We start from the raw sequence: 72,089 nt of genomic DNA, 5'->3' as shown, positions 1-72,089 counted from the left end.
TTCAAGGCTGAGTTGGTAGACTTGGTTCTGCTTGTGTGGGAAGTTCAAAACAGGTTTTGAGGTAAGTTTTGATCACTGAACTTAAGCTATGCTCTGTTTTCGTTTTAGCTTTTTAGTCATGAGTTTTGATGTGGAAAATGTGAATCAAAGGGGGTTTTAATGTTAGTTTGATTGGGGTTTGATGTGAGTGAGCTAAGGGAGTTGTTTGGGGGTTTAATTGTGTGTTTGGAGGAGATTTAAGGATGGTTTGAGGGACTGGTTTGAAGGGGGAAACGCAGGGTTAAAATTCTGGTTCGTGTGTGGCCGACTTAGCCGTTCTGGGCTGAGCGCCGCGCCGCAGCAAGGGAGCGCCGCGGCCCTTGGTGTTTGTCAGGAGGGAGCCCTTCTGTCTAAAGGGCGCGCCGCAGCGCATCAGGAGAGGGCCGCGGCCCTTAAGGTCAATTTTGCTAGAATGTGGTTTTTAGCTTGGGGATTCAAGCCATAGGCCTCGGGGTTGGACCTAGTACCCGGTTGGGTAGTATTTGATGTCTCGGGGGCTGGGATTTGGTTTGGGAACCCTCGGTTATCATTTTTATTGATGAATTCTATAATTTGGTTATGACCAGGTGACCGTCAAGGATTTTAAGGGTTGATCGTTCTCAGGGGTCGTTCGTATAACATTTTCACTCGAACCAGAGGTAAGAAAACAGTGTATGAATACAGTTGCACCCTGTATAGGTATATGACATGCATGGTTTGATATTGAGGCATGTGGGTTAATTTAAGTGGACATGGATTGCATATTAAATGCTAGTGAATGCTGATTACCTGCTTGAGACACTGACTAGTCAGGGACCGACTCTAAAGTCGAGAATCATGCATTGAATGGCTCTATAGCATTAATGCCAGACCGGCCCTAGGGTCGAGAAACTTATAAGTGCTTGCCTGGTCTACGACCAGATGATTATAGCCAAGGTGTATGACCCCGGTGACTGTTTGTCACAAGGCTAAGGGACGTTGTCCATCGTTTCGACTCTAGAGTCGTGAGGAAGGTTATGTTGGTGACCAATCACCATGCACCTGTCCTGATCAAGCTTATGAAAGAAATCACCTATCAGTTAAGCCCTGGTGACCCTATCGTCACATGGCTAGAGGGAGCGATGCTCATTACTGTGACTTTTGGCTATTGTCACCTATTTGTGGGACTGATAGTCCTGAATGGTTATTATGGTCGTTGTTGATATTATATCATGTTTTATTATGTTTTCTTGCTGGGCCTTGGCTCATGAGTGCTATGTGGTGCAGGTAAAGGAAAGGAAAAGCTTGGCCAGCCTTGAGTGGAGAGCTTGGGCGATGTAATGTACATACAGGGCCGCTTAACTGCCACGGTCAAGGAGTTCTCAGAGGGACTAGGGGTTTACCCTATTTTTGCTGCTTAGGCCGGCGGGGATTGTAAATTTGAAACTGTAGCAACTCTTTTGTATTACGAACTACTTGTAAACATTTTAAAAGGCTCATGAGCAGTTTATTTACTTAATGAAATGTACCATTTCCTTTTTACCGGTTTTCACCTTAACCTGATAATGATACTTAGATCACGTTTTTAACCAAAGGACTCGGGTAGCGAGTCAAATTTTCGGTTCACTGTTCACCGTAACTGTTCTGGGGTAACCAGGGCGTTACAACTTGGTATCAGAGCAATGCCAAGGTTAGGGTTCCTGTAGATTGGCTGGGTATGTACACACATCGTCGAAGACAAGCTCGACTCACGGTTTGGTAACTATTCACGTGGTTACATGTATAATTGTTTAAATGTGATATATATGCTTTACCTGCGTGTATGAGATACTGTGTTGAGCCTGTGCCTTGAAATACTATATCTTCAGCAAATGTGTACTGAATAGTACTGAGATTGCTGGCACCTGCTTATTAGTATGGTCGTTTATGGGTTATCATGTGATACATGCTGAGTGTTGAATGCCATGAACATGTATCTGATTGTGAATATTGAATGACTATGGAATGTGATTATTATCTGTTTGTTCTTGGACCGTAAGGCGGCAAGAGGTTTAGTTATTACTACCTGACTGGCCGTATTGATTATTGTTTCAGTAAGGTATCAGTGACAGAATGAACCCAGAACAGACAAGCACCTCAGCTGGCCAGAATGGTCAGGGTCAGAATAATGACAATAGTCAGGGTCAAGTGAATGACCAATCTCAGGTTCCACAGCCAGCACCTGCAAACTGGCAGCAGATGTTTAATGATTTGCAGGCTATAGTGGTAAAACAGGGAGAGGAGCTTCATCTCCTAAGACAGCAGCAAGTACCTGTGGTGGCCAGTGTTGCAGAGGCACCTTCTGTGCCGGTGCCGATTATTGGGCCACTGCCTGGGGTTGAGAACAGATTGGAACCTCTTTATGAGCGGTTCAGGAAACAGCAACCTCCTGTGTTTGAAGGCAGTGCTGATCCCACCAAAGCTGAACAATGGATGAGTATGATTACCACTGTTCTTGACTTTATGAAGGTAGTTGGTACTGAGAGAGTGGCCTGTGCGGCCTATATGTTTCGGGAAGATGCCCGGATTTGGTGGGAAGTGGTTGGTCAGACCAAGGATGTTAATCTCCTGAGCTGGGAGGAATTTCAGACCTTGTTCAATGAAAAGTACTACAATGACGCTATTAGAGCGGCGAAGTCTGATGAATTTATGAGGCTTCTTCAAGGAAACTTATCAGTAACCGAGTATGCCTTAAGGTTTGACCGTTTGGCAAAGTTTGCCAAGGAGTTGGTACCCACTGATGGGACCAGGAGAGAGCGTTTCTTACAGGGGCTACAGCCTAGGTTAGCCCGAGATGTGCGCATCACCACTGTGGCAGGAGTGACTACTTATGCACAGGCGGTGGAGAAGGCACTTACAGCTAAAACTGCAGAGATTAAGATCTGGCGTGAAAATGCAGCCAGAAGGGATTTCAGGAGGTCAGGTCCTCCATTTGTGGGTTCTGGTAGGGGTGTTGGCCCCAGTGATCAGAAGAGGAAGGTTCCTGATACCTTCCCAGTTCCAGGTCCTGACAGGAGACCTCGTGGTGTTACTGTAGGTCGTCCTGGGGGATTTAAGCCCTCTTCAACTGTGTAGTCCCATACCTACACAGTCTTAGAATCCTTACACTTGACCTTCCCCAAGCGGTGTGGGATTGCACAACTTACCCCGTCTTTCCCCTTACGGATCACGGGATTTTGACTGTCACACGATGACTCGAGCTTCTGTAACACTTGCCGCAGGGGGTGGTTGGTCAGGACTTTTATGGTGTGGGTCTGGAAGTAAGGCCAGAGATTTCGGGACGCCATCAGCAGGCAAAAAGTTAGCTTTTCGATTAGCAGATATCGAGACTCAGCGCCCAATAATTGTTTACTCATGTAGTATACGAGAGCTGGGTCCTTTCCTCCTCCCATACCAATGCGGCGCTGATCGCGTGCTCGGTCACTGCCAGATAGAGGTACAGAGGCTCCCCGTCCACCAGCTTTGCCAGGATCGACGCTTGGGCTAGGTGCTCTTTCAGCTTTCAAAAAGCTTCTTTGCATTCGATTGACCATTCGAACCATTGGCTTCCTCAAAGGACGTTGAAGAACGGGATGCACTTGTCCGTGGCTTTGGAGACGAAACGACTTAAGGCGGCTATCTGCCCGGTCAGACTTTGCATGTCCTTATGCTTCCGGGGAGAGGGCATATCAACCAATAACTTGATCTTATCTAGATTGGCTTCTATTCCCCGAAAAGCTCACTATGAAGCCCAGGAACTTCCCGGAGGCCACGCCGAAAGTGCATTTCTTGGGATTCAGCTTCATCCCGTACTTCTGAATGACTGCGAAAGCTTCGGCCAGGTCGTCCGAATGCTTCCCGGACGTCTTGGACTTGACCAGCATATCGTCGATATAGACTTCCATGTTTCGCCCCAGCTGGGCCCAGAACTTTCGATTGACAAGCCTTTGATAGGTTGCCCCGGCGTTTTTCAGCCCGAAGGGCATGACGATGTAGCAATATATTCCCTTGTCGGTTTGGAAACTGGTGTGCTCCTGATCTGCCACGTGCATGGAAATCTAATTGTAGCCAGAGTAAGTGTCCATGAAGCTTAAGATCTTGTACCCGGATGTCGCATCCACCATTTGGTCGATCCGGGGAAGCGGGAAACAATCCTTCGGACAAGCCTTGTTGAGATCCGTGAAATTGATGCACGTTCTCCACGTTCCGTTCGGTTTTGGCACTAGAACGGGGTTGGCCAGCCACACAGGGTATACAACCTCGCGTATGAAGTTGATTGATGACAACTTCTATACTTCCAACTTGAGGGCCTCGGCCGTCTCCGTTCCCAAGGGCCTGCGTTTTTGGCGGACTGGGGTCGCGTTTGGGTCGATATTCAATGCGTGGCAGATGATGTTGTGGTCGATCCCCGTCATATCCGAGTGAGACTAGGCCAGAATATCCTAGTTCTCCTTAACTTAGGCGATTATGGCGGCCCGGACCTCTGCCGGCAGATTTTTACCGACTTGGATGACCCTGGCTGGATCGATATCACTAATGCACACCTCCTCAATCTCGTCCACGGGCTCCAAGACGCGGTCGTCTCCAATCCTCGGGTCCAGTTCATCTTCTTCCTCGATCACTCTCTCAGCAGGGGGGAGGAACTAGGTCGATGAAGTCCTCAAAGGGTTCGTCCCGGACCATGTATATTGGACGGGTGGACACGTGGTAGCACTTTCGGGCGCTCTTCTGATCTCCCCGGACAGTCCCCACCCCTCCGTTGTTGCAAGGGAACTTCATGCAAAGATGACAGATGGAGGTGATAGCCCTGAACTCGACTAATGCGGGCCGGCCGAAAATGACATTGTAAGCAGTGGGGCAATCCACCACTACGAAGGTGCAGAACTTGAACGAGTGCTGCAACTCACTCCCTAATGTTACGGGCAACTGGATCTTCCCCATGGGGAGTAACGCGTCTCCGTTTAAGCCGTAGATCTGGGTTGGGCACGATGCCAGATCCACTTCAGTCAAGCCAATCGCGGTGAAGGTGGGCTTGAACAAGATGTTGACGGAGCTCCTGTCGTCTACCAGCACGCAGGACACCAACTTGTTGGCGATCTACGCGTCTATGACCAGTGGTCATGGTGTGGGAAATGGACGTTGCGGGCGTCGTCCTTCATGAAGGTGATAGGGAGGTTCATCAGTTTCGGGCACTGAGTCGGGGCCTGGACCAGGGCGCACATCTCCTGATCGTGGTCGAGCTCGCTTAGGTAGTGCTTTTGATCGTTCTTGGACGGCCCTCCCAGGTGAGGTCCGCCCGAGATGGTGGCCACATGTCCGTCCACGCGAGGGGGTGACATCACGGATGGATAAGGCATTCCAGGGCCGGGTGCTTGTGCGACGGGGGCCCCCTGAGGGGTTTGCGCCGTCGGAACCTGTGCATACCCTCCCGAAGGCTGATATGCTCTGGGTGCACCCTGGACCGTGGGTTGTCCGGGACTCCCACGGGAATCCTGACCCACTGGTGAAGATGCCCCAGCTTGATGAGATTCTCGATCTCATCCTTGAGCTGCCGGCACTCTTCGGTCGTGTGGCCCACATCCTTATGGTAGGCGCATCGTTTGTTGGTTTCCCTCGGATTTCTCCCCCCTTTGAACATGGGGCTAGGCTTCCGATAGTGAACTGTGACGCCCCACGTCACTATGGCTGCTTTCTGAAATGACGACTGGCCCTACAAACCAACACGAGTCTTTTCAGCGTGCTTTGTCCTCACTCACATGCTTCCTAGGAAAACTTCCCAGGAGGTCACCCATCCCTAGATTACCCCAGGTCAAGCACGTTTAACTTTGGAGTTCTCAAGTGATGGGCTACCGAAAAGAAGATGCATCTTGTTGATATAGGTAGTACCCATCAATCCATTTAAGCCATCTTCAACTGTGCAGTCCCATACCTACACAGTCTTAGAATCATCACACTTGACCTTCCCCAGGCGCTGTGAGATTACACAGCTTACCCGGTCTTTCCCCTTACAGATCACGGGATTATGACTGTCACATGAACCACCCTTTCTGTGGCCAGGAAGATGTTCTCCCTGGTGTCCACTAGATTGGTGTATTCTAAATATTGGGGCTCGTAGCCCCTTTTTCCTTTCTTAGCCGGCTCATACCTATTTTGGCATTTGCCAGATCTCTTCCCCCGGGAGGGGTTTACGCTTGCCTCCGTTACTCCCGCCTGCGACTGCTGGGCCCCGACGGGGGCAACGCTGTGACCCGCTGGCACGGCTCCATATCCAGAAAAGTGGGCGGACTGGACTAGGGCATACCCTGAAGAGGCAAGATCGTACACCGTAGAGGTGTAGGTAACCCCAGGCATAACGGCCGATCCCGAGGCGATTGGGGGTGTGACGTAGGACTGCGCCGGGAACTGCACCCCGTACCCCGGGAATGCCTAGGCACCGGGCTGTGGCGCCGGAGGCCATCTGAAAGCCTGGATCTGAGCCTTTTCCCAGTTGATAAATCCTTGGGCCCTCCTTATGAATTCTTCCAGGGTAGCCACCTTGCTACACTGCATGTCATCCCAGAGAGGGGACCCGGCCCGGATCCCGGACTGCAATGCCACCAGGGGCTGCCCATCGTCCACCTTATTCTTGGAGGCTTCTTCGGGAAACGTTGGATGTAGGCCCTCAGTGTCTCCGCGAGGAGCTGTTTAATATTGGCGAGGGTGCTGATTTGCATATCCATCCTCATGGCGGCCACGAATGGCTTGTGAAATGCCGACTGCAACCCTGACCAGGATTGGATGGATCCCGACTTAAGTCTCTTCCACCACTCCTCAGCGGGACCACTTAGAGTGATAAAAAAACAGAGGCACTTTCCGTCATCACTAACGTGGGCCACGGTCATAAGCTGGTTGTACCGAGACAGATGATCCCTGGGGTCGGTGTTTCCGGTATAGGCAGTGAGGCTCGGCATCTTGAACCCCTTGGGGAGCACAACGTCCAGGATTTGCCTCGCACAGGGCTCTTTGTCCTCTTCATCGGAGTCGATATCCGCTCCTTCCTGCTTGTAGACCAAACGGTCCGTGACCTTTTTCAAAGCGGCCAGCTGCTCCATGAGCTGCCTGGCCGTGCCATCCTCCAGGGGGATTCTTTCATTCCTCCTGTCGTTGATGTTGTTCCTAAGGTCGCCACCTCGGGGAAGGATCTTTTCCTTACGGGCCCGCTCTTTCCGGGCCTTCAGTCCGTCGCATAGGTCTATCTGGGAAGTGTCGTCCCCTGAACTAAGGGCATGACGCTCTTCGCTACATGGGCATTCCCAGCGATTTTTGTTTACCGAGGCACTGGGATGCAAAGACCTTTCTCGTCCATCTCGCCCTGGGTCGTGCCACTGCCACGCATCCCGCGACTGCGTCCCCTGTGGATTGGTCGGGTGGCCCTATCATGGGAATGGGCGCACTTTCTCTTTCCTAGGGAGCGGCCGGGAACGGGTTTCGACTTTCGTGACGGGGTGCCTTTCTTTCGGGTCTTTCCCCCAGCCTTCTTTTTCTCCTGGTCCGGGTTTCCTAGGACTGGCTCAGGAAATTGTCCCTGGGGAGGGGCCGACCTCACGTCTTCGGGGACTCCGACTTTGGATTGCGGAGCGGGCTGTTGCGCTCCTAGAAGCGGGCCAGCTAGGAGATTGGTCGTCGGACCCTGCACGGCTATGAATGCCTGCAGGGCCTGGAGGGACTCTTGTATCCACCGATGCGCCTCTGCCTGCTCAGCAATCTTGGCCTCCTGGTCCAGGACTTGCTGCCTCAGTCTAGTCACCTCCAGGTCCTGCTGGTTGGGATCTCCTCCTGGGATCTTAGGATCCGCAGCTTCATCGTGGTATTCCCCCTCGTTCTCCTCTTCGTACTCTGTTCCATCCTCATAGTCTTATGACTCGTCAAGGTGAGACGTCTGAGGAGGAGCGTTCTCAGGCGGATTCTGAGGAAGAGGCTGGGAAGGCTGCGGCTCTCCATTGCCCTGCTCTGGGTTAGTAGGGTCAAAAGTGGTGTGTCTTGTATTCACCATTGTAGTAGAGGTTTGGTGTTAGCACTAGCTTTCTCAGGCTCTCAATGAAAGCACCAAAATGTTTACCGAGATTTTCGGAAACTATATTAATAAAAAGTAAGCGAGATTAATGATATGGAATTTAGAAGATATAAACAAGATTTTTACGTGGTTGGGGCGTTAATGAGCCTTAGTCCATGAGACAGTTGTATTAGAGCTTGGAAAATCTTTTACAATGGAGTTTCTCTCTATGTTTTAACAGAGTAGCTGTATACAAGCCAAATAGATCCTTTCTCCAGTGCTCTGTCACCTGTATTTATAAGCTCACAGAAGCACTGGGCTTGGGCCAGGCATGACTCGGGCCCAATAAGGATATAAATACCCTTGGCTTCTCTGACGGAAGCCCAATACAAAGGATAAAAGTACAAAAGACTAAGAATGATCAAAGCCCACTGGGGCAGCCCAAAGGCCTATATTTCGCTCGACAAAATGGGGCTTTTGGTCTGGGCATTCCGAGTTACGAGGCAGATTCAGGGGAAGAAATCAGTCAGTGTAGTGGCAGCGCAGGTCTGAACCAGCGGCGTGCAATCCTGAGGTGGCCTTTTCCGCAGGTGAAAAGTGGGGACAACCCCCACGCGTTATTGGGCGACTTCAGGGTCACGGATGCCTTTTCCTGTCAACTTGGAGGACTTGACCCGGGTTCGTTTACCTCTGTCCCTCTTTGTTTACCATAAACCCGAATCGTTACCAAACTCTGGGACCGTTTGCGTACACTTCGACCGTAACCCCAGATAGCTATACGTCTCCCGGACGATCGTCCTAGATCATCTTTCCTGGACACCGTCCAGGTCTGGATCCACACTTAGGCCGTCGTTCCCGGTCATTCCCTGCCAAGCGAGCCTGGGTTGCGCCCAAACCCAACTGCCCAGACAGTGGGCTTGGACCACCGTCCCAGGCCCAAGGCAGGAAATGGGGATAACAGTTACGTTCTGGAAAAACTGATATCCTATATTTAATATATCCAATATATTAAAATAAAATCTTAGTTATTTTAACAATTTGAAAATAACTAATCAGTTATCAGATTTTTGTTTAAATAATAATATTTTAATCAAATTACAATATCTCATTATTTATTTAATATTTAAATAACTAAAATTGTGGAACCTAGAAATTGATTACAGTCTCTTATGCATGTAGCACAACGACTATGCACTGTGCTACACGTGTACCACATGCCAATGATGACATGTGATTTTTCCCAATTTTTATTATTATTTAAATACCAAAAATCCCAAAAATAAATAAATTATATTTTTGTTAGATCAAATAATTAATTAATTACACATAATTAAACAATAATTATGTTTAATACATAGAAAAATATTTTACTTATCACATAAGTCCTTTTTTTTGCCCATTTTTGTATTTACCTTTGTCAGTGATTGTTTGAGTCATTCCAGGGACCATGGACCTATAACATTAAGCTCCAATAAATAAATAAATAATTAAACTCTTTAATTATAATAGTTAATTTATTAATTCTGATATTACTCCACTATAAATTCAGAATTGCACTCTTTATGTTATAGATATACTTTTACAGAAATATTTTCTTAAGTCGTCCATTGATATAACCATCTTACAATAGTTCAACCCTCTAATTAATTAGTTCATAAATTAGAATGGAAGAATTACCATTTTACCTTTCTAATTTACTTCTTATTCCTTAAGTACCATTAATTCACTAATGAATAATTAATCTATAATCTAATTATAGATTTGAGCTCAAAATCATTCAGTTCCATAATTAACCCTTAAGGGAACTAATATACGATCCGTTAGGAAAGATTAGATTATGTATTGTTGATACTGTTAGGAGTGTGTCCTAAAAGCATGTAAAGACATTTGTTTTTTCTGTGAATAAATAAATACAATGGTTTATAATTATTGTTATATTTAGATTGTTAAATTATTGTTTGAATAATTTTGTAAATATCAGAAAAATTCCATATTCATTATTGAGGGTGTGATCTTGTATTAGTACGAGAGAATTAAGATCACATGAATGATAAAAATAGTCAACAACAACAAATTAAAGTTATGGAATTCTTTAATTGGAGTTGTAAGTACGGTTTACTGAGTATCATAATGATACAAATAATCTAGATTCGGATTATTGATGTAGTAAGACATCTCGGTAAATGTGCTTTATATAATATGATTATATATGACATGGACCGATATGAATTAAAGTCTTTATCCAAAAACCATTTAACAATAAAGACTTGTAATTCATATCATAACTGATGATCATTTATAGATCAACCTAAATCCTGAGTGTTCATGAACTCCTGTTCATGTTTATTAAATCTTTTGATTCATTCGTTAAGGTCTCTTCAAAGAATGAGGCTAATGACTTTTGTTTTGGAGATTTAATATCATGGATGTCTGGGAACATGTATCAACAATACGGAATCTAATCTTTCCTAATGGATCGTTTATTAGTTCCCTTAAGGGTTAATTCTGGAACTGAATGATTTTGAGCTCAAATCTATAATTAGATTATAGATTAATTATTCACTAGTGAATTAATGGTACTTAAGGAATAAGAAGTAAATTAGAAAAGTTAAATGGTAATTCTTCCATTCTAATTTATGAACTAATTAATTAGAGGGTTGAACTATTGCAAGATGGTTATATCAATGGACGACTTAAGGAAAAGATTTCTGTAAAAGTATATCTATAACATAAAGAGTGCAATTCTGAATTTATAGTGGAGTAATATCAGAATTAATAAATTAACTATTATAATTAAAGAGTTTAATTATTTAGTTTCAATTTATTGGAGCTTAATGTTATAGGTCCATGGTCCCCAAAATGGCTCAAACAATCACTGTCAAAGGCAAATACAAAAATGGGCAAAAAGGACTTATGTGATAAGTAAAACATTTTTCTTTGTATTAAACATAATTATTGATTAATTATGTGTAATTAATTAATTAAGAATTTGATTTATCAGAAATATAATTAATTTTGAATTAATTTATTTTTTTGAGATTTTTGGTATTTAAATAATAATAAAAATTGGGAAAAATCACATGCCTGCACATGCATGTGGTACACGTGTGGCACAGTGCACAGGCACTGTGCTACACGCATAAGAGATGGCCTGAGTCTCTTGATTCCACAATTTTAGTTATTTAAATATTAAATAAATAATGAGATATTTTAATATGATTAAAATATTATTATTTAAACAAAAATCTGATAACTGATCAGTTATTTTGAATTTGTTTAAAATAACAAATATTTTAATATATTGGATATTATTAAATATGGGATATCAGTTTTCACAGAACGTAAGTTTTCAGGGATAGAAAAATATCTAGGATTCTCTCAGAGAAAGAGAACAGTGACAAAAACAAAGGTCATTGTTCTTCACAAAAACCTAGGTCCAAACTTTATCAGATCTCATGTGTTCAGAACATCTGATAAATAGTTATTGCCTATTATTTGTATAGCGAGCCCACACTCGTTCTTTGTGTGACTGAGAACATTTTGGAAGATCTTGGTGTGAGATCTCAAGGATTCAGCCATACGAAAAGATAGCAGCAAGGAAGGACCTGAGGTAATTTTTCTATTCTTGTCCTTGATTCAATATATATATGAGTGTGAAGAAGTAGATCTAGAAATCATATGGGATTAATCTGACAATTTGATTGTTGTTCCGCTGCGTATAATCTCTGATTTGATCAATAAAAACCAACAGATACATGTTCCCAGCCATCCATGATATTAAATCTCCAAAACAAAAGTCATTAGTCTCATTCTTTGAAGATACCTTAACGAATGAATCAAAAGATTTAATAAACATGAACAGAAGTTCATGAACATTCAGGATTTAGGTTGATCTATAAATTATCATCAGTTATGATATGAATTACAAGTCATTATTGTTAAATGGTTTTTGGATAAAGACTTTAATTCATATTTGTCCATGTCATATATAATCATATTCTATAAAGCACATTTACCGAGATGTCTTTCCACATCAATAATCCGAATCTAGATTATTTGTATCATTATGATACTCAGTAAACCGTACTTACAACTCCTATTAAAGAATTCCATAACTTTAATTTGTTGTTGTTGACTATTTTTATTCATTCATGTGATCTTAATTCTCTCGTACTAATACAAGATCACAACCTCAATAATGTTACACCCAGATTTCGAGCTATGAAAATTGTGACCTCGAAAGCTGGATTCATAAGGAATGAATTCGTAAAATCTGGAATATGTCCGAGATCTAAGCATCGAGCCTGCGAAGCAGAGACGACTTCAAAGATGATAGCCTCGAAATCCTCACAAGCTCGAAAGATAGACCCCGAGGTACATCTGTTCTCGGGATGGCCTCGGATCAGGACACCGAGCTTGACGCGCGTATGAGCTCGAAATCATATAGCCTCGGGAAGATGCTATAGCTCGAAACTCAATAAGAAACCTGGGTGAATGGGGCCTTGGTGATATAGGATAATAACTTTGAATATCCTAGTGAATCACCAATTACAGACGTGGTCCACATTTATTACTAAAAATCCCCTATAATCAAGGGATATTATTTGTTCAGTTAGACGCCCCCTGATCTTCAGGGGACGTTTCCTTGTATATCGGATTGCAGGCTTTTAATACCATTTAATTTATTTGCATATACAGAATAACTTCCTAAAATATGTGGGATAGTATTCTGAAATTGTAATGCCCCAGATTCCCTATTATGGTTTAGTGGCTGGATTAGTAGGCCGGGAAGGCCATAACTACTTAATTATGTCATTAAATGTGTTTATGCATGTTTATGAGAATTATATTATAATATGATGTTAAATGCATGCATGTGAGTCCACATTTTTTTACAGGGGTGTTTTGGTAATTTGGCCCGTTGAGGGTATAATTGAATATTTGTTTGTGTGTTAATGATATATTGTGAGACCACATTATAATGTGGATTGGTTCGAGTATTTCGACATGAGACGATCTTTAAACATGATTTATCGGTTTGGTCATAACAGGGTTGAGCTCGGGACTCGGGGTGATTTTAATGATTAGAGCGTTACCGAGGATTATAGGGTAACGGGATATGAATTATTGGTATTTGAGGATATTGAGATTAGCGGGAATTGGGAAGTGTTAGTTTTGATTAACGGGATAAGCAGAAAGTACCAATTTTACCCTTGAAATGGTTTTAGAGGTTTTAGATGGCTTAAGGGTATTTTGGTCATTTGAAGGGATTTATATTACCCTTTAGTTGGCTGTAGAAGTATGTGGAATAAACAGAACAAAAACAGGGGTTATCTTCTTCCTTCCCGCGCACCATTTTCTCCATTATTTCCTTTGGTGCTCTTGAGCTCCAGGAGAGGTATCTAGCTAGGAAACTTAAAGGCTGGGTTGGTGGACTTGGTTCAGCTTGTAAGGGAGGTCCAAAACTGGTTTCAAGGTGAGTTCTAGTCACTTATTTCAGGTGGTGCTCTGTTTTCCTTTTAGTTTTCAGTTCATGGTTTTTGATGTGGAAAGTGGGAATCAAAGGGAGTTTTTGTGTTGGTTTGATTGGGATTTGATGAGGGTGAGCTATGGGTGTTGTTTGGGGGTTTAATTGTATGTTTGGAGGAGGATTGGAGATGGTTTGAAGGGCTGGTTTGAGAGGAAATAACACAGGGGAAAAACTGGGTTCGTGTGTGGGCGTGTTGCTGGTCTGGGCTGGGCGCCGCGGCGCAGCTATGGTGCGCCGCGGCCCTTGGCGTCTGGCAGGGGAGAGCCCTCTCTGTTTGAGGGCGCGCCGCGATGCAGCAGGGGAGGGCCGCGGCCCTTAAGGCCATTTTGACCAAAAACATGTTTTTAGCTTGGGGATTCAAACCTTAGGCCTCGGGGTTGAACCTAGTACCTGGTTGAGTTATGTTTGATGTTCCGGAGGCTAGATCTTGGTTTGGGAACCTTCAGTTATCATTTTTATTGATGAATCCTATATTTTGGTTATGACCAGGTGACCGTCAAGGAATTTAAAGGTTGATCGTTCTCAGAGGTCGTTCACATAATAGTTCTCACTCGAACCAGAGGTAAGAAAACAGTGTATGAATACAGTTGCACCCTGTATAGGTATATGACATGCATGGTTTGATATTGAGGCATGTTGGTTGATATATGTGGACGTGGATTGCATATTAAATGCTAGTGAACGCTGATTACCTATTTAAGACACTGACTAATCAGGGACCGACTCTAAAGTCAATGATCACGCATTGAATAGCTCTATGGCATTAATGCGGGACCGACCTTAAGGTCGAAGAACTTATAAGCGCTTGCCTGGTCTACGACCAGATGTTTATAGCCAAGGTATATGACCTCGGTGTTCGTTTGTCACATGGCTAGGGGACGTTGTCCATAGCTTCGACTCTAGAGTCGAGGGGAAGGTTATGTTGGTGACCAATCACCGTGCACCTGTCCTGATCAAACTTATGAAAGAACCACTCGTCAGTTGAGCCCTGGTGACCCTATCGTCACATGGCTAGAGGAGGCTGTGCTCATTATTGTGACTTTTGGCTATTGTCACCTATTTGTTTGGACTGATAGTCCTGAATGGTTATTATGATCGTTGTTGATATTATATCATGCTTTATTGCGTTTTCTTGCTGGGCCTTGGCTCATGGGTGCTTTGTAGTGCAGGTACAGGGAAAGAGAAGCTCACCCAACCCTGAGTGGAGAGCTTGGGCGATGTTGTGTACATACAGGGCCGCTTGACCACCATGGTCAAGGAGTTCTCAGAGGGACTAGGGGTTTACCCTATTTTTGCCGTTTAGGCCGACGGGGACTGTAAATTTGAAACAGTAACGACTCTTTTGTATTACAAACTACTTGTAAACATTTTGAAAGGCTCATGAGCAGTTTATTTACTTAATAAGATGTATCATTTCCTTTTTACTGGTTTTTTTCACCTTAACCATATAATAGCACTTAGATCATGTTTTTAACCAAAGGACTCAGGTAGCGGATCAAATTTCCGGTTCACTGTTCACCGTAACTGTTCTGGGGTAACCAGGGCGTTACAGAAATCTTCTCTATAAATAGAGAGGTCATGCACCATTGTAAGGGACCGATTTTTTGTGATCTTGAGAGAAAACTCTGGAGAATTCATCCTTGAAGAATTTTCAGAGGTCATCTTAAGTTTAATAACAAAGACTTGTGGACTAGGCAGATTTAACTGCTGAACCACGTAAAAATCTCGTTTGTATTGTCGTATTTTTATTGGCCATTACTGATTATTGTTTTCGTGCTCTTCTTTCACTGTTGACGAAAAACGGCGTCAACAGTTTGGTGCTTTCATTGAGAGCCTTAAGCATTCAGTCCTTGAATAAGTCATGGCCACTAATACTCAGAATGCTCCTGAAGAGAATTACCCAAGACGTCCTGGGAAACAGCCAATGGAAAACCCAGATGTCGAAGAAAGAAGTGGATCTTCTGATTCTCGGGGACCACCTGCTCCACCAAGGGATGAGGATATGTATTACAATCTTGAGCGGTATGTTCCCATTGTGGAACTTGAGAACCGGCAGCTGAAACAGCAGTTGGCAGAGGCCAACAAATGGAATGAGGAGTTGGCAAGGATAGCCGCAGAGGCGCAGGTGGCTCAGCCCCCGCCTCCGCGTGAAAACCAAGCCCCTCCTCCGAGGGACGTGCACGTTCCTCCCCGTAGGCCCCGTGGGCGTCCACGGAAGGATGCTGCCACAAGAAGGTCGGCACAACCTCCGGCACCAACTGAGTCATCCGCTCCCCCTAGGCCTCAGAGAAGTACTCGGGCTAGGGCCCCAGTTAATCCACCTGTGGAAGTACCTGTAGGAACTGAGAACAACCGAGCCCCTGTAGAGGCTCGGACTCAAGTCCTTGGGAGCGCACCGAATGCAACTAACCCATCTTGGGCAAACTCCGGACCGTCCAGGGCGCGGAATGGATGGCAGCCACCGTCACCCATACGGTACCCTCCATCACCTATAAGATATCCTTCACCCCCTCGCAGGAATGCTCAACCAGTTCGAGACCAGGGCGAGAGGCGTGCGGGGAGGAGACAAGGAAACGGGGAAGCCTTCCAGGAGCGGAGAGGCGCCCCATCAGAAAAAAGTCAAACATCTCGGTCTCGCACGGCGGAGACAAGGCGGCATGGAAGAGATCCATCTCGAAATAACTATGCGACAAGTTTTACTAGTGATGACTCTGGAGATACCAGATCGGTCAGCAAGCATGATCGAGGTTGTAAGAATACTGGAAGCCGCAGGAATCGTTCCGACCTACGAGAACACCTGAATCAAAGTCGGGGTAATGTTAACCCGATAAATCCGGACCTGAGGGATCGCTTGAATAGGCGTAAAGATCCCTTACAGAGGCGCGAGCCTGGAATTGTGATCGATGACAACTGATTCCAGACAGTACCCCTCGCGGACCCAGCCCAAGAAAGAATTGATCAGCTTGAAAAGGCCTTTAGGCTTTTGAAAAACGAGCAAGAACACGATCGATATGAAGATTCTGATGAGGAGCTTGAGCCGTTTGCTCCCCATATTTCCAACACTCCATTTCCCCAAGGGTTTCAGATCCTTCACGTCCCAACGTTTGAGGGAAAGACCGACCCGTACAGTCATCTGAGTACGTTCAACACCATAATGAGAGCCAGTAACGTGGGTTACGAGCTCAGATGCATGTTATTTCCAGCATCATTGACAGGACCAGCCAAAAGCTGGTTCGAAAAATATAAGAGACACTCAATAACTTCTTGGGAGAAGCTGTCTAAAGACTTCAAGAAGCAGTTCAGAGCCATGATGGGGGTTAGACCTGAGGCATCAACTCTAACTAACGTTCGGCAACAACCGGGTGAAACGTTAAAAATTTACCTCACAAGATTTAATCTGGAAGTTGCCCGAGCTCGGAACGTAGATGACAGTGGACACCTAATGGCTGTCCAAGCCGGAGTAATGCCAGGGAGTGCCCTCTGGGACGATATGCAAAGAAAACCGGTGAGGTCCATAACCGAGTTTAACAGACGAGCGCAGAGGTTTTTCAATGTAGAGGAAGCGAGGTCGACACTTAATGTGACTTCCCATCCCGAAACTACAACGATAAACGCCAACTCAGCCTCAACCTTGGCGGACCCAGTAGCTTCAAAGCCTGTTGTGGAAAACCCCTCCAAGAGCAAAAAGAACGAAGGGAGTAACCCCGAGGTCGAGGGAGGAAAGAAAAAGAAAGGGGAGAGATATTTCTCTGTGTACAGAGTGTACACCGAGCTCAACGAGTCTCGGGAGAACATATACCTGGCCAATGAAAACCAGGTCCCCTTTAGGCATCCGGACCCGATGAGAAATCAAAAGTCCAAGAGGGACTCCAGCAAGTATTGCTGATTTCACAGAGACACCAGGCATACTACCGATGAATGTCGACAACTGAAAGACGAGATCGAAGGATTGATCTCGAGAGGTTACTTCAGACAATATGTCAAGAACCAGAGTGCTAGTCAGGCAGTCGCGAGCCAGAAAGTAGCCGCGCCACAACCCGCGCAAAACAATAATTCTCGAGCTCGGGAAGAAGATAGGCCCCCGCCGATAGATGGAGAGGATGTAATAACCATCTCAGGAGGGCCTCATCCCGCAGGAATGGGCAGAAATGCCCAAAAGAGATACGTTAACGAGCTAAAAACTGGGGATGAGTCTCCCTATGAACCCGAACCTAGAGCTCCAAAGAGTCAGAGGATTGAATCCCAACCAATAACCTTCACTGAGGAAGACGCGTCCCATGTCCAGTTCCCTCACCATGATCCGCTGGTCATCACTCTCCAGCTGGCAAATAAAAGGGTCCACCGAGTTCTCATAGACAATGGGAGCTCAGTTAACATTCTCTATAAAGCAACCCTCGAGAAGATGGGACTCTCCCTTCGCGACCTGAAAGCGTGTGCAACTACTTTATATGGCTTTTCAGGAGAAGGGACCGCCTGTATGGGATCCATCGAGCTCCCCGTAACCTTGAGAGACTACCCAGTCTCGGCAACCAAGATGATGGAGTTCGTGGTAGTAGATCTACCTTCAGCCTACAATGTGCTGCTCGGGAGACCCGCCCTGGTTGGGCTGGGGGCAGTCTCATCAGTAAGGCATCTGGCCCTTAAGTTCCCGACCCCTAGCGGCGTCAGAACATTAAAGGGAGATCAATTGGCTGGGAGGGAATGCTACAGCATTTCCCTGAGAGGAAAGAAACAGACGAGCGCACAAGCACTCGTCATTGTTCAAAGTAAAGACGGGACGGTCTTAGAAATTGATGAAGAGATCGATCCAAGGGTTGAGGAGAAAGCCGACCTCGAACCCTTAAAAGAGCTCGAAGAAATTCAGCTCGAGGAAACCGATCCCTCGAAAAAGGTAAAGGTTGGGAAATACCTCCAAGATGAAACAAAATAGCAACTAATTTGCTTTTTAAAGAAGAACCAGGATGTCTTCGCATGGTCACATTCGGACATGGTGGGAATAAGTCCGAATATAGCAAGCCACGCGCTAAATATAGACAAAAGCTTCCCTCCGAAGCAACAAAAGCGAAGACAGCTGGACGAAGACAGAAAGAAGGCACTGAAGGAGGAGGTGGACAGGTTAAAAGCAAACTGATTCATTAGGGATGTCTTTACCCTAACTGGGTAGCCAATCCGGTGTTGGTCCCAAAACCCAATGGGACGTGGCGGACCTGTATTGACTATTCAGACCTCAACAAAGATTGCCCGAAAGACTATTTCCCATTACCAAGGATTGACCAGCTCGTGGATGCCATGGCGGGGCATGGCCTGATTTCGTTCATGGATGCCTACTCTGGATATAACCAGATTCCCATGCATGCCCCCGACCAGGAACATACAAGCTTCATAACGGATAATGGGCTATACTGCTACAACGTCATGCCATTCGGGCTCAAAAATGCTGGGGCCACATACCAGCGGCTCGTGAACATGATGTTTTCAGAACAGATAGGCAACAACATGGAAGTTTATGTTGACGACATGCTTGTCAAGTCTCAACTTAACGAAAACCATGTTGACGACCTCGAAGAGTGCTTTGGCGTGCTCCGAAAGTATAACATGAAACTGAATCCTCAGAAGTGCACTTTCGGAGTGAACATGATGTTTTCAGAACAGATAGGCAACAACATGGAAGTTTATGTTGATGACATGCTTGTCAAGTCCAACTTAACGATAACCATGTTGACGACCTCGAAGAGTGCTTTGGTGTGCTTCGAAAGTATAACATGAAACTGAATCCTCAGAAGTGCACTTTCGGAGTATCTTCAGGAAAATTCTTGGGCTTTATCGTGAACGCTCGTGGAATAGAAGCCAACCCCGACAAGATCCAGGCCCTGATTGACATGCCGTCACCTCGAAGACACAAGGATGTCCAAAGTTTGACCGGCAGGATGGCGGCCCTAAGTAGGTTCATTTCAAAATCTACGAACCGTTGTCTCCCGTTTTTCAACCTTTTGAGAGGAGGTAAAAAATTTGAATGGACAGAGGAGTGCGAGCTGGCATTCCAAGAACTTAAAAAGCACCTTGCCGAACCTCCTATCTTATCAAAACCTGAAACGGGAGAAGTACTGTACCTATACCTTTCCACCACCGAACACGCAATAAGCGCAGTACTCGTTCGAGAAGAAGAGAAGGTACAGAGACCCGTTTACTACATCAGTAAAAGATTACTGGGGGCAGAGTCAAGATACCCCCTAATGGAGAAGCTGGCGCTTAGTCTAATTCATTCATCTCGTAAACTCCGCCCCTACTTTCAAGCGCATCCCATCCATGTGTTGACTGATCAACCACTTAGGCAAGTCTTGTCTAAACCAGAAGCTTCAAGTTAACTTCTTAAATGGGCGGTTGAGCTCGGAAAGTTCGAGATCACCTACCACCCGAGGACGACCATTAGGGCACAGGCATTGGCGGACTTTATAGTGGAATGTACTGGCATGACCAACGACGAAGTCATAACCCCGGCTCACGAGCTGTGGAAACTATACGTCGATGGCTCATCCAATGAAAATGGATCGGGGCAGGAATCATTTTGATTACCCCCGCAGGGAGCAGATTTCATTCTGCCTTAAGATTTAACTTCAAAGCATCGAACAATGAGGCCGAATACGAGGCTTTACTGGCGGGGCTTCGTATAGCCGGGGAGCTCAAAGCTAAAGCAATACATTGCTACAGCGACTCCCAGCTCGTAGTTAATCAAATCCTGGGAGAATACCAGGCTCGTGGCACGAAAATGGCAGCTTATTTGGAGAAGGCAAAATCCGCATTGGAGCGTTTCAAATTTTATGCAATCGAACAGGTTCCCCGAGAACGGAACTCAAATGCTGATGCCTTGGCTCGGCTCGCCACCTCTGCTGAGAATGATGAGCTGAACGTTGTTCCGATAGAACACCTATCGGCACCTAGCATTAACGAGCCAGAGGAGGAAGATGTGTGTATGATTGAAACAGAGCCAACCTGGATGACCCCAATAGTTGAATATCTCGAGAACGGAGTCCTTCCAAAAGATCGGAACCAGGCTCGAAAGTTAATGTATCAACTTCCCCGTTACACCATTTTGGACGGAAAGCTATACAGAAGGGGATATTCCATGCCATTACTTCGGTGCGTAACTCCACCCGAAGCTAAGAAGATCATTGAAGAAATTCATGAAGGGTTCTATGAAGATCACACTGGGGGGCATAGCCTATCCAAGAAGATCATACGCCAAGGATATTTCTGGCCTACCATTAAAACAGATTCTTTCGAGTACGTGAAGAAATGCGACAAATGCCAGAGATTCGCCACGATTCCCCGAGCTCCACCATCCGAGCTGACCATGTTGACTTCCCCATGGCCATTCGCGGTATGGGGAATCGACCTCATAGGTTCTCTCCCAACTGGCAAGGGCGGAGTAAAATATGCTGTAGTCGCTGTGGATTACTTCACGAAGTGGACGGAGGCTGAACCATTGGCAACAATAACTTCTAAAAAGATCCTTGACTTCGTGGTAAAAAACATCGTATGCCGATATGGGATGCCGAGGAAGATTGTATCCGACAACAGAACCCAGTTCGATTGCGACTTGTTCACCAACTTTTGTGAAAAGAACGAAATAATAAAGAGTTTCTCATCAGTAGCTCATCCTCAGGTGAATGACCAGGTCGAGGCTGTAAACAAAACTCTCAAGAGTTCACTAAAGAAAAAGTTGGAGGAGACAAAGGGACGATGGCCCGAAGAATTTCCCCAAGTCCTATGGGGGTATAGGACCACAGCTCGAACATCAACAGGGCATACCCCATTCTCTCTAGCATACGGTTGCAAGGCAATGTTGCCTATCGAGGTCGAAATCCCAACAATCCGAACTCAGATTTATGACCAAAACTCAAACCACACTCAGCTTGAAGAAACTTTAGACTTGATTGAAGAAAAGAGGAACGAGGCTCAGCTGAGGAACGCTGCCTACCAGCAATGAGCTACCAGGTATTTCAACAAGAGGGTTCGAGATCGAAAGTTTGGTGTGGGAGATCTGGTGTTAAGACGCGTATTTTTGGCAACACGAGATCCAGCAGCTGGTGTGCTCGGGCCGAATTGGGAAGGACCATACCAGATAGAGTCAGTCATCCGGTCCTGTGTTTACAAGCTAGCGAGATTGGATGGGAGCCTGGTACCGCGAGCATGGAATGGCGAACACCTAAGACCTTACTACCAATAGTATAGGAAAAGTGTTGCCTGTAACCATGATTTTCTATCTGTATTAATTTGTTTGCTTTTGAATTCCATCAAATAAAGATCTATTTCGTTCAATATGTTATCTCTTTTTATTTTTGCAATCTCTCTTAATTTAATAACCTATGGTCACACTCATAGGATATTAAGGGGGCATCATGGGTATATATACCATCAGCTTAAAAAATAAAATAACATGCATGAAATACATACAAGTGTTTGGATATAACCAGATGCGCGAGCTTAGATAGTTTGGACATAACCGAATTATCAAAAACATACAAGTATTTGGATGTAACCAGATATGCGAGCTTAGATAGTTTGGACATAACCAAATTATCAAAAGATAAAAATGTTTGGATATAACCAAATGTGCGAACTTAACAGGTTTGGAGCAAACCAGCTAAAACTAATCGACGATAAGTGGGAACCTAAACCTACTTCGAGATAAGTCGAGATCGAGGCTGAAATATCTTAGAGGAAAATAGTTTCGAACTCATAACCTCGGAGAAATAACCGAGGACAAGAAAAAGTAACTAAGCAATAAGATATAACTAAGCCATTCACATTACATACCATACAAGTACTTTCGAGTTCATGGTTAAAGTAATATTCGACCTTGAAAAATAACGAGATTGGAAGCGGATAATTCGAACAAACGATGCATGAATGCGTCGAGTCTCGAGCCTAAATCCAAACTATGTTTGTATAAATAAACATAAATGATTCATTAATATAAAATATATGCAAAATATTTCGAACCAAGAAATGTAAGGCATATGTATTAATATAAAAAGAAATTGTATCAGTCCTACGGGCATAAATTAAAGTAATTACAAAAATAAGGGGACGCAGCCCCGAGATAAGATTTCCTCGAGATCAGATTCAAGAAGGAGGAGTCTCCTTGGCCTTCTCAACATCAGCAGCACTGGACCCCTCAGAACAAATAGCATGACTATCCTCCTGAGCACCTTCGGACGCAGCCTCCCGAGCAGCCTCTTCCGCCTCGAGCCGAGCATTCCACTTATCCAGAAGCTTCGCCTCAAGAGGACCTAAGAAGCTGGTATCCAGGTCTTCGTTTTTGGCCCACATTCTGTACATGGCCGAATCAACCGCCTGGTCCTTCTTCTCCTTATACTCAGCAAGGAGACGAGCCTTCTCGCCCTCAATTATGTCAAAGGTAGCAGCCTGATCTTCTTTGAGCTTTTTATTAGCCTCTTGGAGCTGAGTGTTCTCCTTCTCAAGCTCAGCGAGCCTGGCATTCTCTTTCTCGAGCTCTGCAAGCCTAGTGTTCAGCTTCTCAAGCTCGGACGCTTTGGCCTTAAGCTCCTCTGCTCCTACCTCAAGCTTTTCATTCGCCGCCTTCAGGTCGTCACTCGCTTTGAGTTGAAGATCCTTTGCCTCCTAAGCATAAGACTTGCTCGAGTGGATCTTGTTGCTCAACCTATAGTTGAGTTGGGCAGTAAAGGCTAGAGACTGAAAAGAAAAAATCGTCATTAACATCAAGACTGTATAAATATAACCAAAAAGTAGAAGAAAAATCACCGCGGTAGCGAGCTCGATTCTCTTCTCATAAAGGGCAGTGCAGTCTCAGGCATTGTTCAAAACTTGCCATTGAGGAGCTTCGAGACTGCTGAAGCTCTGGCCGATCCGGGACATAACATCTGAACACAGCATGGACCCATGGGTTCCAGCTGCGTTGTCAATTACATACTCCTCGACGTGAGTAGAAACTGACAGCTTTTGAGCTCGAGAAGCAGAAGGCTTTCTAGGAGGTGGACCAAGGGATGGCTGGACCGCTACAGGAAGTTGGGGCTCAGCCATAGTGGAGGCACCAACCTGCGAGGTCGGCACCGCTGGGGGAGCACCAACCTGTGAAGTCGTCGCCGCGATGAAGCTCGTGACAGGCGGAGCAGGAGGAGGAGTTTTCTCGGACCTCCTGGGGACTTTGGTGGGCCGATCCACCTTTCGTGACCCCGCCCTGGGACGCTTGCTCCTTTTAGCGCCGCCACTCTCGATGATGTTGTCAAGGTCGGAGTCCATCTTGCCTATGCAGTCACGCCACAATGTGAATCATAACAAAAAGAGGGAATAGTATATAAAGTGATTCAGTATCGCATAGATATACAAAGTAATGATAGGAGAAACCTAACTGGAACTCCCCCCCGAGCTCGAGCTCGGGGACCATGAAATTCCCCCATCTTCAGAAGAGGCGGGGGGAGTACCTTCCCTATAGGTGGACGTCAACCTCGAAAGGTCCCTATAATCATTGGTCCCATACTGGATGGCTATCCCGTCCCACACCTCGTTCAGACTGTACATGGTGTCATACTTCCCGAGCCAACTATCAAACCTATGAACTCGGTCATCTACCCAAGTCCATATGTAGAAGTGGTCCCTATCATCCGGGCATAAAACTAACCTATCGGGTTTGTGTTTTAATAAGGTGGGGGACCACATTCTCGAGCTAAGGATGACTTTACCTTCTTCATCTGAGTCTGAGCTCGAGGCTTCATCGTTAGCCTCGTTCCCCGATGGTGGGCTCCTTCGGCGAGCTGGAGGTGGAGGCCTCACCTCTCTCCTTGGAGGGAGGATGCCTGTGGGCAAAGGCACCTGCTCCCAACGATCATACTTTTTATTGGACCAGTCCGAGGTGGACTGGCCATCTCCCAAAAGCCCGCAAGCTTGGAGCTTACTCTCATGTAAGAGATATGAGAGGGACCTCCTGCCGTGAGGGAGTTGGAGCAGAGTCTCTCTATGCTCCTTCATTGCGTCGTCGGGAGTAGGACGATGAAAATTGGCTGGAAAATAAGACACATTTCAACTAAGTACGAATTTACAAATAAAATCCCGAGCACAGAGATAAAGAAGGTTGGAATACTTATGAATCCGTCTGAATGAGTAGCATCGAGATGAGGACAAGCCATCTGTCCAGAAGAAGGCTTTCTTAAAATCAGGTGGATGATTAAGAAGATCCTCAAACACCTTTTTCTCTTTGGGGTAGCTCGAAAGATAGTAAAAGCCATCTCCTCCCCGAGCTTGGGAGGGGTTGCTTTTCAGACAGAAGAGGTATAGAATCTCCTGTGGTGAAGGTCCTTCCCACTTCAGCTCGTGGTATAGCAACCTCAGGGCAGACAGAACCCTGTAAGAATTGGTGTTGAGCTGGAATGGAGCCAGCCCAACAAAATCTGTGAAGTCCTTGAAAAACGACTTCAAAGGCAGTAACGCTCCTGCCTTCATATGCTCTTGGCTCCAGGCCGCATACCTTAGCTTGGGATTTCCATCTCCCGGGGTGCGGCAGCTTCGCTCACTAGGGGTAGGAGCTCGACACCTTAGGGTGCCTGACAGCCTAAGACCATGGAGAGCCAGGATATCAGTTATCTAGCCTAGTAAGGTAACCGAGCTCCACTAGTGCTCGGCTTCGAAGAACTCCCTCCTTGGTTGCGAGGTAGAAGGCTCCCCCATGAGCGAGAATTGGAGCTCTCCCGAGCTATAAGCAACAGTCACTTTTAATTTAGGGTCGAGGGGAATCGGCCTGGGTCCAGAATCAAGTTCTGGATAAAGAGCCTCCCGAAGGGTTCTCCTTTTCCTCTCTATAACCTCGTCTATTTGGCGGCGATAATGAGCTCGAATCTCCTCATGTTCGCGCGCGAGATCGTACTCGTGAATCAGACGTTGATTCCGAGCAAACAGCGACTCCGGGCTCGGGGTTTTTGGCGAGTAAGGGATTGCCAGCAACAACCCCCACCGTCTTTCCAGATTCTGTGACATCTAGCGAGAAAGAAAAAATGGTGAGGGCCATGCATGCAAGGGTTCAAGAATTACGAGCTTGACAGGATGAGCTCAGAGAATGCTTAAGAATGCAACGAGCTCGAAACTAAGACTCCGATTGAGAGTCAGAACGTGTATTCCACGAGAAAAAGGAGGAGAGTGGACAAATTTTTTTGAAAATCCCAAAAATCAGGGGAAAAAGAGTGGCGGTTATCCAGAAAAGGTAATATTGGGTATCGTACGTTCTTTAAAACCAAGATTTTATACCCGATATCTTGGTGTGCAAGATATGTCTTTTAAAATTTTGAAACCCAGAAAAAAGAGACCTTGTTCTACACAAAAACTGGATTTGAAACCAGAGATTTAAATCTAGTATGGGAACGTAAACGCAGAAGCCTATCGATCAAAAATTTCCTAGCATATCATACTAAGGAAATATATTAGCGCACTCCCAGAAATAACAATAACAATATGGACAGAAACTGGCATAAGGGAAAATAAAAATTGGACACTTACACAATAATGGCGATTACAGATAAATCATCGACTGAAGGAGAGGTTGCAGATATGAGCTCACGGTCTCGAACAAACTGGCGGTCCTCTGTTTCTTCGGCTGAGAAAACATGCACAAGCAAGAAGTTCTCAGGGAGAGTTTCTGGTTTTGCTTTTGTTCTTTCTTCTGATGAGCGAAAAATAAAAGGAAGATGATGAGTGGGGTCTTATATATATAGATGGAAAAAGGGGATTAATCTAAGCTATTGAATAATTCCCTTGCAAAATCCAACGGATAGGGATTAATGATAAGATGGTACCATAAAGGTGGCAGGCGAACGATCGTGGGCAGATTTCCAAGGTACTCGAGTACCCTGAATGGGCAATACCCAACTGACACGTGTCCATTTTCAAGCATGTGACGATGCGGTTCCCGAAGAAAGTAGTTCAAAAGTTTCCTTCTCATAGGATTCGAACAAATACTTTTGAGGGGGCAAGATGTTACACCCAGATTTCGAGCCATGAAAATTGTGACCTCGAAAGCTGGATTCATAAGGAATGAATTCGTAAAATCTGGAATATGTCCGAGATCTAAGCATCGAGCCTGCGAAGCAGAGACGACTTCAAAGATGATAGCCTCGAAATCCTCACAAGCTCGAAAGATAGACCTCGAGGTACATCTGTTCTCGGGATGGCCTCGGATCAGGACACTGAGCCTGACGCGCGTATGAGCTCAAAATCATATAGCCTCGGGAAGATGCTATAGCTCGAAACTCAATAAGAAACCTGGGTGAATGGGGCCTTGGTGATATAGGATAATAACTTTGAATATCCTAGTGAATCACCAATTACAGACGCGGTCCACATTTATTACTAAAAATCCCCTATAATCAAGGGATATTATTTGTTCAGTTATACGCCCCCTGATCTTCAGGGGACGTTTCCTTGTATATTGGATTGCAGGCTTTTAATGCCATTTAATTTATTTGCATATACAGAATAACTTCCTAAATATGTGGGATAGTATTATGAAATCTTCTCTATAAATAGAGAGGTCATGCACCATTGTAAGGGACCGATTTTTTGTGATCTTGAGAGAAAACTCTGGAGAATTCATCCTTGAAGAATTTTCAGAGGTCATCTTAAGTTTAATAACAAAGACTCGTGGACTAGGCAGATTTAACTACTGAACCACGTAAAAATCTCGTTTGTATTGTCGTATTTTTATTGGCCATTACTGATTATTGTTTTCGTGCTCTTCTTTCACTGTTGACGAAAAACGGCGTCAACAAATAATGAATATGGAATTTTTCTGATATTTACAAAATTATTCAAATAATAATTTAACAATCTAAATATAACAATAATAATAAACCATTGTATTTATTTATTCCCAGAAAAATAAATGTCTTTACATGCTTTTAGGACACACTCCTAACATAAGACCATATAAAGACTTGGATAAATTGCACACAAAATCTGGTTTATTTCTGCCCTCAAAGCCTTGTGGTTGCTTCATGAAAACATCCTCATTAAGGTTCCCATTCAGGAATGCATTGTTGATGTCTAAATGTCTCACATCCCAAGACCTCGATACGGCTATTGTAAGAATAATTCTAATTGTGGAGGCTTTTACCATAGGACTAAAGATCTCTCCAAAGTTAAGTCTAGGTCTTTGCTTGAACCCTTTTGCAACAAGGCGAGCCTTGAACCTTTGAAATGTACCATCTGAATTTTTCTTGACTCGGAACACCCATTTATTGCCCACAATGTTCACACCTTGTTGTTGTGGAACCAAGGTCCACGTTTGATTTCTGTCAAGGGCTTTAAGATCTTCAAGCATTGCACATTTCCAACCATAGTGAGCTAAAGCCTCCTCTACAAAAGATGGTTCTTCAGTGAGTTGATTCCAACGTGACTGCCCCATGTAAACTTTAGGCATGAAAATGCCCGCTTTAGAGCGAGTCATCATCGGATGTGAGGGAGCTAATGGATCAGCTGCTGAAGAAATAGTTGCTGGTTGTAGCTCAGAGGATGAATGACCTAGAGAGTTAGCTACTGCAGAAGGTGCATTAGCCATTTCTATATCATGAAATGAGTGAGTATTAAATTCTACCTGACTGGAATTTGGTGGCTTACGGTGCAGAGAAAGTGGTAGATCACGAGATGCTGAAGCATGGACACTAGCAGAAGAATGTGAAGGTTGTTGAGAAGTTGATGTGGCTGAAATAGGTGCTGGTGTGGGAATAAAAGATGACCAAGAGGGAACCTGAACCTAAACTGGTTGTTCAGATTTATGAGGATTAAGGAAACCTGTTTGAAATGGAAATTCAGATTTGTTGAATATAACGTGTCTTGAAATATAGACTCGGCCAACACTACTCAAGCATTTATAACCTTTGTGTACATCACTATACCCCAAATTGACACACTTAGTAGAATGATACTGAAACTTATGGGTTTGGTAGGTTCTAAGAGAGGGAAAACATGCTACACCAAAGGTTTTTAAAAAAATGATAATCTGGTTGTCTTGAGTAGAGTGTGTGCAAATGGTGATTTGTTGTCAAGAACAAGAGTGGGTAGACGGTTTATGAGGTACACTGAAGTTTGGAAGGCATCCCACCAATATTTTTGGGGCATGCTTGCTTGTGTAAGAATGGTGAGATCCATTTCTACAATGTGTGTGTTTTCGTTCAACTCTTCCATTTTGGGTTGAAGTATGTGTTAGGAGTGTGTCTTAAAAGCATGTAAAGACATTTGTTTTTTCTATGAATAAATAAATACAATGGTTTATTATTATTGTCATATTTAGATTTTTAAATTATTGTTTGAATAATTTTGTAAATATCACAAAAATTACATATTCATTATTGAGGATGTGATCTTGTATTAGTACGAGAGAATTAAGGTCACATGAATGAATAAAAATAGTCAACAACAATAAATTAAAATTATGGAATTCTTTAATTGGAGTTGTAAGTACGGTTTACTGAGTATCATAATGATACAAATAATCTAGATTCGGATTATTGATGTGGTAAGACATCTCGGTAAAGGTGTTTTATATAATATGATTATATATGACATGGACCGATATGAATTAGAGTCTTTATCAAAAAACCATTTAATAATAAAGACTTGTAATTCGTATCATAACTGATGATCATTTATAGATCAACCTAAATCTTGAGTGTTCATGAACTCCTGTTCATGTTTATTAAATCTTTTGATTCATTCTGTAAAGTCCTTTATTGGCTAACTTTATTTTAGACAAAATATTTTAAAATTATTAAGGAAAATCAGTAGCATATCTCCATATTTATTTTTAGTTTAATGATCAATATTTTTCAGCTGATTTTGTAATGTGAAAATATCTTTAAGTGTGAATATATTTGTTGCCTTATTTATCACAAATAATCAATTTTTGGTAAAAATATATTGTGCAAATATCTTGAGATTATTTTCAGGGATTATATGAGATTATGTCTATTATGGAAATAAAGAAGGTGTCGAAAATGAACATGGTCAAAAGAAATGACCATGTTCGATCTGTCAGATAAAACTGATTACGTTGCTGACTCATCAGTTTCCTTTTCTGTCGACACAGAATCCATCTGGTTGGCTGATTTCCTAAATCAAAGGAATTCACAAATTGATTTTCAAATATACCAGAAAATGATAGCCTTGGACGATTTCCCTGCCTATAAATACCTTGCCAAGGCCTTTGGATTTTTCACCTCTTCCATTTTCAATATTTGTAAACATTATGTTATTTTGAAGAGTGTCTTTATTTGTAGAGATTAAGTTTGTTCACCTTAATCTTTGTGAGAGTGCTGAGTGTACTTGTGGAAATCTATCTTGCCCATTGTAAACAGATAGTGTCTATTGTGAACGTGTTCATAAGGATCTTCGGGAGAGGATTCTATCTAAGTCTCACTTCGGGAGGAAGTGTGCACTCGCTATTCTTTGAAGGGAGTTCAAGAGAATCAGCATTTCATCAAACCAGATTCGTAGAGAAGAGTACAACAAGATTGCGGCAATAGTTTAAGAGGGAGTCTTACATTGTTTAAGTCAATGCTTTTGTACACTTTGTTTCTTTACTAATTGGTTTATTCTCTGGGCGTGGACCCAAGGAGTAGATTATCCGAAAGGGTTTCTGAACCTTGTAAAAATTCGTCGTGTTCTTTAATTTTTGTACTGTCTATTTATTGTGTCCAGTTCTGTCGTGACAAGTTCGGATTCTGTTTCGACAGAACTGCTTTCTGTGTAAACAATTAATTACCATTCCGCATTTTAATTAATTCATGGTTTAATTAATTTGGCAATTACTAAAAACGGAATTTCACATTCGTTAAGGTCTCTTCAAAGAATGAGGCTAATGACTTTTGTTTTGGAGATTTAATATCATGGATGGCTGGGAACATGTATCAACAATACGGAATCTAATCTTTCCTAACGGATCGTATATTAGTTTCCCTAAGGGTTAATTCTGGAACTGAATGATTTTGAGCTCAAATCTATAATTAGATTATAGATTAATTATTCACTAGTGAATTAATGGTACTTAAGGAATAAGAAGTAAATTAGAAAGGTTAAATGGTAATTCTCCCATTCTAATTTATGAACTAATTAATTAGAGGGTTGAACTATTGTAAGATGGTTATATCAATGGACGACTTAAGAAAAAGATTTCTGTAAAAGTATATCTATAACATAAAGAGTGCAATTCTGAATTTATAGTGGAGTAATATCAGAATTAATAAATTAACTATTATAATTAAAAAGTTTAATTATTTAGTTTCAATTTATTGGAGCTTAATGTTATAGGTCAATGGTCCCCGAAATGGCTCAAACAATCACTGTCAAAGGCAAATACAAAAAAATGGGCAAAAAGGACTTATGTGATAAGTAAAACATTTTTCTATGTATCAAACATAATTATTGCTTAATTATGTGTAATTAATTAATTATTTGATTTAACAAAAATATAATTAATTTTGAATTAATTTATTTTTTGAGATTTTTGGTATTTAAATAATAATAAAAATTGGAAAAAATCACATGTCTGCACAGGCATGTGGTACACTATGTGACACAGTGCACATGCATTGTGCTACACGCATAAGAGATGGACTTAGTCTCTTGATTCCACAATTTTAGTCATCTAAATATTAAATAAATAATGAGATATTTTAATATGATTAAAATATTATTATTTAAACAAAAATCTGATAACTGATCAGTTATTTTGAATTTGTTTAAAATAACAAATATTTTAATATATTGGATAGTATTAAATATTGGATATCAGTTTTCACAGAAGGTAATTTTTCAGGGATAGAAAAATATCTAGGATTCTCTCAGAGAAAAGATAACAGTGACAAAAACAAAGGTTATTGTTCTTCACAAAACCTAGGTCCAAACTTTATCAGATCTCATGTGTTGAGAACATCTGATAAATAGTTATTGCCTATTATTTGTATAGCGAGCCCACACTCGTTCTTTGTGTGCTTGAGAACATTTTGGAAGATCTTGGTGTGAGATCTCAAGGATTCAGCCATACAAAAAGATAGCAGCAAGGAAGGACCTGAGGTAATTTTTCTATTCTTGTCCTTGATTCAATATATATATGAGTGTGAAGAAGTAGATCTAGAAATCTTATGGGATTAATCTGACAATTTGATTGTTGTTCCGCTGCGTATAATCTCTGTTTTGATCAATAAAAACCAACAGTATGAAGGCATGAGTGTTGAAAACGAATGCCACTATCATTGACAAGTTGAGTGAATGCTTGAAACTCACCTCCCCAGTCGGTTTGAAGTGTTTTAATTTTTCATTCAAACTGATTTTTTGAACTGAATGAAAGCTCCCAATGCATTGGATTTGGCTCTCAAAGGGTAAATCCAAGTGTACCTACTGTGGTCATCTACAAATAAACATAAAAGCGAAAATTATAATTTTATGTGATAGGGGTTGGCCCCCATAAGTCAGTGTGCACAAGCTCAAGTGGAAATTTCTCACGTTTACTGTTAAGCTAAAAAGGCAGAGAATGGGATTTACCCAATTAACATGCATCACAAAAGTGTTCTTCTTCATTCTTAAGATTTTTTACATTGATTGTATTTAACACAAGACTCAAGACACGACTGGACGGATGGCCTAAACGCCTATGCCATTTGTCCTTGATTAAATTAGAGACACTCTCGGCCACAGGCTAAGTTACAAGAGACGAAGACACAACGAAAAGACCAAAAAACAACACTGACTTATATGGTGAAGAAGAACTGAGTAGAAACTTGGATGTTGGTGAGGTGAATTGGTAGAGTCCATCCTTAAGCTTTCCGTGAAGTACCACTTTCTTTGTGACCTTGTGCTGCATAAAAAAAAAAAAAAAAAACAATCAGAGTAAAATTCAACAAACACATCATTATCATGTGTAAGTTTTGAAATGCTTAGCAAATTTTTGGTAATCTTGGAAGCATGCAACACATCATTTAAAATCAAGTGACTATTATCATGAGTAGATAATAAATTGGAGCCAACATGAGCAATGTTCAGCCTGTTACCATCCCCAACAGTGAGTTTTTCCTTACCACTATACTCTACTTTCTATTTTATGTTTGAAGTCTCAGCTGTAATGTGATTACTCGCTCCCGAATCAGGAAACCACACATCAGTTTCCACCATTTCAAGAGTGGCAATAAACGCTGAAGCACTCTATGCACCTTGACCTTGTTTGGGATTGAAGGGAGCACTGCTTGGTACAGAACCCATGTAAGATTCATCGAACCTATTGTAGCAATAGGCTGCAGAATGTCTATATTTTCTGCAAACTTGATAGGTTGGTTTTGAACCACCACCACTGGAACGTCCTCCTCGAGCATGAGCATCAGTACGACCATGGTTGATGGGAGAGGCTCCTCTTGAACCGTGCTGTCCTAAGTTGTGGTTGCCACCTGGACTTGGCCCTTTGCTAGCCAAGTTTGTTGTTGGAGATGACAAGCCATTGCGTATTTTGCTTGTTTCAGAGAGGGCATTTAAGCATTCCATCTTGCTGTCATAGCTTAGAAGGATATCTTGCAATTCTTGCCATAAAGTGGATTGTCATGCCTCAACAACCACAATAACGAGGTTCAAGACCTTTGTTCAAAAACTTATTTCCTCTATCCTCTAAGAACTAAGAGAACTCTCAAATGGAAATAGCTCTATGGAATTATTAAGTATTTTGGTGAATTTCTAATTAAGTGGTCTAGTGGATAGAAATAGTGTGTTTTGCAAGTGAACACGAGACTCCTATTTACAGAGATTTTGGATCACCTTTTGATTTTTAAACTCCACCAACCCTTTGGTTGTTACAAATCATCAATTAGACATTCATGCTGATAAATGGAAGATTTGGGAGTTGTATGAGTTGTTACATATTAGGCGATGCATCGCCTGTCAAGCGATGTGTCGCCTGGTGTGTAATTTTACCCATAACAGTACATGCGATGTGTCGTCTCACAATGGGCGACGCAACACATGTGCCTCTATTTTGCTCACTCATTTTGGCACCCAAAATTGCCAAAAAGGTCCAAATCAATTCCTATGATTTTGTAACTTTCATACTCTTTATGACAGTCAAAATCACACCTTAATAGCTATAAAATGTTATAGCTTTATGAAAATTAAATTTAAAATGTGTAACTCCAAATTGCACACTTAAGTTAGTATGATAATTTTTGGGAGTTTACAAAATTGTAACCAAATTATGTACGCCCAAAATATATGTTACTTTGATAAATATATTTGTCACACACTAATTTATTTCTATTATTTAAAATGATATAACAATAATCTCATCCTCTGTCAAATTAGTGTGTCTCATATTATATCAAACCAATTTAATTATGACACATCATATTAAAACCTAACTTGTTATGAAAAAGCAGTAGCCGTTTTTTTATAAATGAAATATTAAATATAAGATGTCATAATTACATTGGATTGACACAGTATGAGACACACTAATTTGAGAGGAGATTTTGATTCCCTCCTTACGAATCAAGATCCTCTATCAAATTAGTGTATCATATTGTGTCAAACCAATTTAATTGTGATACATTATATTAAAACCTAACTTATTGTGAAAAAACAATAGCAGTTTTTTTATAAATGAAATATTAAATATAAGATATTATAATTATATTGGTTTGACACAATATAAAACATACTAATTTGATAGGGGATCTTGATTCCTTCCCTACACCCTTGTTTATAATTCTCCAAACTAGGAAATAGTAATTAGGTAAACAAGCTACCATGTTCAAAGAATAAAATCATTTTGACCAAACTCCATTTGCCAACTTTTAATTGATGGTCATCTTTGGAGGCTGCTTTTCACTCTGTCTAAAGATACCAAAATCACAAGTTGCATTTAATATTTCTCATCTTTTATTAGAAGAAAAAAACCAATTGAAACAACAATTCCTCACGCCAAGAAAAACAGTTAAAAAAAACACCCAAAAAATATTATTAAATAGAAAAAAACTACGCCAATAGTTTAAAGCCACGTCATCAAACCGTCGTATCAATATATGTACACTCAACCAATGTAACATCGACACGTCATTAGATCTGTTACCGAACCAATTAGTACACGCGAACCTCCATGTTTACCGTAGACTCAACCGTATCGTAACAGTTTTGTTTTTCTTATAGCTCCACGCCTTCGCTTTCATTCAAGTTTCAATTTCAATCTTCTTCTCTCTCTAGTTGTCATGCTTCTGTGCTGAGAAGCTTATCTAAATCAAAAGAGTAATAATTAGTAATTATATTTTGATTAAATCTTACTAATTAAAAATTGTAATTAACATATTAGTTTCCTAATCAGGAGCATAATTCAAAATTGAGCTTTAAGCATAAATTCCTTAATTATCTCCTTCTCTCTCTAACTCTTTCATTTTTTTAACCAAAAAAAAAGTCGATTCGACCAAAATTTGTTTTTTGCTGTAAAATCTGGGTCGAATATACGGAAGATCCGGTAACAGAGCTCGGCGAGTTTGTAATTGGAGCTTTGAGATTCGGGTACTCGGAGCTGGTTTCGGGTTCGGATTCTAGGGTTGAATTGATTTGGTGGTTTTTGATAATGGCTCAGGCAAACGGGAGAGGAAGAGTGGTCGGAGATTATCTGGTGGGCCGGCAAATCGGGTCGGGTTCGTTCTCGGTGGTGTGGCACGCGAGGCACCGCGTACATGGTACCGAGGTGGCTATCAAGGAAATCGCCACGAGCCGGCTCAACAAGAAATTGCAGGAGAGTTTAATGTCTGAGATCTTTATCTTGAAGAAGATTAACCATCCCAATATAATTCAGTTGCACGATATTATTGAGGTTCGTGGTTTAGTTTTTAATTGTGTTTTGTTGCTGAGAAAATTTTTGAAAGTGAAGGAAAATGATTGGACTTGTTTTTGAGAATTTGAACTTGACTGGAATAATTCTAAATTTCTTATGTATTGACTGGAATGTTTATTCAAAGTCAAGTCTTTGAAGTTGTCATGTATACACACATGTGTATTTTTTTTGTTACTGCATTGAGAATCCATACATTGACTTTGTAAACTTACGTTATTTTCCAGGAATACGAAATATGAAATTTTCTTGGTAATGTTTATTGTGCACTAAAGGAATGTTCCATTATTGTGACTCGCACCTATATTTCTGTTGGAGTTGGTTGTTTTATACTCTGAAAAAAATTATCAGCTAGAGTGAAGGTTCAATAGAGTTCGTTAAGTTAAATGAGTTTTGAATATGCTAGTTTGAATGCTACTATGGACTAGATAAGCTTGTAGAAGAGTGGGAGAAATGGTCATCTGGGTTTGGGCGTTTGGGAATTGGTTGTCATGTCAGCTTCAAAGTTTTGGTTTGCATTCTCTTAATATAGGCACCTGGGAAGATACATCTTGTGCTGGAGTACTGCAAAGGTGGTGATCTTTCCATGTATATCCAACGCCATGGAAGAGTCCCAGAAACAACCGCTAAGCATTTTATGCAGCAGCTAGGTTTGTCTTGAACCTCCCTATTTGTTTCACTTCTTCCAGTTTTTTCATTTCACGTGATACTAGCTTCTTCCATTATTTGCAGCGGCTGGTCTGCAAATTCTTCGCGACAATAATCTTATACACCGGGATCTAAAGCCACAGGTTAGGTTCACTCCTTTTGCAAAATGTATTATTTTCTAAATTATCTTGGCACTGATGATCCAAACAGAATAGAACTTGCATTGTGGAATAATGGTTTATCTAGCAGACTAAGCTGAGTATGTTGATTAACTTGGGCTTATAACAGCATCTCATGATAATGTTTCGCTTCTAGTAATAGTCATTGCTGAATGATTTGTAGTACTTTTCCATTCATAACACCTACTATATTTGAAACAGAATCTCCTGCTTTCTACTCACGATGATAATGCAGTTTTAAAGATTGCTGATTTTGGATTTGCAAGGTATAGTTCATCATCTTCTTGCCTACTATTTTTATGGCAGTTTTTTTTTATATATGTATAAGACATGTATAGAAGATTTCTTTTTAATCACATTCAGGTATTCCCTAGTAATCTTATTATGAGTTTTTGTAAGCTATAAATCAAATATCTTTCATGAACTTCTCTTTTTCTCTCTAGTAATCATGCTTAATGTTATGATGCTGATACAGAATGTTTTAGCTTGAAATAAAAGGTGGGAAAAAATTCTCACCATTTCAAATTTTATTGGAATTATTGATTTAATGTCCTAACAAAGAATTTCTTGGATTGCATTGTTTTAAATTTTATCTAAAACTACCTTACTCTCACACACATACGTGCACAAGCACTGTTTCCTTAGTATTCCCAACATTTATTTACTACCAAGTATTAACTACTGACTACCCTACGGACTTCTTCAATGTTATTTCTTATGTATTTTTCTTTTTGTAGATCTTTGCAACCTCGAGGCCTTGCAGAAACATTATGTGGGTCACCTCTTTACATGGCTCCTGAGATAATGCAACTACAGAAATATGATGCAAAGGTGATAATTGTCTACTTTTGTGTGTCTATGTGTGTGTTTGTAGTAGTTGAGTCTCATAAAAGTCTTATATATTGTCTTTCTACGTCCTCGGAACTGAATTCACAGGCAGATCTCTGGAGTGTTGGTGCAATTTTATTTCAGTTTGTAACCGGAAGAACTCCATTCACTGGAAACAATCAAATACAGGTTCTTTTTTTTTTGCTTGCATTTCTTCTTCTGTTTTTTAAAAAAAAAATATAAATGATTTTAAATTAGTTTTACGATGTACAATGCGCACTATATTTCAATCTTCTAATTATAGTGGTTTTCCTCTACATGGTTTGTTACCATGTTTACGTACTTTAATATTTTGTCTTGCTAAATATTTAGTTTAATTCCTCCTCCTTATGTTGTGCAGTTGCTCCAGAACATTGTGAAATCAACTGAATTAAATTTTCCTCCAGATAGCAATAATTTTTTGAGTTCTGAGTGCAAAGACCTGTGCCAAAAATTGTTGCGTCGTAATCCAGGTATGTTGCGCCATGTAATTCCAAATGTTTGGCTTATAGTTCGTATCTGTTTGTGGATAGAAATTTAATTACTTCATTTATTCATTCCACATGAAGCTTGAGTCTTTCACTTTGGTTTAATAGTTTTTGAAAGTAATAGATGCACATGTGAAGCTAATTTTAATTCTGAATTTGATGTTTTAAATGATGATTGCCTATAAAACATGTTTGATAATTATTTGTTTGCTTCACATAATGTAGCAAAAGAGTGAGATAGGAGAGCCATATAGTTTTGTTCTATCTCTAGCTGCTCCCATTTATGAAGTATATGTATAGAATTATATTATGTAGCTCTGATTCATTTGTACTTCCAGTGGAGCGCTTGACATTTGAAGAGTTCTTTAACCACCCGCTCCTATCTCAAAAGCTGCTGGATGACTCATTCAGGTATATATAGGTATAATGAAAAGTTCTCATGGTTTTATCTTTTGATGTGTGTGTGTGGGGTTTAGATGAAGGAAATCTTTCAATGAATGCAGGAGTAAGGAGTCAACAACGAGAATAATGACAGGATTTCCACTATCTGATAGCAACCCTGTAAGGAAAACAGATGAAAATTCTCAAGAAGATTGCCTGCCTTTCTTCTTAGATGATGATTCAAGTGGTCCAGAGGGGAGCCCTTCTTATTTAAGGAGGCCCTCAATGAAGTCTACTATTGGATTTTCTCTTGATACAAAAAATGAAAGGCGCGAACGCTCATCTTTTGATACAAAAGTTGATAGGCTTGCAACGGCACCTACTATGTCTAACAACATTGATCCTATATTCCAATACAATACTGCAAGCCCTAAAGATTCTTATAATATTAGGCCGGACAGCCATAAATCATCTGTTAGAATTCTAAATGATCCTATTAAACTCACAAGTCAAAAGCCAATCAATGCTCGCCCAAGAGGTGCGAAGAATCTATCATGTTTTCACTTTTCAGTTTTGTTTTCCTGTCAGAGTAAATATTCTAATAGACATCAGTTTTCATTATTTCTCTCCTTTTCATTTGCAGTTGTTGATTCACTGGAGTTTAGTGATCAAGACTATGTACTTGTCTCTGGACCACCTATTGATGTGTCATCTTCGCCTGGCAGTCATGCTAAACCAAGCCATTTTCCATACAAATTAGAGAGTCCACCTAAAGCATCTTTACCTACAATTCCAACAGCCCCCTTACCAATTATCGGTGCAACTAGTAGTAATATTTGCCGCATGGAAAGCATGGAAAGTCAGAGCTCTGGTCCAGGGACTTCCCAAGGATCAACAGATATCGATACTTTGGAGCAGCCATCAACAAACTGCATGACAAGACTTAAGTCTCTCCAGAAGTGTGCATCTGCTATTACAGAATTAGTTAATGAAAAGGTAAGCTGTTAGCTATGACATCCTGGCTCCGGCCACTTTGTGCCATTAGCCAACATGTGCTAAAGTGTTGCATGTTCGATTAAGCTCAAGTATTCTGAAGCTTGTATATCTTACCGTTCTTTTGTTTATTATGGCTTAGCTTCACAGCCTTCAATTGAGCTTGAACCTGGACCACTAGTGGGTTCTGCTAGCCTAATTTGAGATAGGCTTAAGTATAATTTGAGCTTAAATGAGCAATCTATAGCATGATTTGTTTGGCTCCCTTAACTTCAAGATCTTAAACCTGCATTGGAAGCTTTAATTTGCCTTTAACATTTGCAATGTGTACGGAATTAAATATATGTTTTTATATATTTATATTATATATACTTAATTATTTGTGTAATTTGTAATTATAATTTAGTGTAAAGGATGACTATATTGTTAACTTTATTTTTTTTGAAATATATATTTATATGCAAATAGTATTGTCTAAGTTTTCACCAAATGCATGTTTAAACAGATTGAGGCTGATAAGCATCTGGAAGCATTCTCAATCCAGCTTGTAATTCTTGCAATTTGGAAGCAAGCATTGCATATATGCCACACGCAAGCTGCCTCAGCTATGGAAGGAAGTCCAAGCCAAGAGACTACGAGGTTGAAAAGGAGTGCCAGCAAGAAGTACAGTAGCCCTGATGCAGAAGAATGTGCTGATGTTGTTAACACTCAAGGGCCCGAGGATATTTCCTCTCAGATTGAGAGAGAATTTCTGAGAGAGGTTGAACATGCTGAAGAGCTTGCAAAGATTATCAAGCCTGGTACATAAATATGCATTCAACAAATTGTCATCTTCTCATGTTGTTTACTTTTTGTTTTCCAGTTAATGTTGCCATTATTTTTGCTAGTTTTTGTAGCCTGAACAAATGGCAGAGAAGTCCACAGTATTGCCTGATTTTCTTTGCTTGTTTTGAAAACTATTACCACAAATAGCATGTTTATCGTAAGATTCAACCTCCTTTGTTTGTCATGGTTGCAGATAATATAGAGATGCCAGATCCAATGGAGACAATCTTTCAATCAGCACTTGCTTTCGGGAAACACGGGGGTGTGAGTATTATTTTTTATTTCTTAGAAACAAGAAGTAGCTTATTTTCTTTTCTCACATCTTGACTACTGATTTTGTTGAATTATGTTATGTAATGAGTGAATTAAATGACTAAGTATCATCTATGTCGTGGAGTTAAAAATGAACCTTACTTATTTAGAAATGTAACTGAAACAATCTTTTTCTTTATTCTTTGATAGGCTCCTGATATTCTAGTAAAAGTAAAACACATGGTTGTATTTTCTTTAGTTTAGTTCAAATCTCATTTGCCCCAGTTAATTTGACATGCAATCTTGTTGTATATGATCATCTTACATGGAGAAAATAAGGAATAGTGGTACAAAACAGAATGCTAATTGTAGATATGAAATGAATTTTGAAATGAAAATCACTTTAATGTTGTCGTGCTCACAGAGTTGTTGACATTTGGCAGGTAGATGAGTTGATGGGTGACATGGAAAGTGCAGCAACATTTTACTCGAAAGCTGTTCGGTTGTTAGTCTTCCTTCTAGTTGAAGCGTCTTCCCTCATTCTAAACCCTCCATTCTCTCTGACTAGCTCAGACCGGTATAGGCTCCGAAATTACATTGACATACTCAATAACAGGCAAGGTTATTCAAGGTCTCAGAGGATGGCTATTTTGAAGTGTGAGGAACAGCAATGCTCCTCTTCTTGACAATTCAAGATTTAGGTTGCTGTTTGTGGATAACTAGCCCTATTTTCATTTGTGTATAATTATTCGTTTGTACAGCTATTCTTTGTGGGATTGGGGGAAATTAGGGTTCGATTCAAGGGAAGTTATTAGAAAACTTTGTATGTTGGCATGATGATGTTGTACCACTAACACTCGTATGATTTTGGCTTATGTTTAGTAAGGAGGGAAGGAAGGAAGGAAGGATGGAAGGAGGGAGAAGAAAGGCAAAGAGAGCAAGTAATTCTATTATTGTGTTTGGTGAGAAGTAAATTACTTGGAGATGAAAAAAAGGAGCAAATTCCTCTCCATTGTTTGGTGAGAAGAAATGAAAGTACGGGGGGAGTTTTTTCTTTTAGAATGATCATTCAACCAATTAAAGTGTATAAATATTTTCTAAAATCTCAATAATTTAGATTGATTGAAAATTAGTTAAAATTTACTAGTTCTCTAAAAGCTTTTTTGTCAAGCATTGTACTTTTAATCTATCCAATAATGTTCATAATTTTCTTGTCTTCACTTCTCACTCTTTAAGGACGCACTTATCGAATGACAAATTGTATGTAATTTTCTTCCATTAAAGTAATGTTACTGATTGTCAAATTCATTGGATAGAATTGAGGAGTTTACAAACATTTTTGTTTAAATAGTGTTGTCAGATTCTTAGTTGGGATTATACTGTTAGACAAAAATTTCAAATTTAATATATTAAAATTAATGCCAAATACAATTTCAGTTATGCTATTTTATTGTATAAGAGTTTATTAATTTAAGTTCGACCCATGGAAGATTATATGAATAACCTTTTAATTACTACTCTTTTTATTTAAAGGAAAATATTTTGATTCCAATTATGATAATATTAAGTACTTGTATAATTTTGGAAATTTTTTGAGGAATTTGGAATTGTGACTGCACTCAGTAAATTTGACTGACTGAGCTGCCTACATACCTTCTTTATGAATGATCAAGTCACTTGTAGTTCTAGATAGATATTTTGGGAAATGAGTGGAAGAATTTTGGTAAATGACCATTCATAGGAATTCATGGTAATTTTAGAAATTTATAAAATTCTGGTAGATGACCATATCATGGAATCATTTAATGTTTTGGAAGTTATGCAAAATTCCGAGGTGAATAACCTTTTATAGAATTTTGAGTGTTGTGTTTGATATCTGAGAATTTTGGGAATTTGTGGTTTATGTGACTGCACTTATTTTTAATGACTAAGTTGCCTACGTATCATTTAGAGGAATCAAGTCAAACGTAGTTAAAAGCAATCTTTTGTGATGTTTTGAAATTTTTTAGGTGAAAGACCTCTTGTTTAAAATTCTTTTTATCATTTGATATGATTTTTGAATTTTGTTTTATGTTGAAATCTCTTTATTTATAAAAAAATGTTTTTATAAAATAAAGAGATCAAAACTAATTTTGGCAGAATCTAGAATCTGTTAATTTAATTATTCCAAAAATTTGGTAGTGAATAATTAAATTTAATATCAGATAATATTTATATACTAAAATTTAAATTTAATTTTAGAGATTTGAATATAAAATTTGTGATAAAATATGATATAGATATTTATAAGATAATATCATTATTTTATATTCTAAAATTCAGTTTGAATTTGAATTTGAAATATAATTAAGATATCATCTTTTGTTTATTTAAACCTTCTACCATACTCAACATAATACATTCTTCAAAGTTCTCCAAATTTGAAAGATATTGTTTAACTTTGAGAAGAAAGTGAAGCATATATTTGTTCTCCTTGATTGTTTACATCATAAACAATTATATAAATATATAGTTTTAATCTCTTATATATACATATATATTTCTCAGGAGACAACGAATGTTTATTTGCGGCAATTATCTATCTTCAACTGTCATATATTTCTTGATTTAAAAAGTCATATTCAACAAAGTTTGTTTCTTTAGGTTTGGTAACCAAATTTTTTGTTTATATATAATATATATGCATGTGTATGATATATTTTTTTTCTCTCATCAATTTTTTTTATATATCATACCACACATATACTTATATATCTTTCTACATGCTCTAATTATCTAGCATGAACACGTATGACCCCAATTTTTTAGTTTCTCCACATACATATATGATATATACTCCTTATAAATCTATTTTTTTATAACCATATCACACGAATACGTATATATGTATATATTTATATAAATTTATAATAAGAATGATAAATATAATATATATATATATATTAGTAATGACTTTTCAAATAACCAAAATAATATAGACTCAGCATTTTTTAATTACTTCAGTTTTGGTCGCAGGACTTTGAAATCAACTTTTGTTAAATATACATACATACATATAATTGGACTTGGAATCATCAAGTCATGACTCTTGACCTTTGGTTGTTGGACTTTGGAATCAACTTTTGTTAAATATACATACATACACATAATTGGACTTGGAATCATCAAGTCATGACTCTTGACCTTTGCTGTATAATATACGTATATACATATAAATTTGAATAGTTCTTCTCGATTGAACATAGTATATATTATATATAATTATTATGTTTAAGCCCACACATACATGATATGCATTTTTTAGTTTGAGGTCTTTTTTATAGCCCATATTAATATATATATATATATTTACTTTGACACAGGTGTCGATTCCAAAACTTTTTTTCTTAGCCAATTTGAGGAATTTTCTCAATAATTTTTTGGCATTTGCCTAACATAGCTACTAATTGCATTCTAATTTAGTATTGGATATTGGGAAATTTCGTTGCCTTGATTTTACTGTTTAATCAAAATTTACATTTTAAGAAATTTTGATAGCATAATAGTATATGAATTTTATGATTTATCATATCTTCCATGACTATATCTCACTTTTTTGGAGATCTTTTGTGGCTAATGAAGCCTAGATCAAAGTGGACCATGAAAAAATATGAAAAACCAAATTTAATTTTAGGAGAATTTGAGCAGCATAATTACATAGAGAAATCATATTTTCTTCTTTCCTCTTTGGCTATATCTCACTTTTGGAGACTTTTTGTGGCTTAAAAAGCCTAGGTCAAAGTGGACCAAAGATAAAAGAAGAGAATCACTGGATGAGAAATGATACTTAAAAAGATGAGAACCAAAATAAGGGCAAGCCCTAGTACTTACTTTTGTAGAATTCCTCGAACAATGAAAACTTAACCTTTTTTTTTTGTAATTTTTTTTGTGGTGTTTCTCTTCTTTTTTTTTTATCGTATTCTCTTTCAGAATTTTCTCTCAAAATTTTGACAGAGTTTTCTCCTTCTTCCTTTTTTTTTTTGTCTGATTTACTTCCCCTTTTATAAACTATATTTTACGTTATGTGAAGAGTGGTAAGAGTGGAATGTGGGAAGGTGGAGAGAAAAGTGGAGATATTTATCTCCACTAATTTGACTGATACCACTTTTTATAATAATACATTTAATAATATATATTATTATATATTTTCTTTATTATTATTTTTTTCGTTCAACATATTCCACTTAATACCTTTTGTTTTAGTGATTACACCATGTGTTTTAGGTAATACAATTATCTTTTAAACTTCAAATTTATCCAAAAACAGTTTCTACTTATTTATTAAAGGATATTTGTGGTGAAAGTATCCAATTTATTATGTTATAGCACTTAAGTACTCAAGTTATTTTTTTAGTGGCAAAAATATCTTCCGTCCATGTTTTGGTGCAGTTTAGTACAACCGTCAACTCTCACTGTTGAAGTTCGATTGTAACACGTATGCAAAAGTACCAAATTAAATAGATATTTGCAGTGAAAGTACCTAATTAAAAGGGTATTTGTGGCAAAAGTACCAAATTTAAGAGATATTTGCGGTAAAAGTACCAAAGTTATAAGTAAATTTCACGTCATAGTGGCAGACTTAACGGTGAAACAAATAGATGCACTAAACTGCACCAAAACATGAACGGAATGTACTTTTGTCGCCAAAAAAATAACTTTGGTGCTTAAGTGCTACAAACACAATAATTTAGTTATTTTCGCCGCAAGTATCTCATTTATTAATACCTAAACATTCTCTGATTATTTTAATTTTGATAATTCATTTCTAAAAGGGGAAAAGTTGAGAACTACTCATTTTTAGGAGTAGTTAACTAAAATTAGACATTAAATATATTTAGTTAAACTTTACCCATTATTATCATGAGATTTCCCAAATTACCCTTATTTTAGCATATGATTCTAAGTGTTATTGTAATGTGTATTATATGTGTCATATTATAGTTAAATTGGAAATGCATTCTAATTTGTAGTGTGTTTAAGGAGGAAAAAAAAGTATGTAATTGAAGAGGTATAATGGGTACATTAATTGAAAATTTGGGTACTAAAATAAGAGTTAAAAATAATGGGTAAAAATTAAAGTGGATTATTTAAAATAGGTAGAGGATCTAATTTCAACTTTCTAAAAGATATGGGAATGCTTTAGTATTAACAAAATTGTGATTAAGTATTTTAAAAGTGACATATTCCTATATTTTTTTTGAGAGAATATGTACAATTTATTTCAATTTAAAACAAAACAATGGGGCAAATTATATCCAATTATGTGAAGAAATCTTTATGTCAATATTAGGATAAAAGGTAAAAACCTCATTGTCAAGTAAACCTAAAATGATCAAATTTGCATGTAGCTGTTGTTTACCTTAAAAGCAAGCTAGGCATTTAAAATAGTTCTGAAAACCATTGCCGTTTTAGGGATTTGGCACAAATGGTCCCTAGATTATCAAGTTGTTGTGAATTGGTACATGTAAATATAATTTTATCAATTGAGTCCATAAACTTTCTATTTTCTTGCAATCAAGTCCAAACAGTTGTTAACAAAAGAAGGTTTTCCCATCATTTCCCCCTGATATTCAAAAAATTCAGAGGCTAACACGCTCTTTGCCTATCTTTTATATGAGAGTAAAAAATAACACTTAAACAAAAATAGAACTTCAACGCTAAATATACTAAAACCTCAACAAGGTGTTGTTCTATATTCTTTGACAGTAATAATTGTGTTAATATTAAATATATTTATATATATATATATGTTATTTTATAATATTAAAAATTCACGATAAAATTAATTATTAATTTAGGCTTGTAAAATAACTTTGTATATTTCCAACATTATATAAATATATACATTGTAGCTATACCATTATGTCATTTTTGTTTATCAATGTTTATACATTGAATTTGATATATTTTATCAATTATTATTTAATTTAAATTTAAATGTATATTTCTAACATTTTATAGATATAATTTTATTAAATTATAACCTCCTCATAGTAATAAAATATGTTGCTCCCTATGTTATTATTATAGAGATGTTTTATTGTATTAAGAATTTGCATTTGACCATTTGTGTTGGATACCCTATATTTTATTTAGAGTATTGCTATAAGGCTATAAGGCACCCAGGATGCCTAACATTCTAAGACGTGCTATATTACTAGGGTTTATACTTTTTTGGACCATATATTTTTTCTAATTATCTGTTTGGATTCTGTGTTTCAAAAAATTTATTTTTGGACCCTATATTTTGTAAAATGGTTTAAATAGACCCCTAAACTCAATTTTGATGAAGAAATAATTGAATATAATAACACAATTTTTAAGCAGAATGATTTTATTTTTGTTCTGAATTGTTAGATTGGTGAATTATTTGTGATTTCAGTAGAAAAAACTTTGACCAAAATCGAGTTTAGAGTTCTATTTGAACCATTTTACAAAATATAGGGTCCAAAAAATAATTTGTTAAAATACAGAGTCCAAACAGATAATTATACAAAATACAATGTCAAAAAAAATATAGACAATTTAGTATGGGTAACTCATATTTAATTTTAAATTTCATTAAAATATGACTCGCGCCAATAATAATAATTGGTGTCGTACACTCTAGGATGTTGTTTAGTATTTCTCATTTATTTATTTTTCTATAGAATAATAATGATATCATTTAAAGCTGCTAGTCAATGAATCAATGTGCATAAAATATTTTGATCAGCTTTATCTTTGAATAGAGTATCAGAAAAATTCAACCACATATCACAAGCCTACAAACATTAATAGATATTTTCGATTGCCAAGTTGACATTTCCTACTTGGCATCCAATGTGTATAATTGATAACGAATTCAATGCGTCACAGGACATAACATAGTAACAGTGACATTTAAAAGTCAAGCTGTATTGGCATATATATATCTACAAATGGTTTCTTTCACAAGAAAGTAAGACCATTCTCACTTTCTCTACCAATTCACCACAATGAAATTTTCTGGGATTTTCTTTCTCTTTCTTGTTGCACCAGCAATAACTCGGTCCCAACCAAGCTCAAGCTCATGGCCTGGGTGGCCAAGTTTGAGAAAAGGAAGTTCCTTGGAAATTGACAAATTAGAAACTGAATTCTTGGTTTCACCAAAGGGTACTTTCTCAGCTGGTTTTCACAAGGTGGGTATTAATGCCTTTTGTTTCTCAATATGGTTCACCAAATCTCTAGAAAAAACAGTTGTGTGGATGGCTAATAGAGATAAACCAGTTAATGGGAAACAATCCAGAATAACACTTCACAAGAATGGGAACCTGATCTTGAGTGATGCTTCTGGTTCAATAGTTTGGTCCACAGATACTTTTTCTGATTCATCAGCTGTTGAAGCTCAGCTTTTGGAGACTGGAAACTTGGTCTTGATTGATCAAGTGGAGAAGAAGAAGATCATCTGGGGTAGCTTTAATTTCCCTACTGACACACTCCTGCCACTGCAGCCTCTTGTGATCAACACAACTTTGGTGTCTAAGAGGAGTAAAGGTACATACTTGACTGGTGTTTATAACATGAAATTTGACGACAATAATGTGTTAAATCTAGTCTATAATGGTCCTAAACTTTCAAGTATCTACTGGCCTAGAGTACCTGGTGGTAATGTATTTGTAACTGGTAGAACACCTTACAATAGCTCTAGAATAGCCATTCTTGATGAGTATGGAAAGTTTTTATCAAGTGATCTATTGGCGTTTAAGGCATATGATTATGGGATTGGCCCAAAACGCAGATTAACATTGGACTATGATGGGATTTTGAGATTGTACAGCCTAGATGAATCAACTGGTCTTTGGGAAATCTCATGGTTACCTTTCAATCTAGATTCTTGCTTGGTTGATGGCCTTTGTGGTGAGTATGGTATATGCAGCTACAAGAATCCAAAACCAACTTGCTATTGTCCTAATGGCTTCATAAGAATCGATGTTTCGGATTGGTCTAAAGGCTGCAGGCCTCCATTAAAATTGTCTGATGATAAAGCTAAAGTTGACTTCATTGAGCTTCTTAACACAGATTACTATGGTTATGATTTGGAAACCTATAAACTTGGAGTCTCTTTCAAAGACTGCAGAAACTCATGCTTGACAGATGTTAAATGCAAAGGGTTTGGATATTCACTCGATGGGCAAGGACAATGTTTTCCAAAGAGTTTTCTTGTAAATGGTTTTCATACTCCAGATTCCCATAGTGTCATACATATGAAGGTTCCAAAAGAGATCATACCAAGCTCTCGAATGGAGTTGACAAGCGAAAAGGCAGATGGATTGAGCTGTTCATCTACTGAAGTAATTTTCAATAATGATGCTAGAGGTGAAAAGAGTAACAAAAATGGCTACTTAAAGTACCTAATGGCTTTTGTAGCTGCTTTTGCTGTCATTGAAGTAATCTGTTTTGCCTTGTGGTGGTGGTTCATCTATCGAAAACGCGTCAACGAGGAGTTGGTCAACATGGGATACATAGCATTAGCATTGGGTTTCAAGAGATTCACATACTCAGAATTGAAAAGGGCAACTAAAAACTTCAAAGAAGAGATTGGAAAAGGTGGTTTTGGATCGGTATACAAAGGGATTTTGGATGATGGAAGAGTGGTAGCAGTCAAGAGACTTGAAGGCATTTTACAGGGAGATGCAGAGTTTTGGGCAGAAGTAAGTGTCATAGGGAATATAAACCATAGAAATCTAGTGAAGCTTTGGGGATTCTGTGCACAAAAGGACCACAAACTACTTGTATACGACTATGTCGAAAATGGCTCATTAGACCAAGTCTTGTACTCATCAAAAAAGCTCGGATTTGATCAAAGATACAACATTGCAGTAGGAACAGCAAAAGGCTTGTCATATTTGCATGAGGAGTGCTTAGAATGGGTGCTCCATTGTGATGTCAAGCCTCAGAACATACTGCTAGATGATTCCTTAGAAGCCAAGGTATCAGATTTTGGGATGTCAAAGCTTTTCAAAGAGGCCTATGATGTTGGATTCTCTCGAGTTAGAGGCACTAGAGGTTACTTGGCACCAGAGTGGATGATGAACTTGAAAATAGATTCAAAGGCAGATGTGTACAGTTATGGGATTGTTGTTTTAGAGCTTATAAGTGGGAAATGTGTATCTAGTTTTCTCTCAAACTCAGCTACTCATAATAATCATAATGATCAGTTCAATCACTTGGTTCAGTGGGTGACTGAGAAGATGAACCAAGAAGGGCTTAAAGAAGTAATTGATCCAAGATTGAGTGATGATGAGTTTGATCAGAAGAAGGTTGAGATATTGGTCAAAGTTGCTCTTTTGTGTGTACAAGAAGATAGAAGCTTAAGACCTGCCATGAGTAAAGTAGTGGAGCTTTTACTACAAATTGATAGACACATTTAGTTTATTATATGTCATAAAGGTTGTGTTTGTTTGTTTTTCTAAATGTGTTTTGTTTGTCAGATTTAAAAAAATATATGTTGTGTGTTGTTTGATTTTTATTTTTGATCTAATATGATAATGATTCACTTTTATTGTTGAAATATATATATGGAAGACTTTTCAATAGTTACTACCCATAAATGGTTACTAAGAATTATGATGATGTGACAATATAATGACTTAGTATAGCAAGTCACCAACAGGCAAATATTTTTTTTTCTACATTAATTTCGAATTTTCATATATAATACTTAAATACGATTTTTTTTTTAATTTAATAAATATGTGACCGCCATGTAATCAGGTAGCCTTTCAAAAAATTTAAAAAAATCAAAATTTATTTTTAGAAATATTAATTAACAACTATAAATATGGACCGTTAATTTTAATCTAATGACTAATATTAAAGTAACCATAACCATTAAGAGTATCCCTGCTACCACAATTGTGAAAATTATATTTCTCATTGTCTCCAACTACATTGCTTCCAAAAAAAAAAAACATAATGAGTAAATTAATATGAAAAGTGGGAAGTAGATTTCCTTATCTATAAGATTATAACTTATAAGTATATAGATTATAAATATATTTTAATAAATAAAGTAAAATAATAGTGTCACATACATTAAAAATGATGATAAATAAAACAATAATAGCAGCACATAAAAAAGCCTATGCAATATAGCACTATCTGTCTACATCATTCACATGGCTCAATAGGATATGCTCATCCTTTGTAAAACCTTTGTAACATATATTTTATTTAATCAATAACATTATATTCTTATAAAATAATATAATATAAATTTGACTAAAATTTTGTTTAAGAAATATTTTTATCCTGATTTATAAAAATATATAATAACATTTTGGTACTAACTAAAGAGAGAGGTGTAAATTTGTAATGAAAGGATGGTAAAATAGTATAATCCTATAGATCTATATATATATATATTTACATAATAGTGAAAATCACATAATTTTATGCCTTTTTTTCAAATATTTACTAAAATATGGGAATTTTTAAAAATTCTTATTATATGGTTTTTTTTAAAAAAATCTTATGATTATGGGTTTTGTTTTCCCATATTTTTGTATAAATTTGAATTTATGTCATATTTTTATTCTTAATTAAATTTTCTAAAATTGGGATGCTAGTTTTGTAATTTTATTTTATCTTTATTTATTTTTTCACTATTTTTATTGCACATATTATCATTTGTATACTATTTTTTTATTTTATTTTTGGCCTTATTATGCTTTTTTTTTTTTTATAGAAAAAGGCCTTATTATGCTTACAATTCAGTTTTTTTAACTGTACATATTCTTTTTTCAATTTTTTAAAAATCATTTTTTTTCACTTTTCTTTCTTCCTCTTTTTTTTTTTTACTTTTTGTATTTATTGCTATTTTTTTCACTTTTGTATTGTACTTTTCTTTTACTAGATTTGGATTGGGTATCTTTTTTTTTATCTTTTTCTTTTCTCCTTTCAATTTTTTTACTCCATCTTTTCTTTTTTTATTGGGTAGGATAGGAGTATAAACAACTAAGTTAAAGATGTTGTTCGGTGCATCAATAAATTAGTTGGAGCTTCAATTAGTATAGATATAATTTTAGCTCTTGATAATACTGTGAAGATAAAGTTGTATGAGCTTTACAAGATTTATATTCAAGGGGCTTGCTTAGATTCCCAACCAATGGCATTGAATTTTTTTACAAGAGTAAAATGGTTAAATATAATCAACATTAATCTCATGAAGCATGAACGTACACCTTTAAAAAAAATTCACACATATTGATCAAAAGATTATATAGAAGACTCTTGATTGTAAATCGTTTTTTGCATTATGTAATGAACTCTATTGAATGTTGAGCTATATTTTGTGTTTATTAGCATGTGTACAATATTCTTCAAGTTGAGAGATCTATTAATTAATTCTTAGCAAACATCATGCATAAGTTTGTGGGATGTTATCTAGCTATGTGGCTACTATATATAAGGCTAAATTTAAGTTTGTGGTAATTATCTACTATAATATAAGTAATTGGTAGGTAACTAGTACCCCTAAGAAGCTAACAAGTTATCATGATGGTAACTAGTTACCTATAATATAGGTAACTGGTTACAACTAGCAAGTTGTCTTGATTGTAATTGGTTCCTTACAATATACGTAACTGATTACCCTTAAGATATATAGTAAAAGTTATCTTGATCATAATTTATTACTTATAATATAAGTAACATGTTACCCTTAAGATTGTAACAAATTACCTTGATGGAAACATTAAGACTGAAATATTTATTTGATTTTTTTTTTACATATAGTAGAAAAATTGTAAAACAAAGTACAATGATAAAAAAATAAATGATAATAAATAATAATATGATTATGTAATATTATTATATATATATATATAAATAAATGAAAGGAAAATAAAAGAAAAGAGAAAATAGAATAAGTGGAAAAAAAGAAGAAAAAATGGAATGAAAAATGTAGTACCCTAAAAATTAGCATGGATTCAACTACTCAGCTAGGGGTATAGTCAGCAGATAAGCATATGAAAAAAGCAGGCGAGTAGAACATTTAGCTAATGATGATATGAGAAGCTCGAGTTAGGACTCGACAGTACGACATGCAGATAATTTTCAGACCGCCTCATAGGACAACGATTTAGATCGAGATATGTAATGGCCAGATCGCCTTTAGGGTGCTTTAAACTTAATCCGAACTAAGGTTCGGATTCTCTTCGATCACCAGCTCGATGAAGATATTCAGCTTGTGGAAATCTGGTCATGATGCACATTGAAGGACCCCAAAAGACTTGGAGGGGCTCTTTATACGCTCATTAATACCCAGGCTGTATTGCACATTTATTGTCCAAGATAACAGGAGTAATTTCTATAGGCAATCGTATCCCTATGTAAATGGGAATTATCTTGATTAATTGCTTACCATATTTATGCACACGGTTACCCAAACCTGTCCAGGAAATTCCACTATAAATATCAGGGATAATGGACAAGGAAAGAGACTACTTTTTGTAATACAGAAACTCTGCAGAAATTGTGAGAGAGTAATAACATTGTCTCGTGGACTAGGTGGATTTTAACCACTGACCACGTAAATTTGTGTGTGCAAGAAATTGTTCATACAGTTCATTACGGTTTAGAAAAGAGCACTAATATCTTTCCTATTGGATTTCTTAATCTACTGTTGGTGAAAAATCACGTCAACAGTTTGGTGCTTTCGTTGAGAAGTCACTAGTTCTTAATCCTTTACAAGTTTCATTCAACGTTCATCATGGTGGTTACTTGATCAATGCACGACAACGAAATGGAACAGCCTGGTGGGCAAGAGGCGCATCATACGGCTGTTCCCACTGAAAATGGCTCAAATGTTCAGCAACGTCCTGAAAAGCAACATGTGGGCAAGACGATACTGGGAGTTCAGTGTCACGCCCACCAAATCCTAATCCAAGATATCTAACAGTCATCGAGAATTAAGGATCCATCTCGCTCGGGCTAATAGACAGATCGAGGAGGTCCTGGCTCAATTATCCCCTCTTACAACCGATGCTAACGTCGGAAAGAGGCAAAGTGGGTCTCATAGGTCCCATAGGAATAACCGACCCAATCTTAGTCATTCTGTCATAACTGCAACTCCGAGCTCTATACCTTCGAAGCGAAATCAGTGGAGTGCTCAACTTGCTAATCATCACAGGAACCATCATCCCCATGTTAGTCGTTTGGTCAAAACTGCGGTTCCCAGCTTTGTGCCCTCCGCATAGATTCCAAGGAATGTTCACAACAACCCAACAGGGCGAGCTAGGACAAATTCACGGACACAAAAAGCCCCAGTGAATTCCCCTGCGCCGCGATCAGAACCACAGGCGCAGAGAACTCAGGAGATCGGGGTAGAACTGAGACGGGCTAATTTAGTTCGACTTGATGGGACGAGGATAGCCTCGCTGATAAGACATCTACCATCACCGGTTAGACATCCTACACCACCGTGCCCACAGAGAAACGCTCCAATTCGTGGAAATAGTAGGAGAAATCCTTCCCTGTCAGTAGACACTTACGTCCCATGAGCACGTGCTAATAATCCAGGTCCTCGATCTTAGTCGTTGGTCGTAAGTTTTGCAAATGGAAGTTACTGGACGGGGAGCTAGTGTAGGTCTGAAAGCAACCTGAGGAATCATATGAGTTCCACGTAAAGTCCTCGTTCCAATCCACATCCTGACTTGTGTGACCATCTGAATTCACAAAGGAGGTATCCAGCTCGCAATGATGATATGAGTTATACTCAGCATGGGGGAGGTCTGTCAATCGTACACAAAAATGGGAATGTCCCACCTAACCAAGCTCGAACTTGGAGGGAAAACAACCCTTCAAACGCGTACAATAGGACGGGGGGTGGTGAACAACTTTGATGGAGGAACAAAGAAGAAGCTCTTATCTGGAAAAGGAATTGATGATTGTGATTCTGATGAGGAGCTTGAACCTTTCGCTCTAAACACTGTAGCAACTCCGCATCCTATTGGCTTCAGGATGTCGACCATGCCTGCATTTGATGGAAACACAGATCCATCCGACCACCTCGGGATGGTCAATACGTTGATGATGGACCACAATGTTGGGTTTGACCTAAGATATACTTTGTTCCCCACAACTCTGACCGGACCTGCCAGACAGTGGTTCAAAAAATACAAAAAACATTCGATCAACTCGTGGAAGAAGTTGTCTTCCGAGTTCAAGAGAGTGTTCCGAGATTTAAAGGAAACTCGTGCAGAGGCCGACTCATTAGCCAACATAAAACAACAACCTAGTGAGTCCTTGAAAGCATATCTGAGCAGGTTCACCAACATTGTAGCACGAGCTAGAGACGTTGATGATAGCTCCAAGCTCATGGAAATGAGAACAGGAATCTTGGTAGGAGGCGATTTATGGCAGGAGCTCCAGCAAAAAGGAGTTAAAAGTGTAGATGAGTTCTTGGCCCGGGCTCAGGAATGGATAGACTTGGAGGAGGTGTGATCTGTTGTCACAGGAACTAGCCATGTCCCTATTCAGCATGCTGATGTAATGATAGATGTTGCAGCTACAGCTCAACTTGTTACCCAGAGTAACCAAGCGGGAAACAATAAGAGGAAAGGGAATGGTGAGGGTGACCAGAGCAGCACAAAGAAAAACAAGCCTGGGGAGAAATTAAAGCCCATTTATGCCACCTACATTGACCTGATGGATACACGGAAACATATTTTCCTAGCGAACTCTAATTGCCTTTCGTGGAAGAAACCAAAGCCATTAAGACACCAGAGGGCGAAGAGAGATCCCTCTAAGTTTTGTCGAAATCACAATGACATTGGCCGTAACACTGATGATTGCCGACAATTGAAGGACGAGATCGAAACTCTCATTCAGGCTGGACCCTTAACCTAGTATGCCCGAAACCGAGTAGCTCCCAATCAATCAGCCGGGCAGAATTCTTGTCCAGCTCCAGAAACTCCGATAAGTCAGTCTAGGACTCAGATGGATCAGGAGAACCGAGTTGACCCTCCTCCATTAGTAGGAGGAGATATAACTATTATTGCCGGAGGACCTCATTTGGCCGGCACGAGTAATGGAGCCCAAGAGATTAATATACAGGAACTGAAAACTCACAAAGACATTGAATTTATCCTGGAGCAATGGTTATCGAAACAACAACGGTTGGAAAAACAACCAATCATTTTCACGGAAGAGGACGCTAGCCACATTCAGTTCCCACATAATGACCCGCTGGTGGTAACCGTTCAACTTGCTAATCGAAGGGTACGAAGGATATTGGTTGATAACGGGAGCTCAGTAAATGTGCTTTTCAGGTCCACCTTAGAAAAGATGGGATTATTTGTAACCGATCTTAAGGCGACCTCAATGACACTGTACAAATTCTTAGGTGAATGAACAATAGCCATAGGGACAATTGGACTAATGGTTACGCTTGGGGATGATACGCGAACTGTTACTAAAATACTGGAGTTCATTGTAATCGATTTTCTAGCTGCGTATAACGTGATTTTGGGACGACTTGCGTTGATGGTTTTTGAGGCCATCACCTCGATCCCACACTTGGCAATGAAGTTCCCCTCAACTTCAGGTATATGCACTGTAAGAGGAGACCAGCTCACTGCCAGAGAATGCTACAACATTGCCATGAAGGGAAAATCACAACCCAGGCAGCAGGCAATGGTCATAGTCGTGGGAGGAAAGGAGTCCCGGGTAATGGAAGTTACCCATGGGACAAAAGAACCTCAAGAAGAAGATAATGAGGTCGCTCAACAAGACGACATTGTTTCGCGATTAGGCGAGGATAGATCTGAGCTCCAAGCTATGGAGGCGCTTTAAGAAATCAGTATCGACCCAGAAACACCTTCAAGAGTTATAAAAGTTGGGGAAAATCTTGGAGTTGAAAGGAAGAGGAGCTAGTTGAATTCTTGAGAAAGAACCTGGACATATTCGCCTGGTCGCTCGAAGATATGGTGGGACTCAGTCCGAGTGTAATAATGCATACTTTGAACTTGGACAAGAATATGCCTACAAAGTCCCAAAAACGAAGGCTTTTAGGGAGAGTACGGTCAGAAGCTTTAGAAGAAGAATTAGCTCGCCTACTTAAATGCGGATTTATCAGGGAAACAAAATATCCGACCTAGGTTGCTAACCCCGTTCTAGTCCCGAAGCCAAACGAAAAGTGGAGAACTTGCATTGACATCTCTGATCTAAACAAAGCATGTCCTAAGGACTGTTTCCCATTACCTAGAAATGATCAATTGGTAGATGCCACAGCCGGTCACGAGCTCATGTCTTTCATGGATGAATATTTTGGATATAACCAGATCACAACGAACCCTGCAGATTAAGAGCATACCAACTTCATGACCGAGCATAACGTATACTGCTACAAAGTTATGCCATTCCCGTTGAAGAATGCCGAAGCAACATACCAACGATTAGTCAACAAAATGTTCATTAACCAGATCGGGAAAAAATGGAGGTTTATGTCGATGATATGCTCGTTAAATCAAAGACTGCTAGTAACCATGTGTCTAACTTGGAAGAATGTTTTGGCGTACTAAGGAGGTACGACATGAAGTTAAATACGTAGAAGTGCACTTTTGGAGTTTCGTCGGGAAAGTTTCTGGGGTTTATAGTCAACACAAGGGGGGCAGAGGAAAATCCAAAGAAAATTAGATCGTTATTAGAAATGCCTTCGCCTAGGTCGCATAAAGAGGTAGAGTTTAACTGGAAAAGTGGTGGCCCTAAACCGCTTCATTTCAAAGTCCAATAACAAGTGTCTCCTGTTTTACAACTTGCTCAAAGGAAACAAAAAGTTCAAGTGGAGCGAAGAATGCGAACAGGCATTTCATGACCTAAAATCTCACCTGGCTGAACCCCCCGTATTATCAAAACAAGCATCTGAAGAATGTTTGCTTCTGTATTTGGCTATGACGGAAAATGCAGTCAGAGTTGTGTTAGTTTGAGAGGAGAATCAGGCATAAAAACTAGTGTACTACGTAAGTAAAATACTTCTCGGAGCTGAGTCCCAATATCCATTAATATAAAAGCTCGCGTTCTGTCTTATTTTGGCTTCAAGAAAGCTCATATTTTACTTTCAGTCCTACATCATCCACGTCTTAACCGACCAACCTTTAAGGCAGGTCTTGCAAAAGCCTGAAATGTTGGAACGTTTACTAAAGTGGGCCATCGAACTCAGCCAATTTGAGATATTGTATATGCCACGCATAGTAATCAAGAGTCAAGCCCTCGCTGAGTTCGTGGCCGAGTGCACAGGTTTTTAGGACGAGTCGATGAGAGAATCGGTGCAGGAGTTGTGTAAAATCTTCGTTGATGGATCCTCTAATGAAAATGGATCAGGAGCTGAGATAATTTTAATCTCACCTGAAGGGCACCGATTCCATATAGCTCTCAAGTTTGGATTCACAACTTCCAACAATAAAGCCGAGTACGAAGCCCTATTAGTAGGAATAAGGGTGGCAAAAGAGCAAAAAGCAAAGGCGATCCAATGTTATAGTGGTTCCCAGGTCGTGGCCAATCAGATATTGGGGGAATATCAAGCTCGCAGTATCAAGATGGCGACTTACTTAGCCAAAGTTAAGGGTGAGTTGTTTGAATTCGAGTTCAGCTCCATTGAACAAGTACTCCGCAAACATAATTCCAATGTTGATGCTTTGGCTTGACTTGCTACCACCAAAGAGGCGGATACACTTAACGTAGTTTCAATGGAGTTCTTGGAAAAATCGAGCATAGTAGCAGAATTGGTTGAGGTCGGAATGATTGACATAAAACTGACCTGGATGACCCCCATAGTGGAGTACCTCACAACTAGTAAGTTACCTGACGATCGAAAGGGCGCGAGAAAGTTGCTATATCAAGCTCCGCGATGTGTTATGGTTGAAGGGACTCTATATCGACAAGGGCATTCGCTACCCCTGTTGCAGTGTGTTCTGCTTGAGGAAGCACAGACTATCTTTTAAGAAATACATGAAGGCTTCTTCAGAGACCATTGCTGTGGGGGAGGGGGGCGGTAAAACCTGGCTCTGAAGGTATTGAGATAGGGCTAGTTTTGGCCTGCGCTGACAAATGACTCGATCTCGTATGTGCAGAAATGTGACAATTGCCAACGCTTTGCCATAATTGCCCGAGCAATGCCCATTGAGTTAACCATGATATCATTGTTGGAAAAACAATCAGAGTACGCAGGGGAATAGGCGTGGTGGGCCTAGTGTATACAACAATAAAAATTTTAATCTCTCATATAAATAGTTTATATGATCAAGAAAACATCTAGACAGAAACATTAACATACAATATTATTAATCATGCAACATATATATAAATATACAATATATTTATATATATCATATAAACATATACATAAATATTCAAGAACATGACTATTTACCTCTTGAAGCTTATCAAATGTCCTTCAATCTTTTCGTATATATATCGATCTTCCTATCCAATGCTTTGAGTACTCAAACCACGACCTTCCAGAGTGTTCTCTACACAGATGTGTGTGGGCACATAGAGAACATGAGTTTGTAATTTAGGAATCACAAGTATTTCTCAGTACATGAGAACTTGAATTATGGTCTGAGAAATGTTAGAATAAAGAAGAAGAAGATAATCTTTTGTTTGACAAAAATTCTGAAACTTTTCTGAATTCTTACTGACTTGTGTATTGCTTCATGTATTGTATATTCTTCTTATTATTCTATATCATATATATATATAGATTATTCTCTTACCTTATTATTCATAATAATAATAGTAATATAATAATATCATAATGATGATAGGAGTTGATTTAGATAAATATCTAACTTACCAAATTTGAAAATATTTATTTTCAAATTATTAATTAATTAAATAAATAAAATAAAAACAATACTGATACAATATCAGTGTAGTGCTACACGCATGCACAGTCCCTAGACTGTGCATGCGTGAACTGCTACATTCCCATTTCAGGGATATTGTTTTTTTCTTTTATTTATTTATTTAACTAAAATAAATCTTCCACAAAATAAGGTATTTATCTTTTTAAGGAAAAGATAACAACCATATTTTAAAATTTAAATTTTAAATTCAAAATTCAAAATTCAAATTGACGATCATCATCTTTTAAAATTCAATAAATCAAAAACTATTTTTGACTTACCAATTTTATTTTCTCCCACTCAAATAAAATAATTAATTTCAAAAATTTATTTATTTATTTATATATATGAATATTTAAAATTATATATTTAAATTAATAAACATATTTTCGAAAATTTAATAATTAATTCCAAATTAATTATTTAACCTCAATTATCACATAATTGTATACTTGACCCGAAGAATAAAATTCTCAAATTTCTAAATTAAAGTTTTACCCTTGTATCAACTCTTACATTGATATGGTGTTGATAAATTCATCCTGGGGACCTATGGACCTATAATATCAAGCTCCACTAAATATTAGATTATTAATCAAAGCTCTTTGATTAAATAATTATATTTATTAATCTAATGATTACTCCACTATAAGTATGAGATTGAACTCTTGATAATTATAGACATATATTTACTGAGTACTTTATTAAAGAATAAAGTGTCCATTGATATAATCATTATATACAACGGTCATCCTCTATTAATGGTTCATAATTAAAAGATAATAAAATTACGGTTTTACCCTTTTTCTTGTTCCTAGAGGCCATTGACTTTACTAGTGAAGGTTATGTCACAACAAGTTTGCGACGTGAGCGCTCATAACCTTTTCAGTTCCAAAAGTCAACCCAACAAGGAACCATTATTCAATCTATAAGAAGGTATATATTTCATATATGTTGAACTATGTCCCCACCCATATAGATCATTGAGTCCCCAAAATAATTGTTCTTAGCATAATCATTCTGGTAAACCTTAACGCATGAATCAAATGATCAGATGACATATATGGGAGTTCATAGCAACCTCAGGATTAAGATCAGCGTGTATATGATTATCGTTTGATGTGTTTGATTAATACTATGACACATTGTTTAAACAAGTATTAACGAATCACATCTAGTCCAGTTCTATATATCATTATATATAAAGTACATTCATTAAAGTATCATACTACACTAGTGACCCGGATCTAGGTCATTTGTATTCATAATATTAGTGAACCGTACTAGCAGTAATTAATCTAAAGATTCCATAACTTTATTTTACTTCGAACTGTTTTAAGTTTATTATCTTAATCTCGATCATCTCATACCAATATAAGATTAAGACCACATAGATAAACTTTGGAATTTTATGATGTTTACTTAATACTATCAACATAATATCGGATATAGTCTATATATATAATAATTCAATTCAATTATTTATTTCATTTAAAACATTTGTCAATTACAATTGATGTAAGGGCACTATTCCCAACAATCTCCCACTTGCCCTAAAGATTTGTATTGGACATTTCAGATTTGTATGTTTCACCACAAAAGTCGAAATATAACAACTACGAGCAGTTAAATAGGCTATTTGATTTAGTTGAGTTCTTTGTCATTCTAGAAAGGGTTTCAGACTAGAATAAACAACTAGTATCTCATTGCGAAAGCAATTGAGATACAACTATTCTAGAAGAACTAGAAATCATGAGAAGGTAAAAGCACATCAAATAAAGTATCATTTAATTCAAGACAATTTTACATAATTGATGTAATGATCTTGAAGATAACTGCAAAAGACTTTGTTAGGCAAATTTGGTCAGGAGAATATGATTGACATATTGAAAGAGATGCCCCAATTTGCTTTAGGGAAAGTGAGAGATTGTTGGGAATAGTCTCCTTAAAGCAATTGTAGTTGACAAATGTTTTAAATGAAATTGTTATCCAAAAAGCAGGTATGGATGACGTGGCAAACATTTTTAACACGTGGTTAACACCTAGCAGAGGTTCTGTTCGGCCATCGACCAGGAAGATTCCCTTGCCGCAACATTTGGATTTTATATACGACCAGCTTGGTCATGTACTCCGTATATTTTGAGATAATCTTGTACAATTGTAATCATATCCAAGATTATCTCCCATGATTCCTGATGATCCAATTATTTAGGAAAGAATATCTGTAACTAATTCATGTAATCCTCCTTGAGTCTATAAATAGAGAAGAAATAGCTCAAGGGAGGGACTTTTGTTTAATTTGAGTTGATGCTTTACAAGAGAATTTGAGCTATTACCTTTCAATTATATTACTTATCCCTCTAAGGCTTGTGAAACTTGAAGAACCCTAGTTCTTTGATCACTCCTTTGAGAATCAAGATCAATAATAGCTTAAGTGGACGTAGGTCATTACCAATTCGTGGGGCCGAACCACTATAATTTGTTGTATTGTTTACTTTTCTTTCCATTAGATCTATTTCAATACTTCCTGTCACATCAAGCATTTGACTCCGTGTCAGTTGACCAAAATGAGGGTCAACATTCTGGTGCTTTCATTGAGAGCTTGAGACGAGGTTGTTGGAGTACTAATGGCAAAGACAACAAGGAAGACTGGGCAGGCTGCTGACGCTGCACCATCTCAACCTCCTCCTCCGAACATGGCTGAGAATGAGCCACACTTGGAGTTTGATGAGGAGGAACTGGACTCTGAAACGTTGAGAACTACTCTGGGAGTATTGCAGGATGAATTGGCCAATCTGAGGGCCAGTCAAGAAAATGCTGCGGAGACCATGGCGCGACAGCAGCAAGAAATAGGGCGTCAACGCCAAGAGTTGAGTGAAAGATAGGCGGAGATGGACCACCGTCAAAGGGAGGCCATGGCAGCCCTCGAAGCAGCCCTCCAATTGGCCAGGAGTCAGGCTGCGCCTGCCTCGCAGCCTGACCAACCCTCGAATGGGCCACCTCAAAGAGGTCCCAATCCTAGCCCTCCGCTCCAGCCAACAAGCCCTCAAAGGCCGGAGCAGCCACCAATGCCTCAGGATTATGTCCCACCTAGGGACCCTGAGACGCAACCTCCACCCTAGGCTGGTCGAGGCAATCCCCCTCATCCAAGGCAGAATAGGGTCGGGCAGCAGCCTCGCAGCCCTAGATGCCCGAGGGGTGAAGAACCGCACCCACCGAGCAGGGGGCAGCGTCCTTCTGGCAACAGAAGGAACTCGGAGACAGGCTCTGTGGTCAAGGGCCCCCCACGGCACGATAATGCACGGGGACCTACCGACCAGCGCAGGCCTTCCCCTAACGCTCGGGAAGTTCCAGCCCAAGGAGGCAACCGAGGAGATAGTCGGTCCCACTGTAGCCAATCGAGGTTCAGAGATGGTCACGACTACAATGAGGCCGACTCAGGCAGAGGGAACACTGGTCGGAGGAACGAGGAGGGAGGTGGAGGCAGAAGTCCCCCACCTAGAGAAAATCATCATGAAAGACATAATGCTGGGGGCAGCCCAGACAAAACAACATCTTTAGCCGGCTCGAAGCCAGCGAGCAGCGGCGAAGGGATGACAATCTAAGGGATATACTCAACGACCGCCGAGAATGGCACGACGAGTACATTCCCCTGGCACCAGAAGCCCCGGCGATTCCTGAGGCCGTTCAGGCCCAAATAGATGCCCTGAACCAAGCAGTGCAACAGCTGGTCGGGGGAAGGACGTCTTATATCGAGTACAATAGGAGAAGGGGCACTCCTTTCATACAAAGGATCGCAATGGCTGAAACCCCCAGTAAGTTTAAAATGCCCACACTTCCGAACTTTGACAGATATGGTGACCCGGTATCTCATGTTAACAAGTTTGAGATACAAATGGACATTCAGAAGGTGTCCGAAGACGCTCGATGCAAGATCTTCCTTGCAACACTTTCTGATGCGGCACAGGAGTGGTTCTTTAAGTTCCCTCCCGCAAGTATTGTTTCTTGGGAGATGTTCGTAAAGGAGTTTTACGGACAATTCTACGCGGGTCGTGTGCACCCAACTGAGGCAAACCAGCTGGTCGAGATATGCCAGCAAGAAGGAGAACCACTGAAAGACTACGTCCAGCGTTTCATGCGAGCAGCGGCTGGGGCCAAAACAGTGGGAGACGAAGGCAAAATGATGGCCTTAACTGCAGGAGTTAGGCACCGTACGCCTCTTTGGAGTAACCTCAGGAAGCATGGGGTTAAAACTACCCAAGAATTCTTGGATCGAATTGATCGATACATCAAGCTCAAGGATGCAATTGCCAGCGAGGGAAAGACCCCAAATAAAGATAAGTGGACTGAAGACCCCGCCAAAGCCGCCAATGGGTCAAAGCGCAACGGCAACAGCAAAGGCAATGGGAATGGCAACGGAAAGAATGGGGGGAAGAGGCCCCATAACGAACCCTCTACCTCCGAGAGTAAGCGCACTAAGGGCAATCGTTATGAGCCAAGGTTCACCAACTACACTGCCCTTGTCGAGTCTCGAGCAGAGGTGTATCAGGCCACGAGTTCCAGTGTGCCTTACAAAAGACCCGCTGCCATCCGAAAGGATATTTCAAAAAGAGATACGACCAAGTTTTGTCGTTTTCACAACGATTACGAACACGATACGAACGAGTGTAACCAGCTGAAGGATGAAATCGAGTTCCTTATTAGACAAGGACACTTGAGGAGATACGTGCGGGCCGCGGGAGCTTCCCAACGAGAGGCTCCAGGTGGCAACGAGCAGGCGCCTACACGCCAATGCTCGCCACCTTTACAGCCTGACCCTGTGGCCGACACCTTACTCACCATCTGCGGAGGCCCACACCTTGCGAGGAACAACGGAAAGGCAGGGGAACAATACGCTCGGACCCTACGTCACGACCAGGACATCGAGATGATGACTGTGGAGGATCGGACATCAAAGAAGGCTCGGATAGAGGACGGTGCAATAACCTTCTCTGATTGTGATGCCCAGCATGTCCGGTTCCCACATTCCGATCTGCTGGTCATGGATGATCAGATTGCCAACATGATGGTGAAAAGAGTACTGGTCGATACAGGAAGTTCAGTTAACATCCTGTATAAATCTTCACTGGAACGAATGAAGTTGTCCGTCAAGGACTTGGAGCCCTACAACCAAACAATTTACTGTTTCTCTGGTGAGGGACTCGCCCCAACAGGGTCAATCAGGCTTCCAGTAACAGCAGGTACTGCGCCCACCACTAGGACATTACTCACTACTTTCATAGTAGTTGATTGTCCTTCGTCCTACAATGCTGTAATTGGAAGGCCCATACTGGTCGATCTTCGGGTCGTCACCTCTATATGGCACTTAGCCATGAAATTCTCAACAGACGCAAGGGTAGGACGCGTATTGGGAAACCAGAGGGAAGCAAGGGAGTGCTACAATGCCTCAATCACTAAGGCCAAGAAGGGTACGTTGAGGAGTGCTCCCCCAGAAAAGTTGTAGATGGCCATTGATGTACAAGCCCAATCAGGTGATGAAGTCACCAAATAGGGTGTTGCCCAAAGTGAGGATAGAGATTTAGATCCTCGCTTTGGGGATTTTGAAAAAGATGTAGGACCTGTCGAGGACCTTGAGGAGGTCCAGCTTGACGAAGAGTTTCCGACCAGAGTTGTAAAGGTCGGCAAAAATTTAGAAGCAACAACAAAATATGCACTGGTGGAATTTTTGAAGAAGAACCAGGAAGTTTTTGCCTGGTCACATAAAGACATGGCTGGGATAGATCCTGCAATCATCAGCCATGTCCTGAACGTCGACAAAAGCTTTCCACCCGTGCAATAGAAAAGAAGGCTGCTCGATAAAGACAGATCAAAAGCCTTGAAGGAGGAAGTTGAAAAAATAAAGGAGAATGGGTTCATTAGGGTGGCGTTTTATCCATCATGGGTCTCTAATCCAGTACTGGTTCCCAATCCGAATGGCAAATGGCGGACCTGTGTGGATTTCACAGACCTTAATAAAGCCTGCCCTAAAGATTGCTTCCCACTCCCAAGGATCGACCAGCTGGTCGATGCAACTATAGGCCATGAGATCCCCTCCTTCATGGATGCATACGCAGGGTACAATCAGATTAGTATGCATCCCCCTGACGAGGATCACACTAGCTTTCGGACTGATACATGGCTATACTGTTACAAAGTAATGCCCTTCGGATTGAAAAACGCTGGTGCGACTTACCAGCGACTAGTTAACCACATGTTTAAGGAGTTGATCGGGGTAAACATGGAGGTGTACGTTTATGACATGCTGGTGAAGTCAAAAAAGGCAGAAGGACATGTGAAGGATTTACAAGAGTGTTTCAATGTTCTAAACAAATATCAAATGAAGCTAAATCCTCTTAAGTGTTCCTTCGGAGTAGGATCAGGGAAGTTCTTGGGGTTCATCGTTAATTCGAGAGGAATCGAGGCTAATCCCGAAAAGATCAAGGCCCTGGTCGATATGAAATCGCCAGTAAAAATCAGAGATGTGCAAAGTTTGACTGGAAGAATTGCCGCGCTCAGTAGATTTATTTCAAAATCAACAAATAAGTGCGTCCATTTCTTTAATCTACTTAGGGGAAATAAGAAGTTTGAATGGGCTGACGACTGCGAACAGGCCTTCCAAGCCTTAAAAGCCCACATGGCGCAGCCTCCCATTTTATCAAAGCCTGTAGATGGGGAAACTTTGTTCATATACCTGGCGATCACCGAATATGCTGCTAGTGCGGTGTTAGTGAGAGAAGAAGAAGGCATAAAAAAGGCGGTGTATTATGTGAGCAAGAGGTTAATCGAAGCATCCTCCCATTGAAAGATTAGCCTATTGCCTAATATTGGCCTCAAGGAAGTTACATCCTTACTTCTAAGCCCATCCAATCACGGTCTTGATTGACCAGCCCCTTCGGCAAGTTTTGCAAAAGCCAGAGACTGCTGGTCGTTTGTTGAAATGGGCAGTCGAACTCGGGCAGTTCGATATAACATACTCACCGCGAGCAGCAATAAAAGGACAAGTCTTGGCTAATTTCATTGCTGAATTCACTGAACTCCTGGACAGTGAGCAGGGTGAAAAGCCTAGTGCGCCTGAGCCTCAAGTTGAAGCTCCTTCGTGGAAGCTATTCACAGACGGATCATCCAACGAATCTCACGCATGAGCAGGAGTGATATTGATAACGCCAGAAGGGCATCGATTTCACTGTGCAATAAGGTTTGATTTCATCGCTTCGAACAACGAAGCTGAGTATGAAGCCCTACTCGTTGGGTTAAGGTTAGCCAAAGACATGAACATTAAAGTGCTAGATATTTACAGTGATTCACAGCTGGTAGTGAATCAGGTCTTAGGGAAGTATCAAGCACGAGGCTTGAAAATGGTGGCCTATCTGAACAAAACAAAAGATCTGTTGGCGCAATTTGAAAAGTATACCCTCCAGCAAATACCTCGAGATCAGATTTCAAACGCAGATGCCTTAGCCAAACTCGCGAGTGCAAAGGATGCTGACACTTTAAATATAGTGCCAGTTGAGCGGCTACACGCGCCAAGCATACAAGCGGACGAAACCAATATGGAGGTCCGGTTAGTAGATACATAGATGGCACCATACTTGGAGTATCTCACAAGCTGTATACTACTAGCAGATAGAAACAAGGCCAGGACCCTTCAGAGACAGGTTGTTAGGTATATCCTGGTCGATGGTGTTCTATACCGACGAGGATACTCAATGACACTGCTCAGATGTGTTACACCCGAAAAGGCTAAAGAGCTGATGAAGGAAGTACATGAAGGCTTATGTGGAGACCACGCTGGGGGGCAGAGCTTATCAAAGAAGATCTTAAGGCAGGGTTATTTTTGGGCGGACATGAACGAAGACTCGATGGAGTTTGTTCGAAAATGTGATAAATGTCAGAGGTTTTCCAAAATCCCACGGGCGGCTCCTAATGAGTTAAAGCAAATGCAAAGTCCATGGCCCTTCGCAGTATGGGGTATAGATTTAATCGAGTCCTTGCCGACAGGAAAATGTGGGGTGAGATACGCAGTTGTGGCGGTCGACTACTTCACCAAATGGGCAGAGGCCGAGCCACTCGCAACCATAACGACAAAGAAAGTACTTGATTTTGTCATCAAGAACATTGTTTGTCGGTATGGATTGCCAAGAAAGATTGTCTCGGACAATGGCACCCAGTTTGATAGTGACATGTTCACAGACTTCTGCGAAAGGCATGGCATCATTAAGAGCTTTTCTTTAGTTGCTCATTCGCAAGAAAATGGGCAAGTCGAAGCAGTGAATAAGACATTAAAAGACACTCTGAAGAAAAGGCTCGAAGAAGCTAAAGGAGCATGGCCAGAACAGCTGCCGGAAGTCCTCTGGTCGTATAGAACTTCTCACCGAACAACAACAGGTCATACCCCGTTTTCCTTAGCATATGGGTATGAAACTATGTTGCTTGTCGAGTTAGATCCACCCTCGCATCGAAGAATCACATATGACCAAGACCAAAATAGCCAACTGTTGATGGAGTCCCTAAACCTGATCGAGGAGAAACGAGAGAAAGCCCAACTCCGAGTAGCTACTTACCAACAAAAAGTCACTCGATATTTTAACTCCAAAGTAAAAGAAAGAAAGTTCAGCGTTGGAGACTTGGTACTTCGAAGAGTTTTCTTAAACACCCGCGACCAAGCTCCTGGAGTACTCGGACCAAACTGGGAAGGACCTTACCAGATTGAAGAAGTCCTTCATCCAGGCACTTATAAACTTGCACGGTTAAATGGAGATCTCGTTCCACGTTATTGGAATAGAGAACACTTGCACAAGTATTATCAGTAAACAGTCCTTCTTAAAGGACTGGCTTGTATTAATTTTTACTTTTTACAAGTTTTGAAAAAGGGTTAGTCATGTTATATGGCTAATCGCTTATAAGTGTAAGATCTTTCAAAGATCACTCGTAAAGACACGTTTAGTCCATTTAAAAACGAGAATTATAAGGGACTGTGCGCAGCTAGTCATTCTTGCCAAACCTTGTAATTTTTTACAAGTATGTGTTCATTACGTGTGTTGTTTTGCTGTATTATAAGTATTACATTGAGTATCGAGCAGTAATGTTCATACAGGTTATGGTCAAGGCAAGTGACCAAGGACCTAAAGCTCCTTGATCACTTGGGGGGCATATAAGGTACATAGAAAGGAAAGCATACCAAGAGGTATGTAAACACATGAACAAAATAAGTGAAAGCATGCTACGGTACTTAGATTATTTTTCAAAATTTATATTTTGTTAAATCAAGCCAAAGTACTATGTTAAGTTCGGTCATGCGAACATATGTTATAATAAAGCAGAAATATTATAATATCAAACGAATCCTTTTACACCACGAGCAGTACTGCTTGGATGTAAATGTTAAGTTAAAAGGAAAAGTTGCCTATGCAACAATAAGAAAATAAATATTGTCTCAACATCATGACCGCAAGCAAAAGAAAAAGAAAATAAGTTAAAAACAGACTAAGGAGCAGCAGGAGGATCCTGGGGAGCATTTTGGTTAACTGCGTCTTCTGCAGCTTCCCCTCCATCCATCCCCGTGGCCAGCGAAATCTCTGGCGAGGCAGGAACTCTGGCCCTTTCTTCGGCAGCCAGTCGAGCAGAATAGCAGGCCAACTCAGCTGTCTTGGCATCCTCTGGAAGGTAGTCGAAGTTGGCACTTTGATTGTGTTTCCAGAAGTCGTAGAAACATCGAAGTGTTGCATTCTTGTGGTCCTTGGTGTTTGTGAGCTTGAGTTGCTCCACTTGGCTCTTGAGGATGGCGATGCTCTTGTCCTTCACAAGATTTTCCTCTGAGAGTCTTTTGACTTCGCGCCAGTGGAGTCGGCTGGCCTCCTAGTAATCGTCTCTCTATTTTCTGGCATTTTCCAAAGAGGCATGTTTCTCCACCAGGTTCGCAGCAAAAGAATCCTTCTGCTAGGTCACCACCTCCAGCTCTCCCGCGTGCCTTGCCTCCGCGGCTTGAAGCTCCTCCATTAGCTTAGCCTCCCTAGCACAGGATTGCTCGACGCTTGCACCCGCGCGGGCACGAGCAGCCGTCATGGTCAGCATTGCCTGCAATCAAAGAATAAGAGTTAGATTGATTTCAAAAAGGAAAATCAAGACCATGAGTACAAAAGAGAAGGAAGATTACTTACACTGGCCACTTCATTGAGGGCTCTATTAAGGATCTGGTCGACCCCCATCGTTTCTGCATCAGCCATGGCCTCTTTGCAGCGGTCATGCTTTAGGATGTGAGTAAGGCGATCCTTGGCCGACCTTAGGGAGCGGCCCGATAGTTTAGCCCCAGGGGGAACACCCTCAGCTTGTTGAGCCTATTCACTAGGGGCCGGAGGTGAAGGAGTCGTGGCAGAAGGAGTAGGTGGAGGCGGAATTTCCTTCTCGGCAGAAGCAAGAGGCTGGGCAGATGTTTGGCCAGAGGGTCCGTCCTTCGAAGGATCGGTGGCTCGGTTCTTCTTGGCCAAAGGCACCTAACTGGACTCACCATCAGGCTTCCTGGTCGATTTCCTCTTCCGGACCAAGGGAACCTCCTCTTCATCATGAGTGCTGTAGAGATCGAAAATGTTTGCAGAAGCCATTTCTGCAAAAGAGGTAAACATGCAGACAGTAAGCCAAAAATAGATGACAAGTTACGTTGCATCAGAAAAGAAATAAAGAAAATTACAAAGTCAAATACCCGAGCTATTACTACTGGTCGCTATACTATTGACTCTACTAGTCATACACTCACTCTCTGGCATGAAGAAGTCTGGCCCTAGGTTTGGAGCATATGTAAAATTGCCGTCCTCGTCAAATAAATGACAGGGAATTGGCATGTTATCTAAGATTGAAATAACAATACCGTTTTCGTCAGAGGACTCGTCTAAGTCTATGACAGGCTCAGCTGCCTTTTGTTTTCCCTTTCCTTGGGGGGCAGAAGACCTTTCTGTAGGGGGAGTGCCAATGGGTTCCTTGATTGTAACCCCAGTCGGTCTCAGTCGAGGAGGAGACGCTGGCGGTTGCTGCTCGGGATTTTCCTCGGCAGTGGCACTTCCTGTCGCAGGTTCCCTCACATCATGGTGAGGGGCCAGGAGGCCAGCTAGCCTCAAGTTGGCCTCGGTGACCAGGGACTTAACACTCTTCTCAATGTCCGTCATACTGGCCAACATGGCAGACCTCAACACCATGTCTGGTGTTGGGTCTGGTCGCAACCATGGGCCTGAAAAACATAAGAAGTTTCAGAAAAATGCAAGGAAAATTGCTAAGTAAAAACAGTGACCAGTGAAAAAAGACTTTTACCTCCTCGAGTGAAGGCCAGGTTATTCGCGACCATGTCAGGCGTGAGGAAATAATCCTGATTGTATTTCCCCACATTGGAAATGTGGGTTGTGTCACTCAGGAAGGTTCAGTTGGTCTCCTAGTGACAAAAGTGAAAAAACCCCGTACCAGATTGTTGGGGGTTGGACTTGAGGTCAAAAAGGTAATTGACCTCATGGGGGGTAGGATCTGGCCATTGTTTGTGGTTATAAAGGATATAGAGTGCAGCGAGCATTCTATATCCGTTTGGTGTAATTTGGAAGGGGGCAACTCCAAAGTAGTTCGCCACCCCCTGGAAGAATGGATGGAGAGGAAGGGTAGCCCCAGCCTCTATGTGATACCTCGACCAGGTGCTGTAAATGCCTCCAGGAAAATTCGCCCTCTAATCCGTAGTAGGGATTTTGAGGGTTACCCCAGTAAGGTCGTACTTCCTGAAGTAGTTGGCTAGCATCCTAGGGGTTACTTGGCTGAGTGGGGAAAGATACCACTCGATGTCAGGAAGAATTGAGTATCGAGGACGGGCCCTAACTTGGATATGAGGGTCAGGAATAATGTTTTCTCGACCACTGGTCGAGGGAACCCCAGCCTGCGAGTCAGGCCGGGCTGGAGGATTGGAAGGGTTTTCTGGATTTTTCTTCTTTTGGGCGGTGGACTTAACACGACCCATTCTAACTAGAGTTGGTTGAGGTCTGGGAGGAGAAATTATGGAGAAAGGAATCTCGTAGATGCACTGAGCTGGCTGTTCTTCGCCCTCGAGTAGCTACGCAAGTAGATCGTCGTCTATTGGCCTCTCACCTCCCCACAAATCTGGCATTAAAAGCTGCGAACAGAAAAAGGGGGAGGTGAGGATGGAGAGCCTAAAAAGTTGGTTAGAATAACGCAGCTCGTGTATAAAAGTCTAACTTTTATACAGCAGCATTCTAGCGAAAACTAAATTTTTCATACGAAGAGTTTGAAAAACAGATCAAAAAGTGAAAGCAAAAAGTTTTTCTGAAAAAGCTTTTTCAACTTCAGTAAGGGCGTGAAAAACCCAGTTTTTCAACTAGCCTAAAAATCGAATTTTTACTTCAATTTTACGTCCTAAATTTATGATCTCAACTATCAAACTGATTCATGACCCCTAAAAGGCAAATATAAACTACCATATCTAGCATCACTCGACAAATGCCCTATTTTCATGCATCTCTACCCAAGAACACAGAGCAATATCAGAACCTAGAAAGCTAACTTAAATAGGCATGCACATCAAAATAAAGGGTGCAAAAGTTCTGAAGCTTACTTATATGAAGATTGTGGAGTCCTGGAGAAATTTCAAGTGTAGGTGCGCGAACAGCCGATTCCTGGAACGACGAAGGATGGTCTTCAAAGAGATTCTAGGTTCTGACTTGGGGGTTCTTGGAAGAGTTCTTGGCAGAAAAATAGCTTGTAAAAGGTGAAAGGGAAATTCTGGAAGCTATATATATTGCCTGAGATATGGAAAAAAGAGGTAATCATAAGTTCCCCTTTTTCGAAACATGGGGAAGAGTGATAGCCGTCATAGGTTTGCTTGGGAACCGAAAATGTATGATTGGACGTGGGTAGGTCACTTTTTTCGAGGAGGCACGAACTACTCTGACAGATTTTGTGGGGTAATCAAAGGGTCATTTTCCTAAAAGTTTATTTATTGCTGGTCGTAATAAATAAACTTGGGGGGAAAATCTTATCCAAAAAGCAGGTATGGATGG

General features: G+C 40.1%; 2 protein-coding genes across 2 annotated transcripts; both read left to right on the top strand.

The window, feature by feature from the left end:
• Positions 1-34,844: 34,844 nt before the first annotated feature.
• Positions 34,845-41,259, top strand: LOC133801312 (serine/threonine-protein kinase ATG1c). Its single transcript, XM_062239481.1, has 13 exons — positions 34,845-35,451; positions 36,002-36,119; positions 36,202-36,260; positions 36,498-36,562; positions 37,034-37,127; positions 37,233-37,313; positions 37,525-37,636; positions 37,990-38,062; positions 38,155-38,570; positions 38,676-39,028; positions 39,531-39,825; positions 40,044-40,114; positions 40,546-41,259. The coding sequence occupies exons 1-13, from the start codon at positions 35,209-35,211 to the stop codon at positions 40,786-40,788; spliced, it is 2,223 nt and encodes a 740-aa protein (XP_062095465.1). The 5' UTR covers positions 34,845-35,208; the 3' UTR covers positions 40,789-41,259.
• A 5,859-nt stretch (positions 41,260-47,118) lies between these two features.
• On the top strand, positions 47,119-49,533 carry LOC133800360 (putative receptor protein kinase ZmPK1). The gene has a single exon (XM_062238319.1). The coding sequence runs from the start codon at positions 47,119-47,121 to the stop codon at positions 49,531-49,533; it is 2,415 nt and encodes an 804-aa protein (XP_062094303.1).
• The last annotated feature ends 22,556 nt before the right edge of the window (positions 49,534-72,089 follow it).

The sequence above is a fragment of the Humulus lupulus genome, chromosome 9 (genome assembly GCF_963169125.1).
Source record: "Humulus lupulus chromosome 9, drHumLupu1.1, whole genome shotgun sequence".
NCBI lineage: Eukaryota > Viridiplantae > Streptophyta > Magnoliopsida > Rosales > Cannabaceae > Humulus > Humulus lupulus.
This window is presented reverse-complemented; position numbering and strand designations above follow the sequence as displayed.

Coding starts and splice junctions, on each gene's coding strand:
- LOC133801312 (XM_062239481.1), top strand. CDS start 35,209: ATGGCTCAGGCAAACGGGAGAGGAAGAGTGGTCGGAGATTATCTGGTG. Junction 38,063..38,154: donor CTGCTGGATGACTCATTCAG/GTATATATAGGT, acceptor CAATGAATGCAG/GAGTAAGGAGTCAACAACGA. Junction 39,826..40,043: donor TGCAAAGATTATCAAGCCTG/GTACATAAATAT, acceptor TCATGGTTGCAG/ATAATATAGAGATGCCAGAT.
- LOC133800360 (XM_062238319.1), top strand. CDS start 47,119: ATGAAATTTTCTGGGATTTTCTTTCTCTTTCTTGTTGCACCAGCAATA.